Source organism: Kogia breviceps, chromosome 11 (genome assembly GCF_026419965.1).
Source record: "Kogia breviceps isolate mKogBre1 chromosome 11, mKogBre1 haplotype 1, whole genome shotgun sequence".
Taxonomy (NCBI): domain Eukaryota; kingdom Metazoa; phylum Chordata; class Mammalia; order Artiodactyla; family Physeteridae; genus Kogia; species Kogia breviceps.
Genome location: NC_081320.1, coordinates 79,866,104 through 79,937,522, shown reverse-complemented (window position 1 = coordinate 79,937,522; position 71,419 = coordinate 79,866,104). Strand labels below are relative to the sequence as shown.

Genomic DNA, 71,419 nt, shown 5'->3' with positions numbered 1-71,419 from the left:
ACCTGTGGAGTACAGGTGGATGAGTGAGAAATGATCCTTTATTGCTCTCGGCCACTGAAATTTGGGGATGTTTGTTACCACAGCACAACTAACTCTGTCCTGACTGATACAGCTGTGAAGTGTGTCCATAGGTGTTCACTGTGTTAGTCTCTGATTTTATCTACATGTTGAAATATTACAAATACATTTTTTAAAGTTTTTAAATTGGACTGGATTAATCATATTTCTCAGTTCACAGCACATTGTCTTTATTGGTCTGCGTAAGACCCTTCTCTTATTCTATTAATTCTTGTTTTCTTAGTAAGTACCTCAGACTTGGTATGGAAGCAATGTTGAATGACAGGAGATCTTGATGTCTTGACAAAGGGAATGAATGATGGGCTCGCACTCCTAGCATGAGTCCAGATTTCCTCCAGTGCTCTCTGGTAGCCTATAGCACCTCTCGTCAGATTATGGGAGCCTTCTCCAGAGAAATGTAAACAGGAATTGTGCTGAATGCAATGGTCCCAATTGTTGCTGACTCTTTGTATGATTTTAGAAAAATCATTTCACCCTTTGTTCCTAATTCTCTGATGTGTTGGAAAGTGCTAACCTTGCTCCCAGGGAGTTCCTTACCTACCCACTTAGAGCCAACACCTGCCCTCCATCCCCACCAACCAGCAACTGTTTCCCCAAACGCAGGTCACCTCTGAGAGAAATGCTAAGAAAATTTTCCACACCTCGTAGCTCCCAGGTTCCTTTTGCAGGTCTGCCTGCAAAACCCTCAGGGAGTGAAAACCCCAGAAAGAGAAGGAGGAAGGGGGCAGAGAGCTGGGAGAAGGAAGAGAAACTTGTGCTTCTGGCCAGTTCTGTTCTGTACTCTGCAGTGGAACACAAGCGGTGCCTGGAAGTCACTGTGAAATTTGATGCCTTTGAGAAGTTCCGTGGAAAGAATGACATCATGACCAACCACTCCCCCCACCCCACCTTTTTTCCAGTGGGAGTGAGAAATAAATAGACTGACACATTTTCCAGTCAGGGAGCGATTCTGGAGAGCAAGTTTACCTTGGCTCAGGAGCTCAGGTGGGGCTGTGAGAAACCTTATCTGTGCTTGCCCTGTAAACAAGGGCCCTCCATCTCCCCGGAGCCTTGGCCACTGAGCAGGTGACCGCGGCAGGCAGGTGAGCAGGGCAAGCCACAGGCTGGCCAGAGCTACTGCAGAGCCAGCCTAGCCCCAAGCAGGCTGCGTTAGGTAAATATTGCCTAGATTTGACTGACAGACTCATTTACTGACTGTGGCTGCCAAGAGAAATGCCATCAAATCCACCAGATTCAAAGGTAAAACAGACGTCCCTTAATTCAATGTTTCTCAAACTGTAATGTGCATATGGTCATCTGGGGATCTCGTTAAGATGCAGCTTCTGATTCAGCAGGTTGGGGCAGGGCTGAGAAATTGCATTTCTAACAAGCTGCCAGGTGATGCTGACTGTGCTGGTCTATGGAGCACACTGTGAGCTGGCAAAGCCTTAATGTTGAGATGACCGTGTGCATTTTACACAGTCGAAATAGTTACCATTTAAGGGGCTCCGTCTGACTCTGTGACAGGTGCTGTACCAGGTGTTTTCTGTCATTGAGCTCTTTTTACTCTTCATACCAGCTCTGCAAGGTGGGCATTATTATCCCTGCCCCTTCCTTGGCAGACAAGGAACTTGAGGCTAAGAGAGGTTCATTTCTGCTCTGTAAGTGTCATTTCCAAGAGCTTTCATTGCTATCTTCCCTCCTCTACCCCACGATCTGAAATAACCCAGAGACAAAGGATAATACTCACCCTGTGTAGGGCCGGGCGTTGTCTGCTTGTGGTGATCGGCCCACTTGACATCCGAGAATGAATAATTCCTTTTGTACAGAATCATCAGGGCCAAGCACAGGACTTCTGGAATCCTGGAGTGAATGTTTGGCCCAGTAAGCCCTGGCCACAGTAGAGATAGTCACTCAGAAAGGTGGACAGGTCTGGTTTTCAAATCCCTCTTGTGCTGATGTGTTCACCCCTAGGAAATGCGGTTTAAGATTCTAAATACCAGGAGGGGATGCTTTGATGTGTCAACTTGGAAAGAATGCCTCTCAAGGCATTTAGGACTGCAGGAGGGAAAAAACAATGCCCTAGCTTGTGGAAACACCAGCATGAAGGCAGTTGTAATTGAATGACCCACCTGGAGATACTTAAATACCTCCAAGAACTGTGGTGTGCCCTTGCAAAACCCAGACAACTTCCAGGTATGAATTTGCATCACGTCTGCATCTCAACCAAGCAAGGCAATCCAACTAGCTGGTCCTGGCCACACACAGGGCAAAGTGGGAAAAATATGATACTCCCCCCCAGACCCTTGGAAGACCTGAATTCTGGTGACCACTTAGGAAGTCGGACTGCTCTAGGACTCCATTAGCATTTGAACCTCATTCATAGTGGTTCCAAGATGCGACCATGATTTGTACTGCAGGATGGGGAAGGCCAGGTTCAGGTCCTCCTGGAAGCCATTACAGCTCCATCCTTGTTACACAGAAGAAAATACTCAGAGCAGCAAGTCCCAAGACAAATTGAAGGCCTCCAAAAAGTCAAATTTATTTTTGTTATTTACATATTACATCATCCTAAAAAGTATTTGAGGGAGTTTACAGAAACCACATAAAAGAGAGCAAAATTTTTTTATAAATGAGAAGGAATATGGGAGGAAGGGAAAATAAAAGAAGAGGATTAAGCCTGGTGTGGTCAATACCTTATCAAATATTTTAAGGTCCCACACACTTGGACTAAGTTATCTTAAATCGAGTTCTGACTTCCTAACCTACAAAGCAAAAAAGAAAAGCACGGACAGCACTCACTACACCTATGCTATAAAAATGAAGCAGCTGCTTCAGAGAAGCATAGCTATTCCTGGTGCTGAGGCTCCCCGTGGGGCTTCATGAGGGAGAACCAGAAGACACAGTGGAATGTCATCAAGAATGTCCTCAACACCAGCTCTATAGGAAATCCCACGGGTTGTTTCATGGGGATGTTTCCTATAATGCGCCCAGTGCAGGCTGACGGCTGTGCCAATGCCTAGTCCATCGAGAGCAATTGTGAAAGATTCCAGAATGACCCCTGCGGAGCTGGCTTAGTCCCAGGATAAAAATCAGAGGCAAGGAACTGCTCTGGGAATCTGACAGTCTGATTTCTAAGCACTCCCTGCGCCTGCCTCTCTGGGAATCTGAATTCAATCTGCTCTCCAGGTCTTGTGCCCACCTCACTTAATTTTGGGGTGTGCGTTCTGAGCACTCCCAGCAAATCTGCAGACAGTGAGAGTGAAGACGGGGACACAACCTGTAGCCCATCCCCAAGCTGGGAGCAACGGTCTGCCCGCCATGACTTGCTAGGCACAGAGCAGTCTCTTTTCCTGGGAAAGCACATGCTGAGGAGCCAGAGGACCAGTGCTGGTCCTGAGTTCACGCTCACTGACTGTCAGAACTGAGGAAAGTCAACTCCTCTCTCTGGGCCTTAGTTCTGTTGCCTGCAAAAGGGAGAAGATGGGCTGGCATCTAATCTGTCCCTTCCAGGAGGATTCCCCAAGCTGTGGTCCTCTGCGATGCATGGCAAATGGAAGGGAGGCAAGAAAGCAGAGTTGCAAGCTTTGGCGTCTGTGATAGAAATGGAAATGTGCCACCTGGATCCCCTTCAGGGGAGCACCTGCTGCCCAGCTGCTGGGAGTGGGGTCAGCAGACTGCGTCCAACTCCCAGCTCCTTCAAGGTCAGCCTCGGCTGAAGAGGGCCTCCTCTCCCAAGATCAGGCCTTCCCCAGGACAGCCCACACTGCAGATGCAGGAGAACAAAGTTCCAGGCATTTTGTCCCAATGCGGGACACTCTGACACGTAATATTTCCCCCAGAGCTCCCCATAGCCTTGTCTGAGATTTGTTGAGCCTGCATTAGACTTCCTTTTCGGCCCAAGCCTGCTTCTTCCCCTTCCTTTCATCAGTGTTGGCCCCAAACCCTGTCTCCTCAGCTGCCTCTGAAGAACCCAGTCTGCAACAGCTTCAAAGCACCCGCGGCACAGAGACTTGCCAGACCTGACCTTCAGAACAGAAGCCTTAGCCACCAGGGACCCCAGAGTGAGAGAAACAACTAGTGTGGATGGTGTGACAACACTTACAGCCACAGCTGCGACTCAACAGGCAGTCATCACATGGACGCCCCACCCATCTAAAACTGACATGATCCTCTTCTCCCCAGATCAGTCCCTTCTGGGCTTTGCTTTTCCAGCAGATGGTGGCAGTTTTCCAGTCACCCAAGCTCAAGAACTCCAAGACTTTTCCAATTCCCTGTCCCTTCTGCTCTCACGTCCAAACAATTACCGAGTTCTAAAGCCTCCATCTCTGCATGGCCTCTCACATGTCATCTGCACCTCCCATGGACACAGCCTCTCTCTTGGGCCATCACAGCAGGTCCCCTTCTGACCTCCCTTGCTCCAGCTCTCCCCTTCTTACTTACCATCAGATGGTTATCCCTGTGCGGGCTCCTGTCACGGTGATGGCCCCCACTGCGCCCCGTCATCGCTCTATGGAAGGAAGAGAATGTCAGAGATACTGGAATCACACCAGTCCTTCACACCCGTTTCCCCTGTAGTCACTGGGAGGTATTTGTTGCTGCTTGTGACAAACACTCATACACAAACAAAGTGGTAAAACAACATGAATTGGATAAGTTTCGGTTTCTATTTGGATTGAGGTCAGCGTTATTTCCCTAACTTAGACCCAGAAAACACAGCACTTGTTCAACTGCCGAGGTGCCCCTGGCATGTAAGTGTATGTGGCTGTGTGGACACGTGGAGGTCCCAAGAACAAAAAAAGAGCTGGGTGACTTGCTGGCATTCAATACCAGGGTATCTCTTAATGTTCCTTGTTGAACAAATAGCTTTCGTCTGCCCGTGTCCCCATGTGCAGAAGGGCAGGCTGTGAAGGCGGGACACTGTCTGCCTGCCAATTAAGGCTGCTGGAACCTCCCTGGGCTTTGATGGAAATGCAGCAGTTCACACACCGTGCGCTTCTAGCCAAGGCATTGGCAAGTGCTAGACCAGTGCAAATACTCTGAGAAATGTGCTGGGAAGAGGGAGAGATGGGTTATCAACCATGATATTTGGCATCATCCTCTTCTAAGAGAACGGGCTTGGCCTCTCTTTCTCAGAAAACAAGAAAGGGTTGCTACCTTTGCTACGTTTTCCTGTTAACAAGCAACAAAATGAAATGATTGCTGCGGGTTTCACTATCCCTTCTTTTTACTGTTCATCTGCAAGCAGATCCAGTCGAGGATAATTTAACACTGTACCTTCCTGCCGAGGAAGCCGAGTGTCTGTCGCTACTGCACCCTTATGTGCGACGAGCTGAGGGCAGGGAATATCAGGTCCATTTTACAGAGGAGCAAACTGAGGCCAGACAAGTAAAGACACCTGTTCATTCTCTTGTTAAGAATGTCAGACATCATATATGGTGTGTAATTCATTAGTCTTTATATATTCTTTTTAAATGAGAAAATTAGTAAGCACTGGGGAACATTAGGGTTCTGGAGGTGGAGGCAATAACAGGAGAATAAACCTGGGGAACATGTGTGGAGGAGGCCTCTCCAGTGAGGAACAGGAAGTGAAGTGGGTCAGGGCTTTCACTGGTGGGTTCTCCAACTACCCCTAAATAAAAAAGAGCCTGTGGCTAGGGGCGGGGGGCTGCCTGCCCCCAGCCTCCTGAAAGACTGGAATGCTCTAGCCTTTTTTCAATAGTAACATCAGGACATTAAAGAGTGAAGTTAGAAAACAGCCTCAGGAGGGTCTCCTTCCCTATTTCTGGTTTTCCTTTCTTTTTCTTTTCTTAAAAAAATTTATTTATTTAATTTATTTTTGGCTGCATTGGGTCTTCGTTGCTGTGTGCAGGCTTTCTCTAGTTGTGGCGAGTAGAGTCTACTCTTTGTTGCGGTGCGCGGGCTTCTCATTGTGGTGGCTTATTTTGTCGCAGAGCACAGGGTCTAGGCGCGCGGGCTTCAGTAGCTGTGGCACGCGGGCTCAGTAGCTGTGGCTTGCGGGCTCTAGAGAAGAGGCTCAGTAGTTGTGGCTCATGGGCTTAGTTGCTCCACAGCATGTGAGATGTTCCCAGACCAGGGCTCGAACCCGTGTCTCCTGCATTGGCAGGTGGATTCTTAACTGCTGCGCCACCAGGGGAGCCCCTGGTTTTCCTTTCTTAAGAGGATGCCAGGGTGATGAGGAATGAGACAGCCAGGTGCTCTCTCAGAGGGCAGGTGGGGATGCAAGGCAAGAGTCCTGCAATTCAGGCTTTGATGTCAGGGTGGGGGGTGGAGGATGTGGGTGCCAGTTGCCCCACTGTCCTCAGTAGCTGGTGAGCAGTACTGTCCCTGGCTCTGCCCGAGCCCATGTGCCACGCCGTCCACTCGCAAGGCTTAGAAACCCTTCATGGAAGCCTCTGATGCTCCAGGGCCTCATCAAGCATGTGAAAGGGCATTTGGCCTTCCTCGCCATCACAACCTGTCATCAGCTTTGCTTACACTGGTGTAGGACTTCAGCAGTGACGTCAAGGCCACCTCTCCTGGTGCACACATGGACTGCTTGGCCTGGCCTGGGCAGGGGTGCTGGGTGCCTGGTTTCCACTTGGAGAAGTACCCTTTGGTCTAAAACTCCATCCCTTCTTCTTCTTTTTTTTTTTTTTTTTTTTTTTTGTGGTACGCGGACCTCTCACTGTTGTGATCTCTCCCGTTGCGGAGCACAGGCTCCGGACGCGCAGGCCCAGCGGCCATGGCTCACAGGCCCAGCAGCTCTGCGGCACGTGGGATCTTCCCGGACCGGGGCACGAACCCACGTCCCCTGCATCGGCAGGCGGACTCCCAACCACTGCACCACCAGGGAAGCCCTCCATCCCTTCTTAGTACAAAGGAAGGAAGAAAATGATCTGCCCAGACTTTTTATACCCCTCCCCATCGACCACTGCCATTAATCTGCTCCAATGCTGTCGTCAGATTCGAGCTGGGGTCAAAGATTCCCATCAGATCCCTCCAGAAGGGCTGTGACCGAATAGGGAAGTCATTTTCTATTGTGCCCATGGTTGCACCCACCCAGCCCTTCTGAGGGGTTCACTTCCTTCTCTGTCCTCTCAGGGCATGGTTTCCCCTCAGCCTCCGACCATCAGCCATCCTCTAGGCTCCGGGACCACAGAGATCTTTCCTCTCACCCACTCAGCCTGCCTGAAATGGCACTATTAGACGGAGACCCTGGAGGTACTGTGAGCACGTCATTCTCACAATAGTGTGAATTTGTTTGGCAGATCAAGTTCACTTGCTTGGCAGCTGCCTGAGATTAGGGCGCTGAAGAGTGGACTTTTCTTTGGAAAAGAAAAAGATGGCTTTGGAGTTTGGGAGGCCAGTATGAAGGAGGGAGCATGGGTTTCTTGAGATCAGTGGGTGCCTGAGGCGGGTCAAAAAAAAAAGGTGTGAAACAAGAGGAGATGGAAAGGGGAAGTCTCAGAAGACACGACTCACATAAATTCAATCTGACCTACTTAACGCTTCTGCTTAGGCCCCACCCAACTGGAGGAGAAATGCTGATATTAACTCAAATAACGTAGAGGTGAGGGAAACTGGACTGGTTTGGCTAACAGAAGTTCCAGACATTTTTCCTGCCAGAAATTTGGTGCGGAGTCCATGCTGCCGAGCACAAGGCCCTTTCCTACCAAGTAAGTATTCCATTTCACATGCAGACTTGGAGTCCTAGGGGCCTCCAGTGTCCCCTCCCAAGATCTGGATTCTTTTGCTCACCCCAGGTTCCCAGCACACCCTGGCACTTTCTCACCCCTGGGTCTTTGCTTATGCTGTTCTTGTTGCTAGCATCGCCTCTCTCTGGCTTTTACCCATCCTTTGAGGCCAGCTCAGTAGCATCCTTTCCCTTTAGCTTCTCCTGATACCATTCATTTATTCAACAACTATTTCTTGAGTGCCTACTATGTGCCAGGCACTCTTCCAGGTGGTAAAGGTACAGCAGTAAACAAAACAGACTCAATCCTTACCCTTATAGAATTTATATTCTGGTAGTCAGCACCCTTCTCCCCAAGACAAGAGTAATCACGACACCCACCGTGCTCACATCTCTATCACAGCAGCTATCAGATGGTCCTAGAGGGGCTGGCATCTCCCAGTCTCCCCCGTGACGGACACCATGCCAAGCACCAGAGACAGCCCCTGATTTCTTTATAAAGGGAACTCAGGGATAGAAAATCTGGTAGGAAGGGTAGAGGCTAGGGGGGGTTTTCTGTTGTTTTTTTTGTTTGTTTGTTTGTTTGTTTTTTAGAGGAGGACAACACATTTAGTTTTATTTCAATCAAATCACAGAGGCTAGGGTTTTTATATGCAAACTGTACTTACATAGCACATGTGCTGTTTTTATTCAGCTTTATAATTATTTAGGGGATCACTAAAACTATTTAGTGATTTGTCTTAGAGCTGTGTTGACCCGTCAGACCCCCTGTTATCACATAGTGTGTGTGTCTATTTGAGATGGTTTTGGGGGTGATGGAGGTGGGAAAGAACTAAAGACCTCCTAAAGTAATTCCTTGGAACTCCACCATCTGGCATGTAGTAGGTGCTTAATACCTCCTTAATTCTACCTGTTGGTAGAATTGTTGTTGAAAGGTCAGGAAGGTGTAATATGGACCCAGCTATCTGATCCCAAGGCTGGGCACCATGTGGGTGTGAAGTTCACTGGGGACTCCGGTGAGCTGGTGTTAGCTTGGGTTACAGAGTTGGCAGAGGCCTTCAGAAGGAGCTGCTCCCCGTGCATAATTCACTGCTTGTTCCTCCAAGGAGGAACAGTGGGTGTGAAATCAAGAGGGACACAGCTGGCCCTGGAGGAAGCTAGCTGACATCCTGTATATTTGAAAAGAAAACTGAAAGTGCTTTTCTTCACAAGAAACTATTGTAAGTGTTTTTCTCTTTTTTCCTAACCCCACAGGAACCATGGAGTTTCTCTGGTCCAGAAGTGTGGGTGAAATGGCGGGGGGTAGGGTGGTATGAAGGGAATTTGGATTGTTCTGTGGTCTGTGTTCTTTGTCTAATTTGAGGAAGGTATCAGCCTGCTGGAGTCCACCCTGAGGAGCCCTCTGCTATATGATCTGTGTCCTGGTGATAGTAACCTCTTTTCTGGCTGTCAAAGTACATTCCTGTGTAGATGTGGAAAGAGAGAAAGCACACTAGGGCCAGAGCCAGGACAGGAATGTGAGTATTTCCTTAATTGGACACGAGAGCCTTGAACTGGTTCCAGTTTTAGTGTTTTCTTTTAAGAGCCTGGACCCTAAAGATTCCATAGAGTTTTGTTTCTCTGAAAAAACCCCTTTGGTTCAAAGCCCCCTTGATAGAAATAAAGAATAAGCCAGGGAAGAATCTCTTTGATATTTGGGAAGGCAAGATTTCATGGACTGCCAGATCCCAGGCTTCTTTTGGGGGTTAAAGCGTTCTGGGCAGAACGGTGGCGGCTCCTCCTGAGATGCACAGGGCAAGAACATCCACAGGCTTCATACTGGGCTGCAGGGCTCTGATGATAGGATGCAAAGCACTTCTCTCTTGAGCATTTATTAAAGCAACTTCTCTCAGCCTTATTAGTGCCCTGAGAGCTAAAAAGAGACGCTATTGCCTGCCTTATTGCTTTAGGAGTCTGAGACAGAGAGTTTATACAACTTGCTGAGGACTTAGAGCAAAGTCAGTGGAAGGCTAGAGGATTCTGTCTGGTGGGTTTGGGTTGCTCTGTGTGGTGGACTGCTAATTCCTTAATGGCCGAGGTGGGAGAGCGTGCCCACACTCTCAGGCCCGCTCATTCATCATGTGCCCAGAACCCAGCTGAATGCTTGCTGGGAGGCACGGAAAACTCCATGGGGTGTGAGGGGAGCTGCTAGGGCTCTGGGACCACAGCAGAGCCCACCAGGCAGAGCTTCACTGCTTGCCTCTGGTGTCTGCCCCGCAAAAGCTGGAAACTTCAGTCAAGAGGCTCCAGGGGAAAATGGGGCAGTCTGTGGTTGAAATAAGTGAAAAACTGAAGCAGATGCAATCATGTCTGCTGAACCCCTTCTTTCCTCCCCCTCCACATCTTAAAAACAAGCCATACATCTGCTCAGTGCTTTCCAACTTACCAAGTGTTTTCATAACATTATCTCATTTCATCCTCACATCAACCCACACACATTCTTGCCTTTCAGATTTCTTATATACTCAAATGAGTTTCACTGAAAAATTGGCTAGAAACTCCCTTTCTCCCACTCAATTTTTTTTTTTTAACCCCAAGCCTTTGACTGATAGTTTGAGAAATTCCTAGATTCCCAGGGTGGGAAATTTGTTTATTCTGCCAGCCCTACTACCCCACTGGATGGTCACAAAGTAGTCCTGATCTTTGCTATTGGAATCAACACCTTGTGTATTCAGTTTATAGATTAGCTGTTAAAACAAACAAAGCCACAGAGGTGAGGATAAATGTCGCATTGTGGGGAAAATATAGGCTTTAGAACCAACAAGCCCCAGAGTCAAACTTTAGTTGAGCCATTTGAGAGTCATGTTACTTAAACCTCTCAGAACCTCTTTTTTCAGCTCTAAAATGGGGCAGTAGTGCCTCTGTCTTAAAGTTGTTTGTGAGGCATAAGTGTTCTAACAGATGTGAATGTATCTCAACAAACTTACTTTGTGAATTCGCTTCTAGCTAACCCAAGAACTAGCTTCACCACTACTAGACAAATTGTGAGAAATACTGCCTTTTTGCAAAGGCAGAAGGGGCATAAAGTGTGGGAATATGTTGCTAAATGAATGTGGATGGAGACTTTTTTACTCAATGAGTAATTAGAGACGTACGTGTCCTGCATACATGGCACAGTGGTGTCTGAGATAACTCTAATAAGATATAAAGCTCAGTACCTTTATTCTTTTTTTTTTTTTTTTGCAGTACGCGGGCCTCTCACTGTTGTGGCCTCTCCCGGACCGGGGCACGAACCCGTGTCCCCTGCATCAGCAGGCAGACCCTCAACCACTGTGCCACCAGAGAAGCCCTCTTTATTCTTTTTTTTAACTCTTATTTTAGGTGAGAGTGAGAAGGAGCTGGGAAACTGGATTTATGTAATGTTGGAAAGCATTACAAATTGGATTTTTCAAGTTGTAAAGTTCTCATTACACTTGGATTTTTATCCAAGCAGAATTGCAATTCAACTTTCTAGTTCCTGGGGACAAAGGTAGGAGAAGGGACTACAGAAGGGTATTTAGTTCCCTGGTCTGCACATAGTAAATGCTCAATAAATGGTGGTGGTGGACTGAGGGGTTTTCAAGAGACCAGGTCGTGTGTTTGACTTCTGTTGCTGACTTCCTGGCAAGTGCAATGCAAGGTTTGGGGTTGTCGTGGAAAGAACATTTGACCGGCAGTTTGAAGGCCTGCGTTCAGGTTCCATCAATACCACTTAATAGCCTGGCGACCTTGGACATGCCACTTAATCTTCGAAGTCTTCTCACCTGTAAAATGAGGAGACTGGACTCAGTGATTTGGAAAGTCTCTTTCAGCTCTAAGTTTCTGCAGCTCAATGCAACTTCATTCGTTTGTGTTTCTGTTTCTTCATTTATTCAAAGGAAGCAGGGATAGAAACCTATCTCATGGGGTATTGGGAAGAAATGGTCAGTCTGCAGGTTAAAATAACCTGTGCCTCCTGAGAGATGAAGGAAACGCAGTGCCCCACAGCAATGTAGTAGAGTGGCTGTGTGATCCTTGGAAACCCCCTTCATTTATTTCAGCTTCTGTTGGCATATTTGTAAAGTTGTGCTATGGTAATCTTTCTACATTCTTTTGAAAGTTGAGATCATGGAAATGCTTTGAAAACCTGGAAGGCACTATAGAGAGTATTCTGATTGAGAAATGGTATATTTGTTATAGTTGTATAAAAGTTTAGCCCTATGTTTCCCATATTTTCAAATGAATGAATGTGTCATGGGGACCCAGAGGGGAAACAGAAACTATAGATTTGGGGTCCCAACTCAAGGCTTATTTTCAACTGCATCCTACTGATGGAGGTGAAATTTAGCTAAAATTGGCATTAATACAAAGTTTCCCCAAGAGGAGCATAAGATAATTACCTCAATGTTCTCCAATGTAGGAAATTTTTCCAGAGGCCCAATAGACCAGATATCTGCTGATGGAGGCCTTATTTCCCATCCTTTTCTCCAAAATGAGGCCATTTTGACACTAAGGGGTGTGTGTGTGTGTGTGTGTTTGTGTGGTAGGGGTAGCTTTCTGAGTTTTGAAAGTTTCACAAAGCAATAATCACAAAGATATAATGCACAGCTGTTGGTGTAAAAGCAGCGAGACAGTCTTTCATGCCAGGCCTTGCCACAGGTTGCTACTGGGGAAAGATGGTAGAAGGCATCAGTTCTGCTCACCCAGGCTCTAGCTCAGGCACTCTCCTCTAAGTACCCCAGAAAGTCCAGCCTGGAAACCAGTTCTCCAAGCACTGGCTTCTCCTTTGGTGGAGTAGATGACATGTCACACCCACCCTTTGAGAAGCTTCCCCCACCTTACACCCAAGGCACAAACAGCGCCCCCTGGCGGCAGTAACCTCACACCTGAAATCCCCACTCCACCATGGCACCTGTCCAAAGAAGCATCATCGCCCTCCATCAGGACAGTACCTCCAGAGGAGCAGAATGGGGGTGGTACTTAGAAGCACAAATCAATTTCTGATTTGTGGGGAGGGGAGGGAGTGGAGACGGGGGTGACGAGAAGCTCCTGAATTTCTCTGGTTGGAGGGAGCAACTAGGGGGCTGATCTTTTTTATTTTATTTTATTTTTTGGCTGCGTTGGGTCTTCGTTGCTGCACTCAGACTTTTTCTAGCTGTGGCGAGCGGAGGCTACTCTTCGTTGTGGTGTGCCGGCTCCTCATTGCGGTGGCTTCTCTTGTTGCGGAGCACAGGCTCTAGAGCTCAGACTCAGTAGTTGTGGCACACAGGCTTAGTTGCTCCGTGGCATGTGGGATCTTCCCGGACCAGGGCTCGAACCCGTGTCCCCTGCATTGGCAGGCGGATTCTTAATCACTGCGCCACCGGGGAAGTCCCTAGGGGGCTGATCTTGAAGCTGCATTTTCATTGAAAGTTCAGTTTTTATTCAGGTTGTATATATGAATGATTAAAAATAGCAAAGTTAGTTTTAATTTAATTATTCTTATCAATTCTTATCGATTATTTTTATTTGGGTTGGCTTGAGAGGGCTGATCAAATTATGAGGGCCTCCTCATGGCCCTGCCACTGTTAAACCCTCACCATTAATCCTATCCTCCTTTACCTGAGATAAACCTGATGTTTCTACTTTTAAGCGCATATATATGGATTCAATACATTCACTATCGTTCAAAGAGCTGACTTCAATGCACACTTCATTTTGCCTAGTTTTGGATACCGTCCTCCCCCTGTCCCCCCCCTCCCCCCTCCACACACACATAGACTTCCTCTGTCTCCAGTACACACTTAAGTCAGGGTTATAAAGGCATTTTACAGGAGACTCTGAGGCAGAGGTGTGAAGCAACGCACTCCAGCCACAGAGGGGCAGACTCCCATCCCTGCTCTGGGGGCTGGGCAGCCTGACCACACGGAGGGACTCCCGGCGTTGCAATTCCCGGGCAGTGTGGGAGGGGTTCGGCTGAAGCTCTTTGTTTCTTCTTCTTGGAGGAGATCTGGGAGCCAAGGCTGGTGGGGTGTTCTTGTGCGGCGTCCCCCAGCACCCCCGTTCCCCCGCCACGGGCCGGGTGTGTATGTGTCCAATGGAAAAACCCTACGACGACACCACATCCTTTCGCACACAAATCAAACCCTCCACGGCTCTCAGGGCTGCAGACCAAGCTAACGTGACCCCCGCGGGCATTCGGTCCCGCAGCTCCGCGTCCCTTCCTACCTTACCACTGCCTCTTTTTTAGCTGTGCTCTCATTTGCACGCATCTTCCCAGGGCTAGAAGAGACGCGTCTCGTGCGCAACAATCCAGGTGCCACGGGCGAGGATGCCAGGGAAAGGCCTAGTTTGGGGCATGTACGCTGAAGAGGGGTCCCGAGATGTGGGCCGGGAACGGCGAGTGGGTACAAAAGAGGGCGCTGGTTGAGGGATGGCGCCCGCCCCCCGCGCCGAACAGTCACGTCCGGAGCGGGCCCCGGCGCCCTCCTCACACCACGGTCCTCTGCCCCCAAGGCTCCCCCCACCCCGGCCCCGGAGGTGTGTGCAGGGAGAGGGGCGCGGGGCGCCAACGCCCGCGGGATTGTAGGTCTGAAGTAGCGTTGACATTGAACTCCGGTCCCCTTGCGTGCGTGTGTGTGTGCGCGCGCGTGGCCACGCGCGTGTTTGCATGTGTGAGTCGTGGGGTGGGGGCCGGGCTAGAAGCTGCAGCAAACCACTGCCCTCGGGGAGCAGAGCCGAGCGCGCCCCCGAGCCGCCGCCAGCGGGAGCTGCGAGCGCCGAAGCCATTCATGATTTTGGTGACGTTATTCCAGGAGTGGGCGAGGGGGCGGGGCCTCCCGGAGCCGAGCCCCGCCCCCGCCCCTATAAATACGGCTTCCTGGGCTCTTTGTGGGGCCGCGAGCTCGGTGGAGAGCCGAGAGCTCCGTCTGCTTTGCCGACGCTGCTGGCAGTGGGGCTATCTCCGGGAGGCGGACCGGCGAACGCCCAGTGCCCACACTCGGCAGCCTGCTGTGCCTGTCTGCGCCCGTGACATCCTTACCTGAGACGCAGTGACCGTGTTTAAATCACAAGGGCGTGGGTCAGGCTCCCCTAGGACTTCATGTCTGTATATTTCCCGATTCACTGGTGAGTATCCTGCGCCCTCGGCGGGCATCCGTCTCGCGGCCGTGGTTGCGGGGCCCGGGCGCCTGCTTGTGCCTGCTCTGTGCGAGGGCAGCGGGTGGCGCGGGCGCCGGGCACTAACCCGCCGCCCAAGCCCGAGCAGGAGTCAACGTCAAGGTTGCAAAGGTGGGGGTGGGGAGGTGGCTCTGAGAGCATCCAGACAAAGGAAGTGAACTCGAAGCCCTCACTTAAGTGACGGCTGGGAGGGTGTGTGTGCGGCTGTAGTGGGGTCCAGGGAGAACCAGGGGTCACGGCTGAACCCGGCTAATAAAAGCCCCTTTGCGGAGGGCTGCAGGAGGCGCGCGCCCTGCCTGGCGTAGGGGGCTCCTGCTCTCCCCGGGCCCCTCCCCTTTTCCTTTTTGTTTGCATGCAAGTCTTGGCGTCGAGGCCGGCGGCAGCGGGGCTGAGCTGGTGCAGCGGCGGCGTTTGCAGAGGTCCGAGGGGTGAGGGAAAACGCTCTCCCCACACGCAGCCGGACTGAAGCCACAGGCAGCAGCACAGTCCCTCGCTGCACCCTCTCTATCCCTTTTCTCTCCATAGCCCCTAAACCCGATGCGCCTTTATGGGGGCCCGAGTTGGGGAGGAGCCGCCCTCACCGGGCCCGCCGGGAAGGAGCCCGGGCCGGGTGTGGGGAGACGGAGGTTTGCACCCGACCGGGGATCGGGGCTGGGAAGGATGCGCTCCGGGCGCCCGCCTCGTTGAAGAGCGAGGCCCGCGGCCGCTGGGACTTGCGCACCGGCTGCTGCTTCCTTCCTGCGCTGGGGAAGAGAAAGAGCTGTCGGGGGGCGAGCGCTGGCGGCCGGGAGCTCGCTCCCAGGTGCGGGCGCGGAGAGCCCGGCCCCGCAGGCTCCAGCTCCGCGCAGTCCTGCTCAGCTCAGAAACCGGAAAGTTCATGCTTCTTGCTTCAACTTCTCGGCCCCGCGCCACAGCCGGGAGCGAGGAGTGAACGCCCGGACACCAGGCTAAGAGCCTGGCGAGAGCCCGGTGGGCGCTCTTCTGGACCATTACTTTGGGGGTGGGCCGTAACCTCTCCATAACCCAGGGGGAAACTGACTTTGGAGTCTTGGCTCCTGACCTTAAACTTGCCCGGAAGCCTAGCATCTTCTTTTAGTCTCCCCTCCCCCAACCTAGCCTGTCTCTGTTTAGAAAGGAGACTGAACTCTGAAAACAAAGTAAAAATTTCCTCACCCCGGAGGCTTGCGTACCTCTCTCCTCTGAGCGCTCCTTCCCTCCCACCTCCAGGTACCACATGGGTGAGACTTGGAAGGCAACTGGAGGCTGTGTGCCCCTGGCCGCTCAAAACTTGCCAAGATGGTGTTAAGACTCATCAGGGTTTTTGTCCCCTGAGAGATTAAGGTTTGGTATTATTTTACAGTTGATTAGCATTTCATAGTTTGCAATGCTTCCCCCCCCACCAGATTAGTCCTTTACCATAACTGTGAGATATGCATTATCAGCATCATGGTAACAGACTAACAGCACATCTGCAGCTCAGAGAGGTTATATGACCTGTTCAAGATCACACAGCACTTGAGTGGTATAGCTTGGACCAGAACCTACTGCTTCTGTTTCCAAATCCTGTGCCATTTCTACTCTATGTAGTAGCTGTAAAATGAAGGAGAGTTTGGTACCCCTGTTTCCTTAGATACAGTCTTTATGAGGCTTACCCTACATTTTTTTTTTTTTAACCATGTGTAAAGGCATGATGGTGAAAATATTGGCTGTTGTGTAGGGAGTACACTGACTTTGGTATGTGCTATTTGGCATTACACATTCGGGACCCTGTATGTGCCCATGGCTTGTGTGAGGATAATGGAACATTTGTATCCTGCTTACAGAGTACAAAGCACTTTCACATGTCAGCCATTGGTGGGCCAGCTTGGCCCCTCTGGAAATTTCCTTTGCAGTCAGAGTCCGGGCATCCTTAAGGCTTTTAATCCAGGGGATGTTTTTCAAGCTGTGAGCTTGCAGCTGCTGTGGCTGGGGCTAGAGAAGGAGGTTGGATGGCAGATGTGAAGCTTTCAGAAAGCTGACCCCTTGGGGCTTTAAGTGGGACATTTTGCAAAAAGGAACACCAGAGAGAAATTTAGGAAGGCAGCATTATTGAACTTGGTTTCTCTGAGGTTGACCTGTTATCATTATGTAATAATAATATTCAGTTCCCCTAGAGATGGATTGAATTGGTTTTAATATAGATAGACGGCCTCAGCTACTTACTGTTTTTTTTTTTTTTTTTTTTTTCTAGTTCTGTCACTTAAAATAAAATCTAGAGTCGCTCTGTGCCAGTAGGAACTAATACAGGAGAGGAGGGAAGAGGAGGTTTGCCAGAGCAGTTTTCAGACAATGGGCTTTGTTTGTGGAGGTTGAAAACCCTGATGCTCTAGGCTTGTAAGGTGCTTCCTCGGGGCATGAGCACGGGGAGTTCTGTTTTGAACACCTCTCATCCTGCTTCCAGGCAGTCCTTTAATTTAACAGCAGAAGGCACCGAGAGTAGGCATGTGAAAGTGCATGTGTTTGTTGACTTTTGCTCTGGGTTTCTTGGCAGCCCTGACTATCTGAGATCGGCCGAGATGACTGAGGTGATGATGAACACCCCATCCATGGAGGAAATTGGCCTCAACCCCCGAAAGGATGGCCTTTCCTATCAGGTAAGTTCAGTACTGGCTTCCTTCTGGTTCCTTAGAGCCTAGTGTCTTTTGCTGGGGCTGGAGGCAGACTTGGTTCTGTATCCCAGTAAGAGCTATGCGTCCTTGAGAAAGTCCCCTAATGCCAGTAAGCCTCGGTTTCTTCATCTGTAAAATGGGGCCACAGTAGTCCTTACTTCACAGAATTGTGGTGAAGATTCAACATGATGAGATGACATGGATAAGGCATTCACAGTACCTGGGAGGCAGTAACCATTCAGGAAGCATGAGCTGATGTTATTAATTATTAGTCTTCCTGGCTGCTGTGGACTCTCTCCTTCAGGGTGGCAAAGGGGGAAGTGATAATGTGCAGTTAGTTCAGATCAGAACTTCCCTCCCCACCCAAGCCTTGGGCAGTAGCAACATTGCTGTAAGGGGCAGCTTATGGGGAACGGTAGTCTGGCGGAGGCATTGCTGTGTCAAATGCTGCGTTCTTCCTCTGGTTGATGGTTGACCAACTGATTCCAACAGGGTTAATGTTCAAACTACTTAGAGTTGAAGAGACCTTTCCCAGAAAGGTAGATCTCTCAGGATGTTATTGCCAGGATCCAGCAGAGATTATGCTGTGTGGTGGATCCAGAATATATAAGGACCAAAAAAGTGGTGTAAGTAACACCTTCAGATTCTCAGCCCAGTGCTCTTTCTGGCCTGCCATTTGCTTTCCACTGCCCGCAGCCCGCTGCAGAGAGCTCCAGATAGCGCCGAGGCAATGAACTGTTTTCAGGTTTCCAAGAAGAGTGCCTACGTTATTACCTTCAGGGGAGGAAAGAGTCTGTTCTTAAGGGAAGATCTCGGAGCTAGGGAAATTGTGTAGGATGGCTGGCCGGGGAAAGATGAATGAAGTGTGATGGGCTCATTCAACAGATATTAGCTGAATGTGCCTATGGGCCATGCACTTCACAAATGTTACTCATTCACTCTTGACCGTGGGCACTGAGATGGGAATTTTTGTTCAGTTTCACAGATGAGGAAACAGGCTCAGACTGAGTGGATGACTTGAGTCTCGAACTCCCAAACCTTGCTCTTCTGATGTATCATGTGTCTGTGCCTTGGGGTTGGCTCTTGGCTAGAATCTAGACTTGTTCTGCCTTAGAACCATTCCAGGGGCATTTGTTCTGTGAAGGAAGAGAAAATAGAAAGCCGGGTGGGTGTGATGGAGAGAGGGTGATCAAAGAGAGCTGAGATGAAAGCTAAGGTTGGGTAAGGTAATTTGGCAGGTGACAGCAACACTTGGGAGGTTAGAGAAGGCCCTTTTGTTGTGTGTCAAAATGGCCAGGCCCCTTTTGCTGGCTGGAAATAAGTATTCAGGTAGCCTGAGGGGATTCGGAGGGAGGAGGGAAATACCCTTTCCCGGTTGGTTTTGTACCTTCCACTCTCAGAGTGGGTCTGAGAGAGACAATTGAAAGCCCCACAGCCTGTGTGGGAGGTTAGAAGTTTCCTGACCTACCAGCTGGGGTGTTTTTGGATACCCGTTTCCAAGCCACTGAATCAGACTGAATCTCTTTGTGGTTACAGGTGAGGTGTTTTTTGTTTTGTTTTGTTTTTTCAGTTCTGGGTTTTAGATTTCCATCACAAAACCTTTCCAAACACAGTCATCAGTATGTCTGTGTGTGCTTTTTGCTATTCTCCTTTTGAACGTGTTCCAGGGTAAAGGGCCAGGTCCTGCAGGGCAGTTGTCTTGACCTTCAGGTCATTCCACTGGGTCTGAGGGTAAGAGCAGGTCATGACCCAAGAAGGGGCTGCAGTGCTGGGTGAGGACAGCTGAACTGGGGTTGCCATGGCAGGAGGAAAATAAAATCGCCTCTGGGTTCCTAAGATAACTCGATGCTGCCTAAGAAAAGGGCCCCCAAATCTCCCTTTGTGGTGCTAGACTTAGGGCCCGGTTTTTACAGCCTCTCGGGAAATCTGCCCTGCTACCTGAGTGGGGACTACTGCACAGTTCCAAAATATCTTACCTAGAACTTCAAAGCACTCTGTCACAAGATTTCAGAAAGGTCTTCTGGTTGCCTGGTGAAGAGAAAGGGGAGAGGCGGTTATCGTCAAGCAAGCAGTATTTATTGGACCCTTGCTGTATGTAACATGCTATGCTGGGCATTGTAGGAAGGGTCCAGGGCTCACATGGGAAACTAGCATGTACATAACTGGAACACAGGCCATCTGGTGGAGCAATACGAAAGCTACGGTCAATCCAGGGAAGTGTGGCAATCTAAAGGCTTGGGAGGAGGAGGTCAGACCGGGGCTGGGCCTTGAAAGAGGCTTTGAGAGGACACTTCCATCTCTAATTTTGTTGCACCTTCAGATACCCCTTGGCTTGCCCCTGTTTCAGCCAGGCGCAGGGCTGTGCAGCGAACTGGTCTGCTAGTTGTCATGAGACTGGTATTTTCTGGGCCCACTCAAAGCCAGTGCCATCCAATTAAACACATTCCCACCAGAGCTCTGGAGATTGGCTGGGGCTGCACTTGGCTGGAGCCTGTCCATTGTACATGCTCAGGCTAGGCTTGGCTCTGGGGGCAGGAGATCTTTGAACTCTGTTCTTGGCATTCCTACTGAGGGTAATAATAGTACATGGCTTTTACTGCGACCTGCTTTTCCAAGGAACTAAAAGTGGGAAGGAGACATCAATCCCAACTTGGCAGTTGAAATAGAATCTCAGACTTGTGGTTTGACCTTGAAACAAGGTCATAAACTAAATAGGCACACTGGAATTTGTCAGTTGTTCCCCCACCTTCCAGACCTACCCAGAAGGAAGCTTTTCTGATTTCTCTGCCCCAGATGTGACCTCCTTCTTCTCCAGCACCTGTGGCATTTGTGCTTAAATGATGCTGCCGTGGTCCTGCCTGACCTTCTCCCTGCCCATGTGTCCGAGGGCAGGGGATGACTTATTCCCTCTTTGTGACCATCAGCCATCACCCCTCCTGCAGCCCTCTCCAACCCAAGGTGCCTGCTGGCTCTGGGCCTTCACAGAGCAGGTGCTAAGTGGATGGTGGTGCTTTCAGTTAAATTGAGTCTCTTGGTTCTGAAGCTGCCCACCTTCACTTCTGCCTTAGATTTTAAGGGCCTCCTCAGGGTCGGATAGATGTCTTTTTATCCCCTGAAAGATTCAGGTAAGCCCGTCTCTTGTATAAAAATCCACAGAGCCAGTGCCTTGTTTTGTCTTTAACATTTACTTGGAGAGTCAATTCAGTGTGTGCACTGCACATCTGCTCTCTCACTTGGCATGAATTATGACACCCCGCGGCTGGCGTGGGTGAGTAAATGGTTACTAGAAAGTGGAGGACATGTTGGGCGGGATGGGAGTGGTGGCCAGCGCACGGGGCTGAGTGGGAGGGTCTCCATGAGGACATTGCTGCCCCTGCTGGCTGCAGCTCCCTCCCCACGCTGCATCTGTCAGCCTCCTGTTCTCCGGCCCCTGGGACTGGAACATCTGCGCCTAATGCCTTCCTCCTTTCCCTAATTCAGGGGAGCAGGTCAGTGGCTGCCTTGCAGGCTCCCCCATCCCAGCTCCAGGGACTCTAAGAATGTGGCATTTCAGAGTGCCTCTCTGATTGGGTCTCCTTCCGTGCTGGGCCTGAGTTGGCCTGTAGAAGGGACCTGGGCATTTGCCTGTGCACACTGATGCTGCCACCACCCAAGGGCTGTGCATTCTGGCCTTGCTGTCTAGCTTCCCCCAGCACAGTTTGCTGAGGCTTTTGCAGTTCTATCCCCTTGCTAAGTTCTAGACAGAGATATGGCTCCCCAGTTTTCACTTAAGACTGTCCCATCTAAAGCAACTGGACCAAGATCTGATAACTTTTATCCTTCCCAAGGCCCTTTAAATTCCTCTCTGATCAGCATACATGTCCCTCCCTGGTCACCTTTTGTATTCCTCTTGCTGTTCTTGGTCTCATACTCCTACCATTTGACGTCCACCCACCAGTCAGATGAGGGGAGCCAGGGAGGATGCGCTGTAAGCCAGGTGCTAATTCTACATGTACCACAGTGCCCCGTGTTCTGGACCTTCCCTAAGAGCTTCCCCTGCATTTCCTGACAGGAGGGAGTGATATCCTGGCGTTTTATAGGATAGGGAGGAGGGACAGTGGTGGGTGACCTTCTTCTGCCACAGCCCTGCCGTTTGCTTCTTGCAGTCTGAGCCTTGCTTTTAGCTCTGCATTAGGACAGGTCTAATGCACTGTGCTGGCTGAGAATAGCTCCTCCCCAGATAGGAACTCTCTGCTTCTTCCATCTCCAAGACCCAACAATAGACGACTCCTTTATCTCTCCCTCCTCGCTCTTTATCAGAAGCAGCAACTTCTCTCTCAAAGAACAGTCTCAGTTGAACCTCTAAAGTCAGGTAGCAGTTTGGAAACACTTTCTCTTCACTCACCTCTCTGCTGAGCCTTTCTTTATGAGACCCCCAAGGCTGGCTCTCCTTGCTCCCACCCGTGTAAATGCAGGTGTTGAAATCAATGATGGGCTGCGGTTCCTGCACATGTCTCTGTTCCGCCTCCCTCAAGCCCCTGCTCACAAGGCCACTCCAGGCATAAGTCATCACCTCCTTTTGTCTCCTCCTCCTGGTGCCCTTGTCTCGTTGGTTACTCCCAGCTGTGATACCCGACATGTTCTCAAGCGTTTTGGAGGCCCAGCTGGGCAGGCGCACAGAAGTCCCATGGTCACCAGGAAAACATCTTTCACATCAGACTTAAAAAGCCTCAGTTGTCCCCGAAGAGACATAAAGCTAAAATTCCAAAGCACTTGGCAGGAGATGTCCCCCCATGGACACGACATGCTCCTGGAATCCCAGGGAGTTTCCTTTTTCCTATCCCTACCCCGTCCACCCTGCTCCCTGCTTGATGCAATTCGTAAGAACATGAGGCAAGCATGCAGTTAGGGCCACAAGGTTCAGAAACACAGAAGCTCGTTGCTTTGGGTGGCGTTGGGTCTGTGTCTGAACGTGCTGCCGCTTTTTGAGTCAGTGCCCAGGTCACGTCAGTTTCAGGTCACGTCTACCTTGTATGAGGGATCCAGCACCTTCCTTCAGTGCCCAAGGCCTTGACACAAACATGGTGTTCAGTGTTTTGGAATGCCCCTGGGTGAGGGCCTGCAGAGGGCTGGAATTATTCGCATGGGGTTCCTCCCCAACACACAGACTGTAGTCACAACAGTGAGTCTGTAGCACTGCCAGGGAGAGAACAAGCTTGCTTCACTTCCCTAGCCAACGTGACACACACTGGAGCCATACAACCTGGCCTTCTCTCAAAGGGCCTGTGTTAGGCCTGAGGCCTCTCAAGCGGTGGTGTGTTCATCCCTCTCCAGACCCAGGGTCTGTGTCTTAGATGGCTCTTTGTTCCCACAATGCCAGGCACAGTGTCCTGCAAATAGTTGCTTAATGGATGCTGTGTGATTGATTGGACCCTTCCTCTCTCCCTTTCCTGAACTGAGAATTATCCCTGCACCTTGGCTATCCCACGGCACGGGTTTTTATAGAATCAGCATTTTCTCTATGGTGACCCAGTCTCCCAGGTCGGATAGAGAGGAGGATTGTACCATTAGGGAAATGGATGAGTTTGGGTGGCGAATCTTGTGACTGGAGCCAAGAGCTATTCCTGGGTGTCTAGTGGATGTCCTGAAATGATCTCTCAGGCCCGAGTCCTGAAATAATCCTCGGAGGATGAAGACAGGCCCTCATTCACACGGGGCCCAGAGTTGCCGGGACTTCATTCCTTTGCAGTCTCATAGACCCTGCGCCCCCCTTGGCTGTCTCTTGCCTCACCAACTCAACTGTCCTTCCCTTGTCCCGGAGCCCAGCTCAGGAGGATTCTTGATCAGTCAATCAACTCCTGTGTCTGCTCCCCACTCCTTGACTGGGGGAGGGCCCCTCGTTGCACAGACCTATCTTAGAAAAAAATTAATATTTGCCAAAAGTCTCTCCAGCCTGTTTTGACCTCAAGGGAAGTTTGGGAGCTCCCTCAGTCCCCTCACTGCTAGAATTAATTGCCTTACCCTGTCAGAAGCCCCTTTTAGGTAAACTGTATAGAAGAGCCACCCAAGCATTTAGCTGAAGCGACATCGACTACTTGCAACTCGGCCAGTAATTGTCCTGGAGCCCATGGGAAGGAAGGTTCCAGATCTCTCATCCAAAGGAGAACTGCCCTGAGCAAGGAGGGAAGTCACAAACCTCAGTCCAGGGGGGTTGTTCTCTAGGTCTGACTTTCTCCTAACTTGAACCTGAAGGTGGTTCCCAGGAAGAATTCATTAGTATACCTTGAATTCATCTCCTGTCTTTACTTTGTAGAGCTTGAAACACATGTCCACCCTGGATGTGAGAGCATCCTCGGTTTTCCCAAATTCCTAAACATTTTCTCCAGACACAGCCCTATGTGTCAGTTCTAATTTATCCTCAGGTGAGCATTAGTCCGAGGTGTGTGGGCAGCACTAGGCTCAGCCGCTCATCCCCATGGGACAGAGCCTGAGATGCCTACAGAGGCTCACACACACACACACACACACACACACACACACACACACACACACTCGCATGCACTTACATGAACTCACACACACGTGTGCACGCACACACACGACCAAAAGGGCAGGCAGCAGAATGTTAATAGCAGTTGTTTTAGATCAGAGTGCTGTAATTACAGGAAAATTTTCTTTTCCTTCCCCTTTTTTGAGTAATTTCATATTTTCACTGGCAAAGTATGTATTTTATTATTCTTATGCTTACTTTTCAAATTTTTAAAGTAACATAGGCCCATTATGGAATTTTTATTTTCTTCTTTAAACTTTTTTTTCCAGTCACCGTAATCTCACCATGCGTAAATCGCAACTGTTAACATTTTAGCATCTTTTCCACGGAACTTATATTTTTATATGGCCAAGATCACACAGGGTTGTGTTCTGCTTTTTTACTTAATCACAACTTATCTTTTTCTAATAAATTAATTTATTCTATTTATTTTTATTTTTGGCTGAGTTGGGTCTTTGTTGCTGTGCACGGGCTTTTCTCTAGGTGCGGCGAGCGGGGGCTATTCTTCGTTGTGGTGCGCGGGCTTCTCATTGCCGTGGCTTCTCTTGTTGCGGAGCACGGGCTCTAGGCTCACGGGCTTCAGTAGTTGTGGCTCACGGGCTCAGTAGTTCTGGCTCGTGGGCTGTAGAGCACAGTCTCAGTAGTTGCGGTGCACGGGCTTAGTTGCTCCGCAGCATGTGGGATCTTCCCAGACCAGGGCTCGAACCCGTGTCCCCTGCATTGGCAGACAGATTCTTAACCACTGTACCACCATGGAAGCCCACAATTTATCTTAAAAATGCTTCAAAGCCAGCATTTTAATAACTGCACGATGTTATAAAGTTACAACATGATTTTTTCACCATTCTCCAATTGTTGAAATATTTTTAAATTGTATATATTTTTCTCTTGTAAATAATGTGATAATTTATGTATAATTTTATATATAAATCTTTGTCCATAGTTTATACTATTTCCTTAGAGTTTTAGGAATAGAATTTCTGAGTCAAAAGGTTTAAGAGAGAGAGAGAGTGTGTGTGTGTGTGTGTGTGTGTGTGTATGTGTGAGTTATAAAGGTGATATTAATTCCTTTTAGAAATTTAGGAAAATATAGAGAAGTACAAAGGACATTTTAAATGCCCATATTCCTATCACTGAAATATTTTGGTATGTTTACTTCCAGTATTTTATATGCATTTTTATTAAAAAAATAAAATTGAGGTAAAACTGTATGTGCCAGAGTGAATCTTTTTTCACTTCGTATAATATTGTGACTATGTTCCTGTCATTTGGTTTTCTTTGTAAAATGGCATTTCATTTTGTTATGTACCACTTATTGCTGAATATTTAGGTTGTGGCATATTTTGTTCTTACAGAGAACACTGCTTTGAATATCATTTTACACAAATCTCTGCGCAGGTCTGATTTGTTTCCTCAGAATAAATTCCTGGAAGTAGAATTACTGAATCAAAGAGATTCAACATCATTAAGCCTCTTGATTATATATTACCTTAATAACAGAAGACAAATAAAAGAGTTTATCATAGTATAAGCTCCCAGCATTGAAAGCTCTAGCAAATAGAATCTCAGTGTTGTAAAATCTATACCAATGGGATGATGGAGGAGCTTTGTGGAGAGAGTCAGGAAGGTGTTTGGTTACTTTAAAGTGTTTGGGACATGTTGTACATCTTCCCCTAGTTTGTTAATTGCTTATTTTGAGCAGAGATGATAACAGTTAATGATGTTTAGTCACCATTTAGCCAGCATTGCAAATTAGCCAGCGACATTCTTGTCCCATAGTGGGTATGTTGACATGCTCTGTGGATTACAAATGTATATGAGTTGGCGATTCCCCTACTTATCTCCTTTATTCTGTTAATGACATTGGAGCACCATGTGACCTTGAGGAAGACCAGGGTAGTTGCCTTGGCTTGGATACCCACGAAGGTTGAGCAGACACACGTTTAGTCCCCTGAACCATCTTGGTTTTCCTGGGGTTCCAGGTCTGGCTTATGGAATGGTCATGGTTTAGAAATACTGCTTCCCTGGAATCAAGGATAAACTGGGCTCTTACAAGTAGATCTGAACATAATGGAAGTCTTGGGCCAGTGTTCAAGGGCCTTCCACCCAATAGCACTGCAAGGCTCCAGGTTCTTTGCAACAGGTAAACAGCCTAGGCCAATGTTCCAGTAGAGTCCACATACTGCCTGGTGGTTTACAAAGTTAATTTAGGTGTTACACAGACAAACTTTGAAAACATTAGTGTATTTTATGCTTATTACCTATGACAAGTAATACGACTTTTCCATTTATGTAGTGATAGAATTTTATTTTTTTAAAAAATGTTTTAAACAAGTGAGTAAAGAAAAAATATAATTGAGCCATAGTGTGTGTATGTGGACAGGAAAGCGTAACCATGGTGGTGCCTGACTTCCTGTGACTGGCATCACTGTTGTTACCATGAAGGAGTTTTTTTTTTCTTCAAGAGTTGAATCTGTCCTCTTGGACGGAAGCATTCTTAAAGATAAGCTAATACTAACTTATGATTTATGTATTTCTTTGGTCATTTGCCCCCTTGGATATAGCAGTTAAAGCCATATCAGAAACGTTCTTGGCTGTTTTCCTTGGCAGCCTAATATTGGAGGTTTTAATGCCAAATTACTTCTTAATCAGGTTCTATGTATACACCCCTTCATGTTTTAACAAAGTGTTAAAACCAGAGGACAGCTGCCCCTGAGGTTCACAGAAACTTTCAAGGGATGTGACAGCAGAGAGCATTTTGGAGAAATCAGTTTCCACATCTTTGGCTTCCTTCTGTTGCTTTTCTAAAATTGCGTTTCCTGAAGACAGGCTTCACCAGTTTTCTCTTCCCACCTTTCCTATCAAGATTGCCTGCCACCCCCTTTGGAAGAGGACCTGCTTCTCACCTACGTGCATCTTTTAACGTGCCTTCCCAGGGTATAGAAACCTTAGGAGAATCAAACAAATGGACCATTTAAAAATGTTGTTACTAAGAAGCTTTATAAATCCCACCTATCTATAAAAAAAACAGTGAAAAATTACCTTTGTGTTTAATAATTATTTGTGGTATGTTTATTACTTATATACTAATAGCTGCAAACAGCCAGTCCAGAATTTTATTTTTTTAACTAACAAGCCTTAGGGTCATGGGACATAAAAACATTAAAAGCCAATTTACAAATACATCTTTTTATTGCAGAGAAGTATGAAAAAAGTTAATGACTAAAAACTTTCAAACATGAAAATACATTAAGATAAAATTCTACGGAGCAGTAGAATGGAAATACATTTTCAAGTAGAGAAAGGAATAAGATTTGACTTACGAGCTTGTATATGAGTTTTTAAAATAAGTGATGGTAGATATCAAATTGCTATGGTGTTTATAAGCCATTGAGTACTTATTTAAAAGAGTGGCATAAAAGTTTATTTTAAAATGGTAATATTTATAATATAGCAGAAGTTTTAGGTGTCGGTTTTAAAAGGTGTGAAATGAGACAGTTTTTCAAAATTCTTTCAATTCTTTCAAAATTCTTTCAAGATTCTTTCAATCTCCAAGTTTGGAGATCGTGGATATAGATATTTTCCTTGGGAAAATAGATTTTTCCTTGGGATCAAAACTGAGATACTGTAGCAACTCAGAGTGGGAGGCTACCTTTGAGATTGGGCCAGTCTCTATCAGATGTGGGAACGCACTCTACAGTAGCGTGGCATTGGGTCACTTACGTGTTCTTTGGACACTGCCAGTGGACACTGCTCAGAACCTTTCAGCGCAGCGGGATTATGGAGTATGAATCTGGATAACTGGTTTCTAATCTTGGCTTTGCTACTGTCTTATGTCATTTCAGGCAACTCCCAGCATCTCTTTGGGCCTTGCCTTCCCCATCTGTAATGGAGAGAGTTGATTCTGTCATTTTTGTTAGAAGTTGTATAATGCAGTGAAATCCTCCATTCTGATCTTAGATAGGCCCCCCTGGAGTTAAAAAAAATCTGCTGTCTCTTAGACTTCATGTCAGCCTTTTAAATATTTGAAGGCGCCTTTTAAATATTTGAAGGCACCTCTTATGTTCCCCTCAAATCTTTTCCAGTTTTAAAGCATATTACCCTTCAACCTTGACTTATGGAGTCATCTTTGTGAAGGTATTTTTTCTCCAGGCTATTGGCTCTCAATTATTTATTTATTTTTTGTGTGTGTGATACGCGGGCCTCTCACTGTTGTGGTCTCTCCCGTTGCGGAGCACAGGCTCCGGAAGCGCAGGCTCAGCGACCATGGCTCACTGGCCCAGCTGCTCCGCGGCATGTGGGATCTTCCCAGACCGGGGCACGAACCCGTGTCCCCTGCATCGGCAGGCGGATTCTCAACCACTGCGCCACCAGGGAAGCCCGGCTCTCAATTTTTTAAATCTCAGTCCCTTTTACTTTTTAAAAAGTTACTTAGGACCCTCAGAGATATTTGTTCATGTGGGTTATATCTTTTGATATTAAAACAGTTTAAAATTTTTATTATTTATTAATCCTTTAAAATGATAATAGAACCATTACATGTTAATATAAGTAATGATTTTTAATAAAAATAAATATATTTTCCAAAACAAAAAAAAAGTTCAGCACAAAGAAAGGTTTCACATTTTTGCAAATCTGTTTGATATCTGGCTTAATAGAAAAAAAAAATGTCATGAAGAGACTAGGGGTAGGACGGGAATAAAACACAGACCTACTAGAGCATGGACTTGAGGATATGGGAAGGGGGAAGGGTAAGCTGTGATGAAGTGAGAGAGTGGCATGGACATATATACACTACCAAATGTAAAATAGATAGCTAGTGGGAAGCAGCCGCATAGCACAGGGAGATCAGCTCGGTGCTTTGTGACCACCTAGAGGGGTGGGATAGGGAGGGTGGGAGGGAGGGAGACACAAGAGGGAAGAGATATGGGAATATATGTATATGTATAACTGATTCACTTTGTTATAAAGCAGAAACTAACACACCATTGTAAACAATTATATTCCAATAAATATGTTAAGAGATAATAATAATAATAATTTTTTTAAAAATAGGAGACAGCTAGAGTCTCACATCTGCTTCTGCTTCCAATCTGTTGTGATTGGTGTCAGTTGAAGTACATGAAGAAAATCTGGCCTATGCAGATATGTACTTAGAAAAGGGAGAATTATTTTAGTAGCCTTTTCATATATTTTTCTTTGATATTTTGGCAAAACTCAGTAAGTGGTAGTTTCTTAAAGGTTAGTGGTAATGTGGAATCTGAAACCTTATCAATGAACTTTCTGTACTCTTACATTAAAATTCATTAGCCTATCTTGCACTTTGAACAAATTTTTTACCCATACTTGGTTTCATAACATGCTGTACTGATCATTTGGAAAATATAGGTTCGCTGAGTTATGCAGATCTTCCAAAGTTAACACATTTTGTTATATAATATAAAAAAAATCACATTAGTTAATATCTCCACTGGTCTCATCAGAAATTCTTCAAGTGATAGGAAACTGTCAAGATTATGGTGGCTGATACAAGTTTTCCAAAATTCTAATTTTTGCTTGAGACCTCAGTTTTTATCATTGGTAACAAATACCATCAGTCATTTTCTTTGAAATATCAGGCTCAGGTCTGCCAAATACCCAAGTCTGAATAACCATGGTTATTGGTCATTCTTTCAACTAAAAATGGTGTCCCATGGAAAAAGCAGCTAGTTCAGCTCGCAGCTCAATCCCATAAATGCTTTCCTGCGAGACAACCACTGTGCTCTAATGTGTACCCAGAAGTGTTGTATGCCGACTTTGCATTTCATCACAGAGTATATTAAAACAACATGTACTTAACAGTCAATATTTAATAAAAATTCATCTTTACTGCTTCATCAAGCACATGAAGAATGGGAGGCTATGGGACCAGGCTAAATAGTCAAGATTTTTGTCTCCAAAACAAAGAATGAGGGAGTGGTTGGAAATGGCAGCCCTGTCAGTCTGGGCTTTCTGAGAGAGGGTGGGTGTGTGGCTGTGGGACACCTGGGTGGCACCAGCAGGAGAGAGAGAGAGAGAGAGAGAGGCCATCCTCTCTCTCATCCAAGGCCCAGAGATGGCTGGGAAGCATGTCTTCTTTTCAAAGGGCAATAATGAGATAGTCAGGGGGATATTTGGTTGGGGGTATTTGAAATCATCCTATGCCAGATAGCTGCAGTGTTTTCTTACCACCCTGGAGAACTTTGAGAGATGTTCTGTAACATTGCAAAAGGCCCATCAGCTCTCTGGGCCCAAATTATCTGCAGCAATTAGTGCTAATTAATTGGAATTTGGAACTCCTGACTTGCAGGATGGGTGTGTGTTGGAGAGATGTTTATGAAAGATGGTGTTTATCCAGAGGATTTCCTTTTCTTTTAAGTTTCAAGGCTGGAGGCTTAAGCATCTTTAATCCAAAGGAAGGAGATCCAACAGTTGTTATAAAGCCCCAAATCTCTGCTCAAGTCTCCTGTAGGGTTAGAGACACCAGAGAAGCGTAGGAGAGGGTGAGGTGGATAGTCTACAACCCCAGTCCAGGGGAGATTTGAGTGACGTGAGTCTCAAGGATGGAGAATGAGGTCATCAGCATCCGAGTGGAGATGGGAGAATGTTCTTCCCCATCCCCTGAATCCAGGCAGTAGCCAATTTCTTGCCTTCACGTATTGTTAGGGGACAAAAAGCAGGGTGTACTTTTCTTTTGAATTAGCTGCCCCTCATTCACTCGGCCTTTGGCAGAGCAGGATGCTGGTAGAGATCTGCCCATTGTTATAAACCAGCCCTTCCTAGGAATGAATAAACACACAAGGCCAATCCATTGTTATTCTCCAGGAAAAATAAGAAACCCAGGCGGCAGGCCCCTAGAGTAGGCTGGGGGAAGGAGTGGAGGATGTGTAATGGGGAGGCTTACGCTGCAGGGGCTTCCACTGGAAGGCCGGGATCTGGACAAGGCAGTGGCTTCCATTCCAGCTGGCCTAACCCATGCCCTGGGAAAAGAGGTACTGTAGGAGAAGTGATGAACCATTTGTCCGGAGAACCTGGCCTAGACTTTGCAAGCACAAGCCCAGGAGTGCTGCTGATTTCCTCCTGTGCCAAGCCACAGCTACAGACGTTCCAGTGCCCTACTGTAAAATGCTCCCTGGGGACCCCAGCTTTACCGAATAAGAACCATCATTAGGAATTTAAAGTTTATAGAACATGTTCAGACATACCTGTATTTAATTCTCTCCAAAGCCCTATAAGATGGGAATTAGTAGTAATCCCAATTTATAAATGAGGAAAGGAGGATGATGGGCCTCCACATCTTTGAGCCTGTTGGGTTCTGTGCTGGCACTCAACCTGAAGCATCATGTAATCTTTTCAACAGTACTGTAGAGTGGAAATTCCTTCCTCATTTTACTCAGGAGGCAGCTGAGGCTCAGAGAAGTTAAAACGACTTGACCCCAGTCATAGAGATAATAAGGCACGGGGACAAGGGAAAAGCCAGATCTTTCAGACTCCTGGTCTACCTGTGGGAGTGGTGATTTTCCATCACAGGTTTGAGGTTGATTTCTAGCCCCTCCTCTGGAACCAGAGGTGATTCATCTCAGGCCCTCTGTCCCACCTGCCCTCTCCCCCCACCCCGCACCCCAGCACGCCTCTTTCCTCTGTTCCATCCCAGCAAAGAGGAGCAGGATGGCCAAGCTCCCTGGGTCTCAGCTTGCAGAACTGGTAATTAGCCCTTTGTATCTAGTTAACCACCTTTCATCTCCTCTACCTGCTGGTGTCCGCTTTCCCTATTAGCATCTCAGCTCTTTGCCGAACCCTCCACCTTCTTTGTGGCCAGCTCGGGTTGTTTGTCAGGGGTGATGGCTGAGGGCTGCACGCACACAGGGGAGGGCTGCTCCAACCAGAGTCGCTCACATTTTCCATCCTAGGTGCCAGGCATCTCTCTCCTCTCCCACCCCAGAGGCAGCCAGGTTTAGGTCACCTGGCTTAGAGGCAGACAGTCGATAGCTAGGCCCCCAAATTTCGGGCCTTTGGAGCCCTGGTATTACCTTTCAGTTCCCCTCAGTGGGTGAAATGAGAGCCGACTGACCGGCGACTTTTATACTTTCAACAAAAGCCTGCTGACTAATTCCTCATCTCCAGGAGCTCACCTTCAACCCCAGACTTCTCTGCTCTGAGGCCTCCCATGTCGGTCTATTAGCCAAACATCTTGAGCTTTCCTGGACAGTCCTGCTTTCACTGTCGTCATATTTATCTGTTTATTTGTGTAGCTATTTCAATTCATATTAACTTTACATATTTCATATAAATTTATATTAACAAAAATGAAAGGGAATTAAAAATTTTAGCCTCAAGTGCTTAAGAGACACATGTGGCTGGTGTTTACCATTGGACAGTGCAGATAGAAAATATTTCCATTATTGTGGAAAGTTCTGTTGGACAGCTCTGATCTACAGGCAGAAATTCCGGTATATTGGCATCCAAACTACATCTCACAGACCGTTTCTTCCTAGAAGGTCCTAAAGCTCCTTTGACCTTTTTTTAAAAATTTTATTTTATTTATTTAGTTTTGGCTGCATTGGGTCTTCCTTGCTGCGTGTGGGCTTTCTTTAGTTGTGGCGAGTGGGGGCTACTGTGTTGCAGTACGTGGGCTTCTCATTGCGGGGGCTTCTCTTGTTGCTGAGCACAGGCTCTAGGCACACGGACTTCAGTAGTTGTGGCTCGCGAGCTCTAGAGCACAGGCCCAGTAGTTGTGGCACACGGGCTTAGTTGCTCCACAGCTTGTGGGATCTTCCCGGACCAGGGCTTGAACCTGTGTCCCCTGCATTGGCAGGCGGATTCTTAAAACCACTGTGCCACCAGGGAAGCCCCTCCTTTGAGCTTTTGAGTGAACTCATTTGAGTTCCCAAAATGTCAGATCCTGTTGGGATTGGAGGCCACCTGGCAAAGGATGCTTTTGAAGAAGTGTCCCCTATAAAACTGACCATAACCAAGTTTGAATGCCTGCTGTTCCCCACAGTGGGACATGAGGGACCCGGGATGTTCTTGGTGCATGTGATCTCCAAGATGTCATTTGCAAAGGAGGGAACTTGGTGTCTATTAGTTTCATCCAAGCCATCAGCCCTGGCAGCCGAGAGTAACAGCTGGATGTGGAGTCCAGTGTTGATGGACAGAGGAAGAGGTAGGGCTGAGAGGATCACAGCTAGGATGGATGCTCTGTGATCTGTCCTGCCCTGGAGGGTGAGGGTGGGAAATGTTTCTCAGAGAAGAAATGCTTCTTCTTCCTTTCTGGACACCTTAGAGAGGAGCCTTTTGCTTCAGAGAGAAACGAAAAGGATTTTTTTCCCCTTCTGCAGTCCAAGGAGAAAAGGGGCGCTTTGGGGTAAGAGGTTTAACCAGAAGCAGTTTCTTTTTGGAACAGGGGCAGTGCTTTATTCCTGGCCAGTTCCTGCAGGCAAACAGCATGCTGGGCTGGCCTGCTGCCCCAACTCTACCTGTCATGTGCTTGGCAAGTCTGACTTGAGTCCTTTTTTCCACTGCCTTCCCCACCCCGTCAAACTGCCGTTGCAACCTCTCATTTTTCTGCTGCCTAGATGATTAAAAAGCATGACTTAGTGGAAAAATCTTGACCTCCTTGGGGTCAGCCTCTTAGGCAGCTGTCAGAGATAAGATTGTACTGGCAAAATACTCAGCTTTGCTTTGCAAGGCTTTCTGTCTGGATGTGAGGAAATGAGAAGCTGTTTGGTTCTGGGTGCGTTTTGTTTGTCTTTGGAGAGAGCTACAATTTTCAGAGGCATAAATTGGTATTATCTGATAATGCAATATAATCTCTGATGGGAGGGTTAGATTATTATAGTGATTTTTAAAAATGTAATTAACAGGCTTTGTAAAAGAAAAAAAAGGTTTTTTTTCCATGGCGCCTGCTTTGAGCAATTCAGGGAGCAAAGTTCTCTGGCAAGTAAGCAGTATCAGAAGTTCAATGCTCAGACTTCCCCCAAGGACTTAAAAGACTTAATTGTGTGGCTCCCGGTATGAAAGGCATTGTCTGGAGTTATTTTAATTACTGTGTTAGTATTGCTGCCTCTTGCTTGGAGTTTGAAACTGCTGTTGGAGACTGCTCTCAGAATCCTGTTGAAACTGCTCCAAAGAGGACATTCCAATTTGAATTTAGCATATGTCTTCAAAGCATTTTATCATCTCTGTATTTGCTCAGGATTTGCACCCACCTAGTGAGACCAGAAGGCCAACTTCACTTCTTAAAAAGAGAAACTGAGGCCTGGGTGTTTGAGAGGTCTCGGTTAGGGTTGTACAAGTAATGTCAAGGTTGATGTGGCTTGACACTATGTGTTGTCAAATGAGCGCCTCATTCGAAGTCCTGTGGGTCTGAGTTTGAGTCCCCGTTCAGCCGCTTCCTAGCTCTGTGGCCTTGAGTAAGTCACTTGCCCTCTCTGTGCTTCAGTTTCCTCATCTATAAATAGTGATCACACCACTGCATACTTCAGAGGATTGTTGTGAAGATTGAGATTCTGCTCAGCAACTGTGCCTGGCATATCTTCCATCATCAGCAGCATCCTTATTTTAACACTTCTCCCCCTACTTTTAGTTAAAGACGCATTCCCAGCTTAGAACAAAATCATATGCTCTCCACCCTGTTGTCCTCTTCCTCTCTCTGCTGGCCTTGCCGCTGCCTGTCTCTCTGGCTCTTCCTCAGAGTGGGTGATCATAGTTAGGAGCCGGGCGCCCCCTCTCTCAGCCAGGGAGTCACAGCATAGGCCCAGCCCTGGGCTTGAGGTCAGAGGGTAGAGGCAGGGGCCCAGGGCTGTCTCGGGCCAGGTGTCCATGCCCTCTTGATATTTCGCAGCTCTGTCCTTGAAGATTTAGAACAACTGTTTGGACTGGGCAGCTCATCTTCTGGACCTGGCTGCCCAGATGGTCATCCTGGGGCCTGAACTGCCAAATGGGCCATTAAAGCCTAGGGTCTTGCCCACCCTCCCTGGTCAGTTTTCTGTGAAGTGGGCATGTTGACCCAGTGGCATCCATTCATTGTTCAAAAGGCACAGGTGCTGAAGACAGGAGATCTAGGTTTGAATCCTGGCTCTTCCTTGTGACCCTCAGAGCCCCAGGGTCTCTCTGCTCCTGGGCAGCGGGGGGGGGGGGGAAGGGGAGGCCTATCGGAGGTGACATCTGAAAAAGCTTGGTAAACTGTAGCATACTTTCCACTCGTGGGGTTCCCCTCACCCACGCCCAAGGCTTGTGCTCGGAAGGGCACCTGTGTCCTCCTCACCCACAGCAGGGGGCTCCGGCTCCCCAGAAGAGAAGTGAGGAGGGGCCCAAGTAAGCCACTTGACCTTCTCCCTGCTCGGCATGTGGGTCTGTGCGCAGAGCCCAGTCCAGGGGCAGACCTGCAGGGCTGGCTGCATCGGGAAGAGAAAGCCCACAGGGGGCGTCATCTTTCCCCGTGCCTCCCTTCACCCCACTAGCCTAGCCCCTCCCTGCCTTGTTTTCCTCCTGGCCGCCATTACAATACTGTTTATAAGCCTCGTTAAGTCTTTAATGATGCCTGGTTGTGCAGCTGGCTTAAGACTTAATCCCCCAGCAATAGGGCTTTATTGGATAAATGGTTAATAATCACTCGTCTGCAGGGATTGGGGAGGTTGTGTTGAGGCCCCTGATTCCCGGAAGCCCCACGTGGCCCCTGACATGGTCAGGGACTTGATGGGGACAGCACTGCGTGAGGCTAGGTGCAGTAAGATTGGGTACCCTCGTAACACCCCAGAAGCTGGGAAGGCCTGAGTTTCTAGGAGAGCACTTCTACTACCTCCAAGGAACAGAGCCAGCACAGGGAAACCCCAGGATCTCTTCAAATGTGTGTCTCTACCCCCTCCAGGCTCTGCTTTCCTTTCTTTTGCCATTAACATGCTGTGTGACCCTGAGCTAGTCTCCTGACCCCTCTGGGCTTCAGTTTCCTTATCTATCAAATGGAGAGGTTGGAAGAGATGGCCTTGCAGGTGCCGTGTGATTCTGTGAGCCCCAGCGTCCCAGACAGTCTCCTCTCTCCGGCTCTCTGGCGTGTCCCCGAGGGCTGTGTGTGGCAAGAGACCAGCAGCCCATCGGATTAAGTACTTAAGCTGCTGGGCAAAGAATTGGGTCAGCTGTAGCCACAGGGCAGTGTGTGCAAAGGGAAGCCGCAGAGCCTGGATTTTATAGCCTGGTTTGGGATTTCTCCCAGCTCTGGTCAGGACACACAGTAGGCATCAGAAAAAGGAACCTCGTTGACAGGACTCTGGAAAGAGAAGTAGTCTGTTTCTGGTGTAGAGCCGTCAAGGAGCCAGGTGTTGTTTATAGGTGAATAAAGAGCCTGGGATTATGTTCCCCATGTGCCCGTGTCTGGGGCCATGCCTTCAACCCTGATTTGACTTTGACTTTACAGCTACAGCGAGATCAGAACCCGTCTCCTTGAGGGGCACATGGTATTGGCCACGGACTTGAGTCAAACAGACCTGGGTTTGATCCCATTCTACCACCACTCGTTTGCAGGCTGAATGGTTTGGGCACCCTCCTTCTCCAGGAATCTCCTGGGACTCTTTCAGGTGACGTGAGCATCACCTATGTTTCTGCCTGACTGTGTTGGGTCCAAATTATATATGTAAAGTACCTGGTAGGTGCCAATAATTTTCCTGGGAGGAATGGAATGTTATGGCACCTGTCGTATGCATTGTACTTCTAGAGTAAAATGCTTGCTGCAAATGGAGATGTAACTCACTGTGGACATGATTTTGAGTTCTTTTATCTGAAAGCAAAACCCAAAAGTACAAACACAAATTTGGTGGCACTGCCATGAAAACTTTCAGCTTCAGGATTAGTCTGGGTTTCCTTTGCGGCCCCAGAGTTTGTTCCCTGGCTCCTGCCTGCTGCTCTGCAGTATCCCAGGGGCGTAGCATGGTCTCTGGTGTATAGCGGGGGGCTCGGTCCTGCACGTGTACATGATGGGGTTCTCTGCTTTTATTTCAGATCTTCCCTGACCCGTCAGACTTCGACCGCTGCTGCAAACTGAAGGACCGTCTTCCCTCCATCGTGGTGGAGCCCACAGAGGGGGAGGTAGAGAGCGGGGAGCTCCGGTGGCCCCCCGAGGAGTTCTTGGTCCAGGAGGATGCGCAGGGTAACTGTGAAGAGACACCGAACGAAGACAAGGAACAGTAGAGTCCACGCCGGCTCCCACAGGGTCACACCAGACAGCATCTGTACCTGAACTGTGTTCTTTCCCGCTACCATGGAAGGAGAGCATGAGCCACAGTAGTTCTGAAAAAGTCAGATGATGGCTTCCGTTTTGCACCTGCAAATCACTGAGTTGGTTTTCTTTTCTTTTCTTTTCCTTTTTTGAGATGTCGGGCAGCGGAGCCCTCTGCGACAACATGCCAGACCTTTGAGAAAGGAAGCTGCTTAGAGCAGGGGTTGGGGGGTGTGGGGAGGCAGGCGTCTTGGAGATCTTTATCTGAACTCAAGCAGGCCTGGGGCAGCCGTGGGATTCCAGTGGGCTCTGGGGGTGGGGTGGGATGGGGGGAAGTGCAAAGCTAGCAAGGAACGTCTGGGGCACGAAAACAAACAGGAGATGAAAGAGAAAATACACATTTTAAAGAAAACATTGAGCAGAGAAGTGCAGCCAGGAAGTACCTACCCAGCAAGCATTCGCTCTGGCTGCTGGGACATCAGACAACAAAGTCTTCATCTCTCTCTAGTTTTGCCCGCTGCCAGCCTTTGTTTTTGTTTCAGGTGTGTGGGTCTGTAACGGGGAGGCAGGCAGAGGAGAGCAGTGGAGGCTGGCAACCTGCAAAGCCAGCTGGAGGTGATGCCGATGCCAGGAACGCCTCCCGTTTCCTTCTCCAGACCCTCCCCTCAGGCCCTAGCAGGTGCGCGTGGCCCTGTAATCTGGAGGTTTTTAAAGAGGCTGCAATGTTGAGCGCTCCCTTGATTTATCCTTTTTGCCCCCCAGCCCTTCTGGAAGTAGCGAGAGCCCTTCCCACCCTTGTGGGAGGGCCGATGTAGATGCTTGGACACCGAGGTCCATCCCCACCTGCTTCCCCCAGACTTGCGCTCCCTTTGGGCAGAGGCACAGAGTGGTGGGATCCCCCAGGCTGGCCCTTCCTCCTCCTCGTCTCCACCCTCCCAGCCCTGGCACAGCGGTCAGGCCGGGTGGCTGCCAGCCCTGCCGCAGAGTCCAGCCAGCCTGGCCTGCCACAGCACCCATTCCCACGTGGGACCTTGGCCTCTTTTTCCCGTGGGAGCTGAATGGCGAATGAAGGAGGCTTTTTCTGTCTCTTGTGGGGGAAGTGAGCTTTAACACAGGTCCTGAGAGCTGGCAGAGCCTGGGAGTTATTGGATGGCAGCGACAGGCTCTCATGCAGTGGCCTGGGGACTGAATTTGAAACTAAAGGGTGTCATGAGATCTTGGGCTTCTTCCACGGTGTTCCTGGATGCAGGGGGGAGGATGAGGGCGCATCATCCCTCCTCACCTCCCACCTGACCCCTGCAAGGGCAAGTTGCAAGAGAAGGCTAGCTTGGACTTAGAGCGCCTCGTCATAGTTAAGAACCATCTGGAGCTGCAAAGATTGCAGGACAAGCCCTTCCAACCATATCTATCTCAGAGCAGGACCGTGCAGCCAAGAGGTGAGCTCAAGACCCTCCCTGGGGCTGAACTCGGCCAACGGAGGCACCCACCATGTCCCCTCAGGGCTCCAGTCAGTCCAGCTTGCTCCCAGTTGGGACATGCGTGTAGAGTTGTACTTAATACCTCAAGGTTAGTGTGGCTCTGGAGAACGCTGGTGCAGGAGGGCCAGCGTGTGCTGTTGTTGCATCAGCGGGACTTGGTCCTGGGAAGCCAACGCTCACCCCCGCACCCCTCTGCCCCCAACCTCTGTGTTGTCTGCGTGTGTCGCACACACCGATGGCAATAACTTCCTCCAGCTCCTCGAGCAAGTGGGAGGGGCCTGCAGCCTGCCCTGCGAGGGGGCTTCTCGCTCTCCCTCTCCTTCTCCTTCTGTTTTGGCTGCAGGGAGCCTTTCCCAGTTACCCTCACACCCCCGCAGCTGCAGTTCTCATCCCGTGCCTCCCTGTGTGGATGGGGTCTTGCCTTTGAAAATCCCATGTTTCTGTGTCCCCCTCTCACCTGCTCCCCTGTATCATCTGTCCTGGTCTTGCCGTCTGATGGGAACGTGCTTGTAAACTGCATAACAAATCTGCTTTGTGTATATGTGTGTTTATGGGGGTGGTTTATTATTTTTGCCGGTCGCTAGACCCCTTTGTATGGTCACGTGGAGTCTGAGCAGGCCAGGGGCTGACAGCTTAAGTCAGGACCCTCAGCGGTGAGCCTCTTGGGGTGACCCAGCTGCTCTTGGTCAAGTGGCTGAGCTCCTGTCTGGCCTTCTCTTTTTTTTTTTTAAGTAACTTGTGTGTATTTCTAACGGATGCTATTGAAACAAAACAAAACAAAACACCCCCTAGTATTTCAGTAAAAATGCCTGTTGTAAGTTGAACCTCCTGTAACTTCTATCTGTTCTTTTTTGAGGCTCAGGGAGAAACTAGCATTTTTTTTTTCCAAACTACTTTTTGTCACTGTGACAGTTGTAAATAAAGTTTGAAAATGCTTTCCACTCTGGTCTGGTTTCTTTCTTTCTTGCTGCTCCATTGGAACAGACAAAGCACAGGAGCTACTCTTGCAGGAGGCTGAGTTCAGTGGAGCCCCATGTGAGGGTCCTTACATATCTCACCTTCCGGGGTGAGCGCATCCATGGTTTTTATCAGCTGGTTGAATGAAAGCAGCTTTTTCTTCTATGCTAGCGGTTCTAACTCTGGATGTGCATCAGAGTCACCAAGAGAGCTTTAAAAAATTACAAATACCTGGATCCTTCCCCCACAGACTTGCTTTTCAGTTGGTCTGGGGTGAGGTCCAGGCATTAGCATTTTTTAGAATCACCTAGATTTTAACACACAGCCGTGGTGGTGGTTGTTGTTTTTAAATTTTACTTATTTATTTTTAGCTGCATTGGGTCTTCATAGCTGCACGTGGGCTTTCTCTAGTTGTGGTGAGCGGGAACTACTCTTCGTTGCAGCGCGCAGGCTTCTCGTTGCTATGGCTTGTTGCAGAGCATGGACTCTAGGCACGCGGGCTTCGGTAGTTGTGGCACGTGGGCTCAGTAGTTGTGGCTTGTGGGCTCTAGAGCACAGGCTCAGTAGTTTGTGGCACACGGACTTAGTTGCTCCACGGCATGTGGAATCTTCCTGGACCAGGGCTCGAACCCGTGTCCCCTGCATTGGCAGGTGGATTTTTAACCACTGCGCCACTAGGGAAGTCTCACAGCCATGGTTTTAAACCGCCCTTATAAGGGAAGAGAAACATCCAAAATATATTGTAAAGTTGTTCACAAAGACTGGGAGTGAATGAATGGGCATATATATAGCTCAAGAAATCCAGGAATCATTCAAACCATTGACTGAGTGCCTAGGACTTATCAGGCATTGTTAAGAGTTCGGGTGAACAAAATAGCAGTGGTCGCAGCTCTTATTGCACTGCTTTAGTGTAAAATTAAAGGAAAAACAGGTGCTCTAAGAGTAAGTGTCTGTTGGAAGAGTCAGGAGAGGCATCTGAAGAAGTGACAAGGGGTAGGAGAGGAAGGGGGTGAGGTGCATGGAGAGAGTGCTTCCGGCAGAAAAGGCTTGAGATGAGCTTGACTGGAGGGAATGGGGAGGAGGAAACAGTACAAGGAGGGATGCTTAGGCCTGGGTGAGGAGTTTGGGTTTTATTCTAAGTGCAGGGCCTAGGACAGTATCATTTACTTTTTTACACAATCCGGCTTTATGGAGATGGGATTGGAGCGGGCAAGATGGAAGGCTAAGAGGCCAGGAAGGGGGCTTCATGGAGGTCAGAGTGAGAGAAGGTGGTGCTTTGTGGAAAGGGTTTTTGGACATTTGTTGAACCTGAGGCTGGTTATTTTTGCCTTCACTCAGCCCACATCTGGGCTCTTAACCATGGACAGTATAAGTAATCAAGTGATCTGTGCTGAGCTCAATTGATATTAGTGGAAGATCAATCCATTTTAACATTAGCCTGTCAGACCATTTGATCTATGGATCTGCTGCCCTGAAGATAATGTTCAAGCCTTGACCATCCTCATCTTGGATTGCCTTCTGTGTCCCCCAAACTGCCTGAGGATAGAGTTTATTACAACACAGCCTTCTTGAACATAGCCCCACAGAAAACTGTCTTTATTCACGGATGATATCATTTATGTAGAAAAATCCTATGAAACCTACCCCAAAAATCTACTTGAGCGGACATGTGAATTCAGCATGGTTGCAGGATCTAAGATCAATATACAAAAACCGACTATATTTCTATATACTGGCAATGAATAATTGGAAATTGAAATTTAAAATTCCACTTATATTAGCATCAAAACATAAACTATTTAGGGATAGATCTGACAAAAGATGTACAAAACCTATTCAATAAAAACTACAAAACACTACTGAGAGATATGAAATAAGACCTACGAAATCAGAGAGGTATACCTTGTTCATGGCTCTGAAGACACCATGTTGTGAAGATGTCAGTTCTCTCCAAACTGAGCTATAGATTCAACACAATCAAAATCTCAGCAAGCTTTTTTTGCAGAAATTGGCAATCTGATTCTAAAATTCCTGTGAAAATGCAAAGGACCTAGAATAGCCCAAACAACTTTAACAAAGAACAAAGTTAGAGAACCCAAATCTCAATTTCAAACTTTATTACAAAGTTACAGTAATCAAAACATTTAGCATTGGCATCAAATAGACAAATAGATCCACAGAACAGAGTCCAGAAATGGACCCAAACATAAATGGATGATTGATTTTTGACAAAGGTGCCCAGGCAGCTCAGTGGAGAAAGGACAGTCTTTTCAACAATTGGTGTTAGAACAATCGTACATCCACATGCAAATATCCCCTGGGGATGGAAACGTGAGTCTTTACTTCTGTCTCCCATTGTCTCCATGTGACTTTCTAAATAGAATATTTATTCATTTAGGAAAAAAAATCATGTGCTTCGTTGATCAATCACTTCAATGCTGTCCCCACTCCACCCCAGGTCACCTCCTCTGTCCCTAAAGGAGGAACATTGGTGGCAACTGGTGACCTTTGCTGTGTTATTCAGCATGACTTGTATTCAAGTCCTGCTCAGCCCTTCCATATGTTATCTGGGGCTAGTTTCTTAATGTCCAGGATCTTCAGGTTTCTTTTCTAGTACCTCTTGCACGGATGTGAAGATTGAACACTCAGTAGGCACTGCACAAGTCAGGGTTTTACCTCTCTTCCCCTTAAAGATCTAAGGAACCGGCCCCTGCCTTCTCTCCCCTGTTTTTTGCTCTGAGTCCTGTGTGCACACCAGGGTCAAGGAGAGCTTCAAGGTGAAGACAGCTCCCTACCCACAAGTGCACCTCCCTTAGTCTGCCCCTTTTATTTCTCACCATGAAGGAGGGGAAAACAGGGAGAAGAAGGGAAATTTAATGCCTTCTGTCCACCGAAATATTGGAGAGGGAAGGGGGAGACATCTCCCATCAAACTAGGCCTGATGTCTGGCTCCTTTTTAAAGAGGAGATCCTTGGGCAGAAACCTGTTTGAAATGATGCTTGAGTTTTGTGTAGAGATTCCAGGTGTGGGTGACAGCAAACGCAAAGGCCCTGTGGTAGACATTAACTTGACTTTTGTGAGGAATGTCTGCAAAGCCATCAGGGCTAGAGTAGAGGAAAAGAGAAGTAGCTGAGGTCAGATATCACAGAGCGGAGTTTAGGATCACTGTTGCCCACTCTGAGAAGCCCACTGGGGAAGGAAGCAGGCTCATCAGGCATCCCAGCCCCTGGAAATCCACTGGTCAGCCCATCCAAAGTTGTCTGACCGGGTGGCAAATGGCCGTCAGTATTGATGGACCTGAGGCAATGTCACTGCCTGAAGGGGCTTCTGGATCATCAAAGGAGGATTAAATTAGGTAGAATTCAGTTTGTACCTCTGTCCTCCAATTACTGAAGTGTGGTTATGGCTAAGAGAATGGGCTCTGAGCTCAGGGCCCTAGATCTGTAGCTCAGGCCTGCCTCTTACTAGCTGTGTGACCTTAGGTGAGTTACTTTTCTTCTCTGGGCCTCACTTTCCTCCTCTGTAAAATGGGTACCTACCTCACAGAGTTGTGGTGAGGTTTAAATGCACTATTACAAGTAACATGCTTAGAACTGTAGCAGGCACATAGTGAGTGCTCAAAATGTTAATCACTGCGGTAGGCAGAATAACACCCCCAACTCCCAAAGTTGTCCACATCCTAATCTCAGGAGCCTATTACTCTGTTATGTTACATGGCAAGTGGGAATTAAAGTTGCAGGTGGAGTTAAGGTTGCTAATCAGCTGCCCTTGGCTTGGGAGAGCCTGGATTATCCAGGTGAGCCCAATCTAATCACAGGAGTCTTTACAAGGGGGAAGCAGAAGAGTCAAAGAGAGATCTGAAGATGGCGGAGAGCTCCACCAGCCAAGGAATGCAGGTACCTCTAGAAGTTGGAAAAGGCAAGGAAACAGTTCTACCCCGAAGCCTCCAGAAAGGGACACAGCCCTGCCGACACATTGACTGTAGCCCAGTGATACCCGTTTCGGACTTCTGACTTCTAGAACGGTAAGATAATACATTTGTGTTGTTTTAAGTCACTACATTTGTGGTAATTTGTTAGAGCCACAATAGGAAACTAATACAGCCATTGTTATCATATGATGATGGTGATGATGATATAGACTTTTCCTGTGTGGCTTCAGAGAGCAGGGTGGCAATGGAAAGGAGAGGGTTTCAAGCAGGCCGAGACCACTGTCCAGAGTTAGAGCCCATGCTGTCCTAAGGCTGAGTCTTCGCTGGGTGTCACCAGGCAGAGGTATCTGTCAGATGGAGGGGGCACCACTGCACTGGGACTGGGTACATTTGAGGCTGTAAAGAGCTTATTCTAGAATTTTGAAAATTAGTGATTGATGTGTGATATGTTTGTCATTATAGCCTATGTATCAGAATATTCATTAGAACATTCCCTTCTCCCCATTTACCTGCATAGAAAGTCCTGCTTTGAAATGTAATTCAATTTGCACTACTTCTGTTGCCATTTCCAATCAGAAAAATATGAATTCACTCTTTTCTAATATCGGCTACCATTTATAGAGCACTGGGCTATAGGTTTACCATCATTTCTTCTAACTCTCACAACAGTTTTACAAAGTGTGGGTTTTTATATAGAGAGGTTTTTTTTTTTTTCTGTACAAACTACAATTAGCAATGATGGAAATTATACAAGACGGTGGAGTTTGGGAACCTCATCTTTCAAATCCCATTACGGTGGCAAGTGATGGGATTATTTGCATTTTTGTTTCCTTCCAGTCATCGTCCCTCATACTTACCAGAATGTACTCAATATATGTTTTTCCCATGAAGTAGGCATTTTTCATGTTATTTTACAGATGAGGAAGCTGAGGTCAGAGGGCTTTATAATATACTGAAAGCAGGGTTAGAATCAATGATGTGCTGGTAAATGTGTAAGAGCTGGCTCTCAAGGGAAAAAACTCAAAAAAACCTGATTTAAAGCTTTTGCCAATTTCCATGGCATAAATGCTCCCACTCTGGCTGATTTCGTGGACAAGCTCCTCAGCCTGAGTCTCAGCTTCCTTTTCTGTAAAATGGATGTAACTCCAAAACCAGGACCGTGCCTAGTTCAGAGGCCCTCTATAAACTCAAGTGCCCTTCATTCAGAAAAGAGAAATAGCTCCAAAAGATGTGTCTGGCACAGTATTTTTCCAACTGAATCATGAATCATTATTGGGTTGTGAAATCGATTTATTTGTGGTTTGCAACCAGAATTTTTAAAGAGAAAGATGACATAGAAAAGACTAGATCAGAACAGGAAAAAATAATCAGAATGCAGCAGACATGGGAAGATTAAGTGTTATTCCCTGAAAACTTGGTTTCATGCCTACATATGTATGGATGTGTGTACTGGGTCATGAGAAATTGTGCTGCTGTCAAAACAGTTTGAGAGTCACTGAGTGAACCTGGCTTTCTAGAAAGCAGTGAGTGCTTTTACCTTATAGCGTTGTAGGGTGGGAGAGAGGCAACTAGAAAAAGTACATTTATATACTTCTCTGCAGAGGAAATGGGGCTGAGGCACCCAAGGGTGGGGCCGGGGTGGCCCGTGTTGAGGGGACCAGCCAGAGAAGAAGGCCACGATGCCCTTGGCCTCCTCCTCCAAGGCCAGGGTTAAGCTCCAGGCAGGCCTCAGATTGCCTCCTGAGCGCTAGAGGGAGGGACCCTTGCATGAGGGAGGAGGAGGAAGCTGCACAGGAAATCCTGGCTGTAAGTTCAGTGCTGCTGGAACCCACCACAGCAGCTACCAGGCAACCAACAATAGCGCCGTTAGATAAAAATAACCCATGGGCTCTGCAGCTCTGCCGTGCGGGGCAGGGGCATGCGGTCTAGAGGGCTGGATTCACACCACTCTACAGCTGGGGTCATGCTACTTGGCGCCGTGCTATGCCTTGATTTCCTGATTGCTAATTAGAGGGCAGTTTTTCAGCTGGAGGTCATTTGTGCTGGTGCCAGGAATGGGGCCCTTTGCCCCCAGGGTCTCTGCTCCCCTGCACTCTTACACAGGGTGATATACAAAATCGTTCATGCCAAGATCTTGAGATCTGAATGCACCACCTCTCCCAGGTGGACTTTCATCTTAAAAGAGGGCCCCAGCCCAGGAGGGCTTACCTGAAGCCTGTCTTGATGGGGGTTGGGGGGATACGCGCAGAGTGAGGACAGAGGCCTTCCCTGCAGCTCTCTCCCTTGGCTATGGGCGGGGCCTGACCCCGAAGCACCTCCCACTGTGCCCCCAAAGTCCTCTCTCCAGGCTGAAGAGAGAGGCTCTCTGTTCCCCTCAGTGCTTGAGCTCTGCAAGTGGTCAGTCTCCCCACACACTGGGGAATGGAGGGAGGGGGTGAGGTCAGGCCCAGGGTTATTTTACTAGAGCGAAGCCTGCTGAACACAGAGACTAGGCGCCCCTGTTTGCTTCCGGCCTCACAGTTTTTGCTGGCTAATAATCTGGTTGTAGCCTGCTTCTCATCCTCCCCTGCCCATCCCAGAAGCACCCGCATCCCCCAAGGACAGCAATATGACACGGCACTGCACTCCACAGTTTACAGTACACACTTCTGATCTTTCATTCACTTGCACAGCACTTTTTTAACCTGGGCACATGGGTAGAATTCAGGCGTTCATGTGAATTTGGATTGAGACAGAAAGTACATCTATATTTTCATTAACTACTAAGTGAAATTTAGCATGTCCTGCTATTAGGGATGTAGGAAACAAACCACTGTAGTGTCAGCAGCACTTGTGATTGTCACCCATAGAAATCACAGGTATTTTCATTTTCATGGCACACTTGTTGCAGGTATCATGAATTACCATTTGTAGTCATGACTACCTCAGAATATCACACCTGCTGCTTCATTTTGTTAAAGCATTAATAAAGGGCATTTATGACTTTGTCACAAATGCTTAGCGGTAGCTCAGCATAGTTGATTTTCTTTGCAACACTTTGCATTTTATTTTATGCATTTAAAGCATTACTCTGAGAAGAGGATTAAAACTTTTTCCAAAAGGAGCCAAAAGCTGCCAAAAGGATCTATGGCCCCAGAAGACGAGGAAGCCCCTGAGGGCCTGGTGCTGGGGCCCCGAGCAGAGCTAGAGTACAGCTCGCCAGGGCAAGGAAGCCTCATCCATAACCCCCAGGGGCACAAAGCCAAGAGAAATACCCATAAGCAAATAAGCAACTGCAAACTAGCCGGATGGGTGCCATGAAGGCAGAGACTGGACAGAAGCCATATCTAGGACGGCCACGAAGTAGGAGGCCACTGCTACATTTCAGGCTCTGGGGAGTCACAGCCACCTCAGGCTGAAGAGGAGAGAGCCCATCTACCTAACCGTCCTGGGGGCCCTGGGTGGGGCAGCCTCTCACTGGACCTGCTCCATTTCCCTGCCAGCCTCAGCCCAAGGCCTGGGAACAGGGTGATGAACTGTCCCCACTGTGTTGGCCTGAGATGTTTCCCAGAATGCAGAACTTTCAGGGCTAAAACCAGGAGTCCTGGGCAAACCAGTATGGTTTTTCACCCTACTTGGAAGCCAAACCCCACCCTTTTCACCTAGGACTAATTCAGCCACCTGGAATTTGGGTCAGCTTATTCCCTTAAGCACCTTCTCTGTCCATCTCTGTCTGTACCTGTCTCTCTGGGTCTCTCTATGACTCTCATTCTCTCCCCACCTACTCAGTTTCTGCTTTAGCTCCCAAACCAGCCAAAGTCTCCCAGCTCCTGGCTATAAAGTGATTTGAACGTTCTATTCCCCTGGGGGCCTGCCGAGCACTACTTGCTCTTTGTTTTTAATTGAGGTATAATTTACATAAAGTCTTCAGTTCCCAGGTGAATAGCTCAGTGAAGGTTTATACACCCATAAAACCACCGCCCAGGTCTAGATATAGAATACCATCACTCCCCAGAAGGCTTCCGAGTGCCGATTTGTTGTCAATTACTCCTCCAAAGGGTAACCACTGTTCTGGCCCCCGCCCCCTTCCTGTAAATGAAATCATGCGCTCTGTACCCCTCAGGAGCACACCTGCTCCACCTGAAGCTGCTTCAAGTCCCAGTGTTGCCGGCCCAGCTGGGAGAAACCCTCTTCAGCAGGACCATAAAGCAGGGGGGACAGAAAATGTAGGGGAAACTTTACACCTTATGGCTGGAGGGAATCAATAGCCTCATTTTCAAGTGACGACACCAGGACTCAGAGAGACGAGTCACTTACTTGGTCCTTCTTTCGGCTAGCACTGACTGGGCTCAGGGACACAGCCTACTGGGGCGGCAGAGTTGGAATTAGAACACGGAATCTCCTTCCTTTAAGCCCTGCAGCCTCCTTTGGGCAAAAGCCAGGGCCGACTCCTGCTGTGGCGAGGGGGGTTTTGCCTGGGAAAGCTAAGCAGGCAGCCTGTTCCTTCTGCTTCACCGCCTGCCCAGATCCCCCAAATACCTGAAGGCCCAGGGATGCAGAGTGGTGGTTCTCAATGCTTACTGCACATTAAAATTACAGAGGAGCTTTAAAAAGACTCAGTGCCCAGACCAATGAAATCAGTGTCTCTGGAGGTGAGACCCAGGAGCCAGTAGTTTTTAAAATACCTCAGGTGATTCCGATATTCTCAGGCAAGTTTGCAAAGCAACAACGCTTCTCAGAATTTACAGTGCATGTGAATCTTCTGGGGCTTTTGTTAAAATACAGATTCTGATTCAGCAGGTCTGGGGTAAGGCCTGAGATTCTGCACGTGAGGCTGATGCTATAGTCCAGGAACCATGCCTGAGTGGCAAAGATTTAGAGGACCATTCTGTATCCCAGTTCTTCTTCATACAAATATATTTTGCAGTGATGCATTTTTCAGTTTGTCTTTTAAATATAAGGCTCACCTAACCACACCCCCCAGTAATTATATATTTACCCACCTTTACCAGGAAAGAGTACAATGTTTTATCATGTGCCTTCTATTGCCAAACATTGTCCCTCAACAACTTTGAGGATAGAGAAATAAAGAAGTTAAAAACATGGAGTAGAGGGGCTTCCCTGGTGGCTCAGTGGTTGAGAGTCCATCTGCCGATGCAGGGGACACGGGTTCGTGCCCCGGTCTGGGAGGATCCCACATGCCGCGGAGCGGCTGGGCCCGTGAGCCATGGCCGCTGAGCCTGCGCGTCCGGAGCCTGAGCTCCGCAATGGGAGAGGCCACAACAGTGAGAGGCCTGCGTACCGCAAAAAACAAAAACAAAAAAAACATGGAGTAGAAACAGAGAACAGAGATAAAATATCTAATATACATCCAATGGGGGCTTATGGAGGTGGTAAGAAGGCAAATAAAAGGGATACAATATTCAACAAGAAAATGGATAAGGAGGGAGTGGCCAAGATGGTAGAGTAGGAAGACCCTGAACTCACCTCCTCCCATGAACACACCAAAATTACAACTGCTTACAGAGCAACTATTGATGAGAATGACCTGAACACTAGCAGAAAAGATCTTCTAAAATTAAAGATATAAAGAGGGAAGCACAACGAGATGGGTAGGAGGGTGGAGGTATGATATAGTCAAGACCCACACTCCTGGATAGGTGATCCACAAACGGGAGGATAATTACAATTGCAGAGGTTCTCCCCAAGGAGCAAGGGGTCTAAGCCCCACATTGGGCTCTCCAGCCCAGGGCTCCTGCACAAGGACGACTAGCCCTCAGAATATTTGGCTTTGAAAGCCAGTGGAACTTACTTTCAAAAGACCCAGAGGGGGCTTCCCTGGTGGCGCAGTGGTTGAGAGTCCGTCTGCCGATGCAGGGGACATGGGTTCATGCCCCGGTCCAGGAAGATCCCACATGCTGCAGAGCGGCTAGGCGCGTGAGCCATGGCTGCTGAGCCTGTGCGTCCGGAACCTGTGCTCCGCAATGGGAGAGGCCACAACAGTGAGAGGCCCGCGTACCGCAAAAAAGCAAACAAACAAAAAAATCACTGTCTCAAAAGACCCAGAGGACTGTGGGAAGTAGAGACTCTACTCCTCAAGGGCACACACAAAATCTCACATTCTCTGGGACCCAGGGCAGAAGCAGTAACTTGAAAGGAGCCTTGGTCAAACCCACTTCCTGATTTTGGAGAGCCTCCTGGAGAGGCAGGAGGCAACTGGAACTCACCCTGGGGACATAGATGCTGGCAGTAGCCATCTGGGGGAGTTCATTCTACCATGAGGCACCATTGTGGAATACTCCCTATAGCTTATTAGCACTGCGACATGGTCCTGCCCACTAGATGGTCAGCACCAGTCCTGGGAAGCTCGCGGCCAAGCAGCTAGATGGACAGAAACATAGACCTGCCCACCAGCAGACCTGCTGTCATAGGACCACCAGAGGCCCCAGCTACCCTGGGGTCTGGCCCCACCCACCAGAGGGCTAAGGACCCAGCCCCACCTACCAGTGGGCCGGCACTAGCCCTAGGACTGACAGGACCTTGCAGCCAGCTAACCCAGGACCTGGATTCACCTACCAGTGGGCCAGCACTAGCCCTAGGACTGCCAGGGCCCTGCAGCCAGTTAACACAGGACCTGGATTCACCCACCAGTGGGATGGCACCAGGACTGAAACTCCACAGGCTGTACAGCCAGCTGTGCCAGGACCTGGCCCCACCCATCATTGGCTGGCAACTTCCACACCAGGCAGGGCCTGGCAACCAACCAGACCAGAGATCAGTCACACCTAATAGCACGTCCACGGTAGTCAGCCCACCACAACAGAAGGGCCCATGCAGCCCACACAGAGGGCATTGCTAGACCATATGGGCCTGGTGACCAGAGGAGAGTGTGTTGCTGGGCCCCAGAGGATGAATCCTTCATAAGGTCACTTCTCCAAGATTGGGGAACATGTCTGACCTACCTAATACATAGAAATAAAAACTGCAAATTAGGCAAAATGAGGTGACAGAGGAATATATTCCAACATATATTCAAGAAACAAGATAAAACCCCAGAAGAAGGACTAAGCAAAGTGGAGATAAGCAATCTACCCAATAAAGAGTTCAAGGTAGTGATCATAAAGATGCTCAAAAAGCTCAGCAGAAGAATGGATGAACACAGTGAGAAGTTTAACAAAGAGTTAGAAAGCATAAAGATCCAAAGGTAAAGAATACAGTAACTGAAATAAATACACTAGAAGGAATCAACAGTAAATTAGATGATACAGAGGAATGAATCAGCAATCTGGATGACAGAGCAGTGGAAATTACCCAAGCTGAACAGAAAAAAGAATTTTAAAAATGAGGATAATTTAAGAGACTTCTGGGACAACGTTAAGCATACTAACATTCACATTGTAGGTGTTTCAGAAAGAGAAGAGAGAGAAAAGGAGACAAAGAACTTATTTGAAGAAATAATAGCTGAAAAATTCCCTAACCTGGGAAAGGAAACAGACATCCAGGTCCAGGAAGCACAGAGTCCCAAACAAGAACAACTCAAACAGGACTACACCAAAACACACTGTAACTAAAATGGCAAAAATTAAAGACAGAATATTAAAAGCAGCAAGGGAAAAGCAACAATTTATGTACAAAGGAGCTTCCATAATGCTGTCAGCTGACTTTCCAGCAGAAACTGCAGTCCAGAAGAGGGTGGCACAATACATTTAAAGTGATAGGGACTTCCCTGGTGGTCCAGTGGTTAAGACTCTGTGCTCCCAGTGCGGGGGTCCCAAGTTCAATCCCTGGTCAGGGAACTAGATCCTGCATGCCACAACTAAGACACAGTGCAGCCAAATTAATTAATTAATTAATTAATTAAAAAAACCTATTAAAAAAAATAAAGTGATAAAAGAAAAAAAACCCTGTAGCCAAGAATACTCTACACAACAAGACTATTATTCAGTTTAGAAAGAGATACCAAGAGTTTTATAGACAAGCAAAAGCTAAAAGAGTTCAGCACCACAAAACTGGTTTTACAAGAAATGTTAAAGTGACTTCTCTGAGCAGAAAAGAAAAGGCCACAACTACCTATATGAAAATTATGAAAGGAAATAAATCTCACTGGTAAAAGCAAATATATAAAAAAGATAGTAGATCAACCACCTATAAAGCTAGTAGAAAGGCTAAAAGACAAAAGTAGTAAAATCATCTATATCCACAATAAGTAGTTAAGGGATTCACATTAAACATGGGCAGTGGGGGTGGGATTTAGTGAAAAAGCAGGATTGTTAAAATGTATTTGAACTTAAGAGATCAGCAATTTAAAATAATCATATACATATATGTATATATATAAACCTTGTAACCACAAACCAAATATTTGTAATAGATATACACATAAAAAAGAGAAAGGAACCCGAACATAACACTAAATGTAGTCATTAAATCACAAGAGAAGAGAGCAAGAGAAGAAAGGAATGAAAAAGAACTACAAATACAACACCAAAACAATGAACAAAATGGCAATATGTACATACATATGAATAATTAATTTAGATGTAAATAGACTAAATGCTCCAATCAAAGGACATAGAATGGCTGAATGGATACAAAAACAAGACCCATATATATACTGCCTATAAGAAACTCACTTCAAATCTAAAGACACACAGACTGAAAGTGAGCGGGTGAAAAGAGGTATTCCATGCAAATTCAAATGAAAAGAAAACTGGGATAGCAATAGTTATATCAGAAAAAAGTGGATTTTAAAACAAAGACTGGAACAAGAGACAAAGAAGGATATTACATAACAATCAAGGCATCAATCCAAAAAGATATAACTATTGTTAATATATATGCATTCAACATAGAAGAACTTAAATAGATAAAGCAAATAATAACAGATATAAAAGAAAAATTGACAGTAACATAACAATAGTAGGGGACTTCAACACCCACTTACATCAATGGACAGATCATCCAGACAGAAAATCAATAAGGAACCACTGGCCTTAAATCAGCAGCCCCAAACCTTTTTGGTCACAGGGACCAGTTTTGTGGAAGACAATTTTTCCACGGACTGAGGTGTGGGGGAGATGGTTCAGGTGGTAATGCAAGCCATGGGGAGTGATGGGGAGCAGCAGATGAAGCTTCACTTGCTTGCCAGCCGCTCACCTCATGCTGTGCGATTCCTAACAGGCCTGTGGGTTGGGGACCCCTGCCTTAAATGACACATTAAATCAGATGGATTTAATTTATATATATATAGAACATTCCATCCAAAAGCAGCAGAATACCATTCCTTTCAAGTGCACATGGAACATTCTCTAGGATAGATCACATTCTAGGCCACAAAACAAATCTTAATAAATTTAAGAAGATTGAAATCATATCAAGTGTCTTTTCTGACCACAATGCTATGATACTAGAAATCAACTACAAGAAAAATACTGCAAAAAAATATAAACACATGGAGGCTAAACAGTATGCTACTAAAAACCAATGGGTCAGTGAAAAAAGTCAAAGAGGAAATAAAAAAATACCTAGAGAGAAATGAAAATGAAAGCACAACTATCCAAAAATCTATGAGACACAGCAAAAGCAGTTCTAAGAGAGGAGTTTATAGTGATACAAGCCTCAGGAAACAAGAAAAATCTCAAACAACCTAGCCTTACACTTAAAGGAACTAGAAAAAGAACAAACAAAACCCAAAATTGGTAGAAGGAAAGAAATAATAAAGATAAGAGAAGAAATAAATGAAATAGAGACTAAAAAAATAATAGAAAAGATCAATGAAACAGAGATATGGTTCTTTGAGAAGATAAATTGATAAACATTTATCCAGACTCACCAAGAAAAAAAGAAAGGGGCCCAAATAAATAAAATCAGAAATGAAAAAGAAGTTACACAGAGGATCATAAGAGATTACTACAAACAATTATATGCCAAATTAGAAGAAATGGACAACCTAGAAGAAATGGACAAATCCCTAGAAACGTACAATCTCCCAAGACCAAATCAGGAAGAAAAAGAAAATGTGGACAGATCAATTACCATTAATGAAATTGAACCAGTAATTAAAAAATCTCCCAGCAAACAAAAGTCTAAGACCAGATGGCTTCACAGGTGAATTCTACCAAACATTTAAATATTTACCACCTATCCTTCTCAAACTATTCCAAAAAATTGCAGAGGAAGGTACATTTCTGAACCCATTCTATGAGGCCAACATCACCCTGATACCAAAATCCAGACAAAGATATCACAAAAAAAGGAAATTACAGTCCAATGTCACTGATGAATATAGATACAAAAATCCTAAACAAACGATTCTAAAATTTGTATGGAAACACAAAAGACCCTGAATACTTGATACAACCTTGAGAAAGAAGAACAAATTTGGAGGTATGATGTGCCCTGATTTCAAACTATAATACAAAGCTACCATTATGAAAACATTATGGTACTGGCACAAAAAGAGACACATAGATCAATGGAGCATAATAGAAAGCCCAGAAATAAACCCACACTTATATGGGCAATTAATTTATGACAAAGGAGGCAAGAATATACAGTGGGGAAAAGATAGCCTCTTTAATAAATAGTGTTGGGAAAACTGAACGGCTACATGCAAAAGAATCATGCTGGACTACTTTCTCACATCATAAACAAAAATAAACTCAAGATGGATTAAATATTTAAAGGTAAGACCGGAAACCATAGAACTCCTAGAACAAAACATAGGCAATATGCTCTTTGACACTGGTCTTAGCAATATTTTTTTGCATTTGTCTCTTCAGGGAACAGAAACAAAACCAAAAACTAATGGGAGCACATCAAACTAAAAAGCTTTTGCACAGTGAAGGAAAGTATCAACAAAACAAAAAAGGCAGCCTACTGAATGGGAGAGGATATTCGCAAATGATATATCTGATAAGGGATTAATATCCAAAGTACACAAATGACTCATACAAATCAACATCAAAAAAAAAAAAAACCCAATTAAAAAATAAGCAGAGGACCTGAATAGACATTTCTCTAAAGAAAACATGCAGATGGCCAACAGGCACATGAAAAGATGCTCACCATCACTAATCATCAGGGAAATGCAAATCAAAACCACAATTAGATATTGCCTCACATCTGTCAGAATGGCTATTATCCAAAAGACAACAAAGAGCAAGTGTTGGCGAGAGTGTGGAGAAAAGGGAACCCTCATGCATTGTTGGTGGGATTGTAAATTGGTGCATCCACTATGGAAAACGCTATGGAGATTCCTCAAAAAATTAAAAATAGACCATATATGAGTATTTAGCTGAAGAAAACAAAAACACTAATTTGGAAAAATATATGCACCCCTATGTTCATTGCAGAATTATTTACAATTGCCTCAATATGTAAGCAACCTAAGTGTCCATCAATAGATGAGTGGATAAAGAAGATGTGCTGTATATATACAATGGAATATTACTCAGCCATAAAAAAGAATGAAATCTTGCTATTTGCAACAACATGAATAAACCTAGAAGGTATTATGCCAAGTGAAATTTGTCAAACAGAGAAAGACAAATACTATGAGTTCACTTATGTGTGCAGTCTAAAAGGCAAGCATAAAAAAACAAAAATGGAGTCATAGATATGGAGGACAAGCAGGTGATTGCCAGGGAGGTGGGGGCTGGGGGAGGAGAGAAATAGGCGAGGGAGATTTAAGAGGTACAAACATCCAGTTACAAAATAAGTGAGTTGTGGGTGTGAAATACTGTATATAGTGTGGGGAATATAGTCAATAATAATGTAATATCTTTGTGTGGTGACAGATGGTAACTAGAGTTATTGTAGTGATCGTTTTGAAGTGTATGGAAATATCAAATTACTGCTGTGCACCAGGAATTCACATAGTGGTGTAGGTCAGTTATACTTCAAAAACAAACTCAGAATAAAAGAGATCAGATTTGTGGTTACCAGAAGCAGAGGGTGAGAGGAGGGGGAATTGGATGAAGATAGTCAAAATGTATAAACTTCTAGTTATAAATACTAATGATGTAATGCACAACATGATAAATACAACTACCACTGCTGTAGGTTACATGGGACAGTTAAGAGAGTAAATCCTAAGAGTTCTCATCACGGGAAAGAAACTGTTTTCTATTTCTAATTTTGTATTTATATGAGATGATGGTAATCATTGTGGTAATCATTTCTAAACTTACTGTGGTAATCATTTCATGAGTATATAAGTCAAATCATTATGCTGCACACCTAAAACTTATACAGGGCTGTATGTCAATTATATCTCAGTAAAACTGGAAGAATATAAATTTTAAAGAAACAAAAAGGAGAATGGATGAGAATTTGTCATAAATCATTAAATAGAATAATCCATAAATTTTAGAAGGCTGCTGAATCCCCCTAAGAAAGAGGAAGAGAAATACACACCTAGACAAAACAAATTAAAATTTAGAACACCTAATATGAAAAGAAATCTTAAAAGCAGCCAGAAGTAAAAAGATGATTAACTTCAGTGGAATTAATAGTAAAGTGACTCCTGAACTCTCCCCCACTTCCTCAATGCCCCCAACAAACTAACTTTGAGGAACGATAGCCCCCATTTTAATAATGAGTAACTCAGAAGCCCATAGTATTAAAGGCAGTTTTAACTCTAAGGCACCAAGGCTCTTTTGAATAAATAACCTGCTCCTTCCTACCCACCCCTTTTTAAAATTGTGAGTATTAAACTTTCATATATAAATAAAAATTTACCTTGGGATCCAAACCTCACCCAGTCTTTAGTGCAAACAATTAGAAAAAGGTCCTGACATTTTTCTAATCTCTGCCTCAGATCTCTTGTTCACTTTCATTTCCCCGATTCCTTGCCCTGCCAGCCAAGCCTTCACAGAAACTTCCTTCCCAAACACCCCTTCCATCTCTCACCAGTGTTTCTGCCCCACCCCAGCCTGGCACCGTTGCCACACCCCAGGGTTTCTCACCAAGAAGGGTAGCTAGAGCAGCCCAGCTAGAATGACCCGAAACAGCTGCCCAAAGTACCACCCCAGTCCCAGCTTGCTTTTCCATCCTTTACCCAACATTGCCAGCTAGGGCTGGGTTATGGGATCCTGGCCTGTGGGGGTCCCTGCAACAGTCCTGTCACCAAAGAGAATTTCCGCACAGAAATGAGGGCTGTGCCCCTGGCAGCGTGATGCCAGTCTAAGGGGCTGTCCTCCTGTCCCCTTGCCTGGGGGAGGATGGATGACAGCACACATCAGTGATACTCAGCAGACCTCCCCAGCGGGTTGTGTCCATGGTCACTCCCTAGCAGGCTGTGAACCAGCAACCAGTTAATGAATAAACCAGGTTCTCCTTGGAAGCCTGTGTCTCTGTGTTTGGTGAGTAGAAAACCATGAACCGCTACATTTTGTGGAATACCTGGGAGGTTCTATTACATTGTCATAGCTGGGCATGTCATAGGGGCCATCGTGGGCCAGCAAGGCCAGCTCTCTGATGGGAGTCAGCCTTGTGCAGTGGTGAGAGAATGGATTTTTAGAGTTAGACCTGGGTTCAAACCCCAGTTCCCCCACTGCTCCCTAACTGGCCACGTGACTTCATCCTCTGGGCCTCAGTGTCCTCATCTATAAATTGAAGGGAGATAATAATAATTAATTGGAGTAATGATCGTAAAGATCAGGTATGTATAATGTCTGGCGTTTAGTATGCATTAGGTTTAAGCAATTCTCTACTGTTGTGAGGATTATGTGAAGTGATCCACGTGGAAGGGGCTAGTTAGCTCAGCTCCTGGCCCACAGATGGGGCTCACCAAATGTTATAGGTCTTCTGCCCCTTTCTTGATGACCATCTTTCTGATGCTGAACAGCCATTTCTCTGTTCTGCCTTCATCCCAGGTACAAAGGAGGGGTGAGTGGGGCTGAGGGTCAGGCCTGGGCTCACAAGCTTCCAACCCCCTACTATGGCCACCCTTCCCAGACAGCCTCTGACCATACGCAGCCTGCAGCTTTGCTAAAATTCCTGAGACCAAAGAACCTCTGACCTTAGGCTTGGGGGTGGTTATCTTAGGTGTTGGGGGTGGGAGAGAGAAAAATTTTGGCATGTGGACTGGTTCACAGTGGCCCCAGCTCAAAAGCTGCCATGGATAATCACTGTTTATCAACTCATTGGAAAAAATGACTACAATTACATTTCACATACTAACCAAAAGGAAAAATAAAAGCCCCATTGGAATGTCTGAGTCACTCTTCAGAGCCTTTAAATTACCCATTCGTTATGACCCTTCTCCTCGCCGCTCCCCCCCCCCCACCCCCGCCTTGCAGGAACGAGCAGCGCCCAGCGGGCTGGCATTTACCTGATGCACCAGCCTGGCCAAGAGTCCTCATGGAGCACCTAAGACTCTGTTTGGGGGCTTAAAATAGACCTCAAAGAGTTATTAAAGAGATCAGTGGGTCTCGGGCTCTGGGCCGACTGGTGACACGGCTGTGTCATTTACACATGTGTACAAAAGCCAGGAGGAATGAGGCGGAATCATGGTGCACAGGAGCCCTGGTGTCACTTGGTGCCAGCGTTTGTGCACAGATGTAAAGCTTGTTTAAAAACGAATGGCTTGGGCGTCCCTGGTGGCGCAGTGGTTGAGAGTCCGCCTGCCGATGCAGGGGACGCGGGTTCGTGCCCCGGTCCAGGAGGATCCCATATACTGCGGAGCGGCTGGGCCCGTGAGCCACGGCCACTGGGCCTGAGCGTCCGGAGCCTGTGCTCCGCGGTGGGAGAGGCCGCGACAGTCAGAGGCCCGCGTACTGCAAACAAAACAAAAAACCCCGAATGGCTTCACTTAGGAGAAGAGGGTGGGAGGACTGAGCAGTGACCCCCACTGAGGTGTTGCCCACTTCTGCCAGGTGTGTGCGGTCCCACACATCATTTGAAGTAATCCAGGCGTCCCCTTCTGAAAACTGGGTATAAGTTAAATACTGATCTTTAAGATCACATTTTAAAATCACAGGAACAGTGGTTTTAAAAGCATTTTGTAGGGGTCATGCACTCCTTTGAGAATCTGATAGAAGCTACAGACTTTCTCTCCACAAATACCGACAAATTCCAGGGAGTTCACGGTCTCCCCTGAGAGGAGGGGTGTCTCTGGAACTGAAATGGCTCTGGACAGACTTCTCTGTGGGGAATTCGTTTGTGAAGTGTCCTCTGTCCTGAGAATCCCACAACCCACCTTACTTTTTGTGTGTGTTTTATAAGACTTCATCTTGGCAAGTAGTGTCTGTTCATGGAAAGAGAAGTAGCTCTGCTGCTGAGGCCTGTGGGTCCCTATCCCAGAGCTCCCTTTCAGCTCATGCAGATCAACACATTCCTTCCAAACCAGGAAATCAATCAGGCTGACCTCAGCACAAAGTGCCCATTGTTGGGACCTGATGGGTCACCTGGCCCCTCACGGGTCCCTCCTCGAGCCACCAACACCAGGACTGTCTTAGCTCTCTCAGCCAAGCCCATGTCCCTTGTCCCCAGTAGGGAACACTGTTGGAGGGCACGGAATGACAGGTCTCCAGGAGGAGAGTGTATATGCTCCATCATACCCAGTGCTTCAAGAATCTTGGCCATTGGCCATTCATTCTTCTACTTGGTCATTGGATCTGCGGGCTGCGTGGGCAGGGAGCTACAGGTCCAGGCTGGAGAAAGGCTGTGTTTACAAAGCAGTTTTATGCCCGCCTATCTGTCTGTGAACTTTGGAACGCTCCTCCACCACAGCAATACAGTAAAAATCAATAATGATAATAATGATTTCTTACAGTTGTATGACATTTTACCCCATGCAGAGTGCTTATGTATAGATTCTTCTTTTTTTTTTTTTTTATTGTGGTAAAATGTATCATTTAAACCATTTTAAGTGTCCAATTCAGTGGCACTAAGTACATTCACAATACTGGGCAACCATCACCACCATCTATTTCCAGGTTTTCATCATCCCGAACCGAATCTCTGAACTTCTGTCGCTATTGAATTTGCCTATTCTAGGTACTTCATATAAGCTGAATCATACAGTATTTGTCTTTTTGCATACAGTTTAGGTCACTGAGCATAATGTTTTCAGATTCATCCATATTGTAGCCTGCATCAGAATTTCATTCCTTTTTATGGCTGAATAATATCCCATTGTATGTATACACTGTGTTTTGTCTATTCATCTGTCAGTGGACGTTTGGGTTGTTTCTACCTTTCGGCTAGTGTGAATAATGATGCTGTGAACATGGGTGTATAGGCATCTGTTTGAGTTCTGCTCTCAATTCTTTGGGATATATACCTAGGAGTGGAATTGCTGGATCATATAGTGACTTTATTATATTCTCCTGTTGAGACTGGATATACAATTCTTGATTATAACCATTTTAAACATGAGGATCCTGAAGCTCAGAGAAGTGAAGGAAGTGAAATCACTCAATGGAGGTTGCTAACTTAGGGACTGTAAATAGTCCTGCACCCAGAGATGGGACTAGGGTGAGACAAGTGAGGCATCTAGGGTACAAAATTTAGGAGGACTCTCAGGTTTGTGTGTCGCCCCCCCCCCCCCCCTTGCCAGGGCCATCTTAAACGTGAGACACGGTGGGAACACTGCCTAGGACCCTTTTAGAGGCCATGAAAATGTTTTGATTTATTTTAAAGTCAGAAGAAAAAATTAAAATCCAGCTTGGATTGAGTTTGTCTTTATACCAAGTTGAAATATAATTTTTCCTATATATTTCTTAGTGGAGGGAAAGGAGGACAAAGTGCAAGTGCCCAGGACCCTGGAAGTCATGGTTCCTGTCCTGAGAGTGAGCATATCCTATTAAGGACTTAAGGAGCCTCTCATTTTCAGGTTCCTATGAGGAAGAACCCTGCTCCGTCATGAGCCCCAGAGTGGGTACCTCCTTGAATTTTGTACCCTAAGACCCCAGTTTGCCTCACCTGGGCCTGGGCCTGCCTGGGTCTTGACCAGGCTGGATGGTTCCTCCTGGTTTGCTGGGCAACGACATCTCAGGCTAAGTTTATGTTCCCAAAGTAAGGAGTCAGGCCAAGGAAGCCAACTTCAGTCGTAAAAAGCTATGTGTTTGCCCATGGGGGGTCGCTGGGGGACCAGAATGAACCCCATTGCGTGGCAGCCCTCACTAATAATAATAATAAGCCCTCACCCATTATTCCATTTCAGAGAGCTCGTCACATCTGTAATTATTCTTACTTTACCTAGAAAGTCTCTTTCTGTCTTCATTCCCAAACGATTAGCTAACTCTGCCAACCCACAAGGGCCAGAGAAGGAAAAATTGCCTTTCTAAAAGGACTGCGTCCTGGGTTCATAATCTTATTCTTTCATCCATTCAGGGACCCCACTAGCCCCCGCTTCGTAAGACACAGTCATTTCACATTCACTTCTGCAGGGAGAAAGCATTTGGGAAGACAAGATATATTTTACTTATGAATTAGTTCATTCAGCAAATCTTCATTAAGCACCTACTGTATACTTAAGCAATGGGGATACAAAAGTGAACAAAACAGTCAAAAATCCCTGCCTTCATGGAACGTACATTCTAGGAGAGGAGATAGACAGTAAAAAATAAATAACTAACAAAACGTATGGTGGGCCTGACAGTGAAATGTAATGGGGAAAATGAAGCCAGTGATAAGGAACGCGAATGGGGCTGTGAATGCAGTTTTAGGCTTTAGACTGGGTGGTTGGGAAAGGTCTCACAGAGAAGGTTACATTTTAGCAAAGACCTGAAGAGCAGGAGGGAAAAAGCCACACGGGTATCTGGGAAGTACATTCTGGGAAAGAGCAACAGGCAGGTGCAAAGGCCCTGAGGCTGGAGCATGCCTGTCAGAGGGGAGTCACTGCTGTGTCCCTGTGGGTGGACGCCTCTGTTCAGCATCAAACAGTCTGTAATATCCCTACTGAGGACTCCAGTTCTCAGGTGTCAACCCACAGGGTCCCCATTCTCTAAGCATCAAGGGTGCAGTTATGTTTGCTGTCCCTCGGCCTATTGGATCCTGTCTTCCAGGAGATTCTGTTAGTGGTCTGGTCTGTTCTCAGGTACGGCTGTGACGGGCCTCTAGAGCCACATGGTGGGCCCATTTGCACCCCTCCCCCCACCACCAGCCACACAAACACCTACAGAAGCAGAGAAAACAGTTGGCGAAGAGAAGGTGAAGCAGATGTGCAGAGACAGGAGAGGGGCAAGACCTGAGGCAGAGAGACTGACACAGAGAGACTGGGGGGCGGATGCTGGGAGAGAGGCCGCCTTTGGGATTCCTAACAGCTTCAGGGTCCTGATTCCCGTCCCTCCCTAGAGGGGCCCCACTGGCTCCCACCCTTGGATTATCTGCTCTCACCCAGCAGATATCCCTGTATCTTCATAATGACTCCCCACTGCCCCACTTCCTTTCTCCTAAGTGAGCTCCAGAGCCTACCTTCTGGGATTCTTCCCCTTCTAGCTGCTCCATTTTCACACCTAGAAGTCTTTCTGCCTTTGGCCATCTGTGTCCTTGGAGGAGTGGGACCTACCGTGCAGGCTGCTGGCTCACTTTAGGCGGCCGTGAAGCAGGGAGCACGGCCTGGACCCAGTTGCCCTGGGTTCACCCTCCAGCTGGGCCTCAGACGAGCTCCATAAACTTGGACGAGTCAGCTGAATTCCTTGAGTGTCTTTCTTCACCTCTACCGTGGAGGCTGTAATCCGTGCTCTGCCTGCCTGCCTCTCCTCACTGCTGTGAAATTACAATAGAACCTGTGTGGAAGGGTTCTGCCACTTGTCCAATGTGAGTGGTGGTGGCCCTGCGCCCCAGCCGTGGCCATGACTTAGCCGGCTTCCCTGGCCCAGTGCCCTGTCACTCAGCTGTGCAGCTGATCCTCCGCCTCAGCCTGGGTTCCACCCAGCCGCTCTCTCCTTCCTGTTTCCTCCCTCTCTAACCCTGGAAGTTTTCCTACTGACTTGGTTACTCTGAATCAGGCCACCCTCCATTGCCTTCTCAACAATCTGCATTTTTTTCCTAAAGCTCTTTTTGCTCTGTGAAAGTCCCCACCCTCCCTGAATGACTGGGCTCGTCTACCACCCTACCCACCCTCTCGGAGGCTCATCCACCCCTAGGCACGCTCATGTCACAAAGAGAAGACACCTTTTCCCGGCATTTCAGACCAAAACCCCCAGCTCAGCTCATTGTGAGGAACAGCCCTTTGGGCCACCAGCAGGAGGGAGGGCTGCAAACTCTGTAAAATTGCTCAGCTATCTCTTGAACCCCTGTTTTTCTCCCCATAACCATTCTCATTCTTCAATTTAAGTCACCGTCCCCTCTCAAGACTATTGCCATAATCTCCTGCCTCTTCTAACCAAATCTCTTCTCTATCCCCAGCTGAGCCATCATCCACCCTGTCCCCAGGATAAGTCTTTGAAAAACCGATCTACCCAGCCTCCTCCTGCCTCAAAATCACCCATGACTCCAAATAGTCTACGGGATGAACTCCAATCCCTTAGTCTGGCATCCATAGCCCTGGCAAAAGCCCTTCCCTAGCCTTCTCTCCTATACTGCATGCTCCAAGAAATAGGGCAGACAGCCTCTGAGATGGTCCCAATCATCCCCACCTCCAGGTACTCCCAACCCTGTATCATCCCCTGCTCTTGAGAGTTGCTAGGCCTGGTGATTTGCTTCTACCCTATGAGTAAGGCAAAAACAATGGGGTATGAGTTCTCAGACTAGGTCACAAAAAGACTGTGGCTTCCATCTTGCATACCCTCCCTCACTCTCACTTGGTCTGAGGGAGGCCAGCTGCCAGACTTTGAGCTGGTCTGTGGAGAAGCCCTCATGGCAAGGAACTGAAGGAGGCCACAGGCCAAAAGCCAGTGAGGAGCTGAGGCCCTCAGCCCAATAGCCTGTGAGAATCCAAATCCTGCCAATAGCCACACGAGTGAGCTTAGAAGCAAGTCTTCTCCCAGTTGAGCCCTCAGATGAGACCCCCAGCCCTGGCCATCACGTCGACTGCAGTCTGGTAAGAGATTTTGAAGTAGAAGCACTCAGCTAAGCTCTGTTCGAATTCCTGACCCCAGACTGAGATAATAAATATTTGTTGTTTCAACAAGTTTGGGAATAACTTGTTATATAGCAATAAATAATTAATGTAATACAGCCTCACTAAGTCTCACTACATATCAGAAAGTCACTCTAGAATTTAACACTACTGTTTTTGTTTTCGTTTTTATTTATTTATTTATTTTTGGCTGTGTTGGGTCTTCATTGCTGCGCGTGGGGTTTTCTCTAGTTGTGGTGAGCTGGGGCTACTCTTCGTTGCGGTGCGTGGGCTTCTCATTGCGGTGGCTTCTCTTCTTGTGGAGTACGGGCTCTAGGCTCCTGGGCTTCAGTAGTTGTGGTTCACAGGCTCTAGAGCGCAGGCTCAGTAGTTGTGATGCATGGGCTTAGTTGCTCCGTGGCATGTGGGATCTTCCCAGACCAGGGCTCGAACCCGTGTCTCCTGCATTGGCAGGTGGATTCTTAACCACTGCACCACCAGGGAAACCCTACAGTGAACTGTTGATCAGCATTTTCTACAGGCTTGGCATACAGCCTCACATTTTCCTGTTTCTCTGGCCACCTCAATCTTCATCTTTCCACAACAGATACTGCTGATCATCCCAACTCTTCAAATTTCCAACACTCTCACGCACCCTCAAAGGCTCCTTCCCAATATGCATCTGCCTCTTACTCCCAGTAGATGACTTCATCAAGAATATGAAAGCTATCAGAGGAGAAGTCTCTTACCTTCCCACTCTAAAGAGATAGAGTTAGCCACTTCAGCACCCAACCGCTCATCCTTCTCTCCTGTAACTCCTTAAAACGGATCCCAATCCCTCTTCCAGGGCTCTGTATCTGCAACCCCTCCCTCTCCTTTCCAGCATGTCAAGTCACTCAGTTCTCTCCCATCCTAACAAACATTTCCTTGATCCCACAACCCCCTCCAGCAAACACCATCCTCTCTGTCTTCTTTCTACAACCAAACTCTTGGTGTGTCCCCTATCTTTCCTTCCCTCCCATTCACTCCAGTCTGGCCTTTGCCCTAACCACCGCACCAAAACATCTCTCTCTAAAGTCATCAAGGAACTAGAGGTTGCTAACTCCAATCAACGTTTTTTAGGACCCCGTCCTTTTGACCTTCAGGAACATTGAAATATTGATTCCTTTAGGCTTCAAGGCTGCCCCAGCCTCTCATTTTTAGGCGCTGTTGCTAACTTCTCTCTTCTCATCATCCGGTGCTGGAGGGCCACAAGCTCAGTGCTGGGCCCTCTTCTTTCCTCCCACCCCACACACTTTCTTTTTGCCAGGAAATCCCAGACACATCTCATTTACTATCTCTACATCCATGACTCAGATTCATACTCCTAACCCAGACTTCTCTGAGCTCCAGATCTATGTATTCAACTGCTTGCCATCCACGTAGATGGCTCATAGGTACCTTACACTCAACATGTCCAAACTTGAATTCATGTCATGAACTTCACAATTGGTACTCCCCAGTGTTTTATTTCTCAGTGAATTGCCCAAACCCCCAATCTGGCAGTCCTTCTTGTTTACTACGATCTATCCTGCCTCCTAAAAGTACCCATTGTTTGCTCTGCATCTCCATCACCATTAGGCCAACCACCATCTTCTATCACCTAGAGTAGAGCAATGTCCTTTTCTTTTCCTTTATTTTTCTCTTTTAAAAGCAATATCCTTATAGCTCAAGTATTCTCAACTCTAAACATACATTAAAGTAACCTGCAGAACTTTAAAAAAATCACTATTGCCCAAGCCTCATCCCAGAAGTAAAAAAATCTGGGAGTGGGCTCTAATCATCCTTATTAAAAACTTTCCAGTTAAATCTAACTTACAGCTAGGATTGAGATCCCTGATCTGACTGGTCCCCAGACAACCATTATGGCTCCACTTCATTTTCCACACAGCAGCCAGGGAGGGGTCTTTTCCATAATGCCAATCTTATCACGTCACTCCCCTTGCTCTTAGGGTAATGATCCAAGCCTTCTGGTCCTGCACCATCTCATTCGGCCTGTCTCTGATAGCCTGGGTGCCCTATCCATTCTGAATACTTTCAGATATTCTGGACCCCATGCTCTTTCTACTTCAGAACTGTCACCCAGGCTGTTTCGTCCTCCTCGAATGCCTTGCCTGACTAATCCCCTGTCATCCTTCAGGAATCAGCTTAACTGTCTCTTTCCCAGAAAGACCTTTCTTGATTCCCAGATCACATGGGACCCCTCTCTCTTTTACCCCATTCATGCTCCCATAGCTCCTTTCCCTTCTCCTTCACAGACTTGGCACAATTGTAAATATAGTTATTTGTGTGATTTTCATTTGTTTAATTACTGTTTTTCCACTAGAAAGAGAAAAAGATCTTGCCTGCCTTGCTATTTTCTTCACTCCTGGCACCTAACCCAATTACCTGGAACTGAGTAGGTTTTTAATAAAATTTTACAAAATGATAATAAAGAAACACATGTCCCTTCATGCCCCCTAGTCTGGTATATTTTTCCATCTGCATAGTATGCACCAATCTTGTCCACAGCCTCCTCAGTTTTTTCCCTGGAAAGCTCCTACTTTCTTCATGACCCAGTGAAAAAAGTCCTTCTCCACAGTTTCCTCCTTCTCTTTAAGCCGACAGTCTTTTCTCTCTTGTGGTATTTTTGCTTATGGACTTTCGTCCTGCTGTAGCTGGACTTTATGATTATGTCTCTTTCTTCTGGTGTTGATAATTCATTTGCTGGATGAATGAACAAATCAATGATACAATGGGATCACATTACTTAATCGTAATTTTAATAAACACACATGTGAATTGCTGCACAACATTGGTGCCGGTCAGACTTAAAGTTCTTGTGCGCAGTTCTTGTGCTGCGCTCCCCTGGCCAGAGCTTGTGGGATTTTCTTTTTGGGCCTCTCCAGACAGGTCTGGAGCTGTTCTTTGATGCAGGCTACCAGGTGGGCTTCTAGAGTAGGGAAGGCCATAGGACTCTCTGCCCCTGAGGCTTGGGAAGAGGAGATGCAGCCTCAGCCCCACTCCCCTTCTCCCATTATTGGTGAGCTGTTTTCCTGGGGCAGCATGACTGCTTTAGGCCCTGACTTGGAACACTGAATTGTTCAAAGCCAGCAGACTGATTAAAGCTGTAGGTAGAGACAAAGTCCAGGATGAAGTGAGGAGATGGTCCGCCTCAATGATGAGGAAATGAGGAAGAGATGCTTCATGGCCAGGCTCCAGTTGCCCTAGAATGGGAGTTTCTAGTATTTTCCAGCAGTTGCTCCCTCCTTTCCAAGGCACTCAGCCTGAGCAAGAGCCTCCGCACCCTCAGAACTCCTGCTGTACTGTAAGTATGTCCTGGCCCCAGGCAGCTGGGTGAGAGGCCCGCTGTGTTGGTTCACGTCTGCTGACCAAGTAGAGAGAAGCAGAGCAGGGCCGGGCAGGGCTGGGGCAGCCATCTGGGGAAAGGCAGCTGAGGGCCCCTTCCAGCACGGCCCCACCCTGCCTGCCCTCAGGCCCTCTTTCTCTTCCTTTGACCAGCTCCACTGCTTGAACCACAGCGGTGATGTGTGGACAGGCAATGCCTTTGGGAAAGGACCACCTGTAAGGTGTTAAAAATAGTGCTGGGGGTGGTCAAGAAATGCCTTTTCCAGATCAGAGAGGTGGGGCAAGGTTGACATTGGGAATGACATTAGTAATAATAGGAGCTAATGTTTATTGAGCATTTCCAAAGTACCAGGCTAAGTGCTTGACCCAACTGTCCTATCTGAGAACCTACACCTCCTCACATGCCTTCTGAGAACCCTCTGCCTGTGGTGGATGCAGGGCTAAAGTGTACGTGAGGCGCCTCTTTGGACCACCTTGACCCTCTGAGCCTCACCATTTCTGGGGCCTTTGGCCATTGATTGTGTTCCAACTGATTCTGAGGTGACCAACCCAGCAGCAGCTCGGCCAGCTTGCAGTGGGCACAGTCTTGCAAGGTCCTCACCTTATACTCCTCTTTCCCATCATGGGGCTTCTGTGTTGCCTCTGAGGTGTGAGGTGCCACTAAAGGGCCTCAAACACACAACCCCAAAGAGTAAGACCTTAGACCAGTGGCTGCAGGAGACAGTGGACACATTTCTCCCCTTCCTTCCCCAGAATGGGCTGTCCTGAGACTCAGAGCTTCCTACAGACTCTTGGAAGATGGTCCCACAATATCGAGCAATCGGTCTATTCAGTCTAAGTGAGGCCAGCTCAGAAGCAAACACATGTTGGCTGTCCTGGCTTCCTTCCTCACCCCACTTTTCATTTGCTCTTCCTTCACAAGAACTGCAATCCCTAATGAAGCAGTAGCATATCAGCGTGTGCCTTGAGCTCCACTTTCTGAGGTATCCAGGCTCAGGCAGGCTAGTGGGGAAAGGAAAGGAAAAAATAAGGATTGGTGGAGAATTCCAGGCCAAAGAACATGGGTTTTGTTCTGTGATAAGACGGAGCTGAGATGTGCAGGAAGATAACTCTCTTAGGTCGGTGGAGGGTAGAAGTGAGAAAACAGCAGCTCAGACAAAAAGTCTGGTTGGTGGCCATGGCACTAGTCTGGGAAGAGCTGGGCTGCTCAGGCAACTTTGGGGTACTTACTCATCTGGTGGCCTGTGGGTGACTGTTCATTTCTGGAAGAAACAGTGGGAGAGAGAAAGAAATGAGGCCCTAGCTGTGGAGCCTCACATAGCCTTGACCTATATATCCTGCCATCTGGTTACATCTGAGAGTGTGTCCCTTACTCTCTTGGGCCCCACTACCATTCACCTACGTGGAGATTTCCATGCCTTGTCAAGTGTAGAGGGTTATAGGTGAGCATCTCTTGTATGAGACCTTGAAATCCAATTCTGGTAAAACATTGCCTAAAATGACTAAACATTTCAGAAGTGCTACTCTGAGTCCAAAGCTCCTTGCCCCCCAGAACAGGATAATCTTAGCCCTTGTATTTTCCCCATCCCCCCACAAAAAGAAGGATTCTCTGATAGGACGGCCAGTTAGCCTGGGCCTGATAGAGCTTCCTTGGTCCAATCCTGCCCCATTGGCCTTGACTTCATCCCTCAGGGGTTTAGCTGTCCTGCTTCCCCATCTGTCTGACTCTACTCAGTGCTCACCAACAGGCATCATGGAAGCTCCCCTCACAATCGCAATGCTTCCTGTTGAGACAAAGGTAATCACCCATAGCCATGGCAGGAAATGCCAGAATCTTAGATTCTGGCTTTGCCTGCATGGCCAAGCTTTGGTGGAGGAAGGGATCATTCAGTTTGAACAACGGAAAATCTCTACCCTCTGGATGGCCCAGAACTCTCAGCTTGCTAACATTCTTCACCCAACGGTTTAAAAAATGGTTTGATTAATAGGAAATAATACCAACACCATAGTCCCTCAAGGGGGCCTTGAGCTATACTAAGCTCTCAGGCCTCTCCCTGGCTTGGGAGCGTTCCTGACCTGGCATCTCTTCCAGTCACTCCCTGTGGGGACTTTTCTAGAAGCCAGTCCTGCCCTGACATGAAGACAAAACCAGTCTTTCACCCAGATGCCTTCTCTTCTCCATTTTCCCCATTGGCTGCCCTTACCAGGCTGGGTCACAGTGAGTGTTGGGGACTGCAGATGCCTCACTCTACAGCAGTTCATGGAGGGAGGAGATTCTAGCTTCCCAACAAGGCAAAGTGTGGGAGGAACACTGCTGATGTCTTTCTTTGTTCATCCCTTCCCAACCCCCTGCCTTCTTACTACTCCCATGGTCGTAGAAGAGGCTTCTCCCAGTAGTGTGACTATGACATATTTTTTTCCATCCTTTTTCTTTTAAGCCATGTGTGTCTTCATATTTCAATTTGGTCCAATAGACAGAATATAATTAGAGCTTGTCTTTTCAAAATCCAGTCTGACAATCTCTGCTTTTGAAATGGGACTGTATTTACAATGTACATGTAATGTTATTATTGCTATGGTTAGTTTTAAATTTAAGATCTTTCCCTTTGTTTGCCACTTATCCCCTGTTTATCCTATTTTCATCTTCTTTTAGGTTAGACTGTTTTCTATACTTCTGTTTTATTTCTTACACTGGCTTATGACTGATATCTTTTTGTTTTGTTTTTGATGCCTTCTTCAGGGTTTATAATACATATCTTTAATTTATCACAGTCTACCTTCAAATAATATTATGCCAATTCACATAAAACATAAGAACATTATAGTATACTTTCATTTACATTAGCCCCAACCCCCCAGCCTTTTGTGCTACTCTTGTCAAACATTTTACTTGTACATATACTATAAACCCCATAATAGATTATTATTTTTACTTTAAACAATCAAGTGTCTTTTAAAGATATTTAGAGTTTAAAGTGTTTTTTTAAAGTATTTATTCATGTATTTTACCCTTACCATTTCTTCATTCCTTTGTGTGGAACCAGATTTCTATTTGATTATTTTCCTTTGGCACAAAGGGCCTTCTTTAATGTTCTTGGGAAGATTGGTGATCAATTCTTTCTGCTTTTGTATGTCTTTAAAACATCTTTACTTCATTTTTGCAAGATATTTTTACTATGTAAAGAATTCTAGGTTCACAGTGCTTTCTTTTGGTTCTTTAAAGAAGTTGCTCAACTGTCCTCTGGATTGCATTGTCTCCAACAATAAGTCTGCTGTCATTCTTCTCTGTTCTTCATGGCTGTTCTCTGCTTCTTTTAAGATTTTTCTCTTTATCACTGTTTTTAAGCAATTTGATTACATGATCACATACATTGGTGTCTTTTTTTTTTTTTTTCATGTTTCTTGTGCTTGGTGTCCATTGAGCTTCCTGGATCGTTTTATCAAACTAGGAAAAGTTTTTAAGCTGTTTCTTCCCTCTAACTCTCTACTTTCCTTTTGGGGCTACAATTATTCCTATATTAGGCTGCTTAAAGTTTTACTTCAGCTCACTGAAGTGATACTGTATTTTTTTCTTTAGCCACAGTGTCTAATCTATTGTTATTCCTATTCAGTATGTCTTTTGTCTTAGACATTGCAATTTTGTTTTGTTTTGTCTTGTTTTGTCTCTAGAAGTTTGATTTGGGTCTTAAAAAAATCTTTCATGTTTCTCCTTAACATGCTTATGCTTTCCTCTATCTTCTTGAACATATGGAGGATATTTACAATAACTTTAAAAATGTTCCTATTATTTCTACCATCTGTGTCATTTCTTTTTTTTCTTTCAGTTTTATTGAGATATAATTGGTATACAGCACTGTATAAGTTTAAGATGTACAACATAATGATTTAACTTTCTTACATCATGAATTGTTTATCACTATAAGTTTAGTGAATATCCATCATCTCATACAGATACAAAATGAAAGAAAAAGAAAAATTGTTTTCCTTGCGATGAGAAGTCTTATGATTTACTCTCCTATCAACTTTCATATATAACCTACAGCAGTGTTTATTACATTTATCATGTTGTACATTATATCCCTAGCACCTGTTTATCTTATAACTGGAAGTTTGTACCTTTAGACTACCTTCATCCAATTCCCCCCTCCCCTGACTCTTGGACTCTGGTAACCGAAAATCTGGTCTCTTTTTCTCTGAGTCTGTTTGTTTTTGAAGTATAATTGACCTACAACACTATGTTAGTGGCAGGTGCACAACACATAATTTGATATTTCTACACATTACAAAATGCTCATCATGGTAAGTCTAGTTACCATCTGTCACCATGCAAAGGTATTGCGTTATTATTGACTATATTCCCCAT

General features: G+C 46.8%; 1 protein-coding gene across 2 annotated transcripts; it reads left to right on the top strand.

The window, feature by feature from the left end:
- The first annotated feature begins 14,603 nt into the window (after positions 1-14,603).
- LBH (LBH regulator of WNT signaling pathway) lies at positions 14,604-39,732 on the top strand. Of its 2 annotated transcripts, none has more exons than XM_059079641.2 (3): positions 14,604-14,857; positions 17,439-17,541; positions 37,097-39,732. In XM_059079641.2, the coding sequence occupies exons 1-3, from the start codon at positions 14,832-14,834 to the stop codon at positions 37,283-37,285; spliced, it is 318 nt and encodes a 105-aa protein (XP_058935624.1). In that variant the 5' UTR covers positions 14,604-14,831; the 3' UTR covers positions 37,286-39,732. The 2 variants fall into 2 exon arrangements, with proteins under 2 accessions (XP_058935624.1, XP_066863978.1); XM_067007877.1 differs by lacking the exon at positions 14,604-14,857 and adding an exon at positions 16,141-16,249.
- The last annotated feature ends 31,687 nt before the right edge of the window (positions 39,733-71,419 follow it).

What these genes read in the sequence shown, in the direction of transcription:
- LBH (XM_059079641.2), top strand. Translation starts at nt 14,832, where the DNA reads ATGTCTGTATATTTCCCGATTCACTG. An exon ending in GTATATTTCCCGATTCACTG is followed by an intron (nt 14,858 to 17,438) that starts GTGAGTATCCTG and finishes GTTTCTTGGCAG; the next exon opens with CCCTGACTATCTGAGATCGG. An exon ending in AGGATGGCCTTTCCTATCAG is followed by an intron (nt 17,542 to 37,096) that starts GTAAGTTCAGTA and finishes CTTTTATTTCAG; the next exon opens with ATCTTCCCTGACCCGTCAGA.